We start from the raw sequence: 64,623 nt of genomic DNA, 5'->3' as shown, positions 1-64,623 counted from the left end.
AACACGGGACTGACAACACACACGCATACACATGGACACACACACACACACACACACTTGACTACCTGTCTCGCGCTCCAGCTTTCTACTGCCTCAAACTCTCAAAATGGACAGAAGTTGACAGAAGTAGAGCCACAGAAATGCGCTGGGGCTGTTTCTGAGCTGTTCATTAACAGACGCTGACTGTGGTGCAGTGAATCTTTTGCTGTCAGCTGGAATGAGGAGAACAATGTGAATATTTATCAATTTTTTAAAATTGTTTGGTGAGGATGGCAAACATTTCACACACAACCTGAAGACATCAGTGTAGATGCGAGTCATAATTTTTCATATGAACAACTTATTTCAAGGAGGATCCCCCTCAGAGTGGCATAACCCGTATCTCCCCTTGATCCACATTATGATCAACTGTGCAAGAGACTCAGTGGGTGAAATAGATAGAAGAGAAAAAAAGCTGATGGCAGAGGGAACACGGGACTCCATCCTCACACACCTAGACGATGAGATACTGAGCGAGCCACAAGAAAGAAAGAAAGAGCTCTCACAGAAGCCTTAAATAGTACAAATGAGTCCTAGTAGCTCTTTAGCATGTGACTGTCAAAAGGAACAGGATGTGTGTGTGTGTGTGTGTGTGTGTGTGTGTGTGTGTGTGTGTGTGTGTGAGTGAGTGTGAGACAGAGAGTTTACAGGACACAACTGCAGTATGGAGCTCTGTCATGCATCTACTGTGAGAGCAGCAGTGAAACAATGTGACATGAAACTGCTCGACTGAAAAAGCTGCACATATCTCACATCACATGTGGGCATGTTTTTGGGAAAAAAGCCACGTTTCTGAAACAAGAATCCAGTTTGACAGAATAATGTTTGTCATAACAGTAAACGGACAAGCTTATGAATCTCATGCAATTTCAAGGCATCTTTTAAAGCATACCACAAGTCTCCGACAGATTTCCTGCCCTCTGGGCAGTCATTAGCTCCCAAATAATTTCACTTCACTCAGTAACTATTATTTTTCTTTGTTTATTAAGTTTATTTATGTATTTGCTACATTTACATAATCATGGCATGGTAAATCAGGGCTGTTGTCTTTGAGTGCATTCAAGGACGCTCTGACAACCAAGATAGATGAGTTTATTGTCAAATACAAACCCTTTAAATGAAGAAAATAATCGATTTTACACAACTAATTTATTGACATTATAAACCATGATCAGTGTTTCTGCCTTTGTTCATCCTACAGCTTTGACTTGTTGACAGCTTTGCCTGTGTGGTGCTTATTGTCACTCGGGCGACTTCGCGTAATGGAGCAACTGCGAATGCTTTTTAAAATAAGACCCAGCCTACAGATGATAGTTCTACAGAAATACAATCAAGGTTGTATAAAATAAAAGTTTTATTTCCTGTAATGTATCATCTATCTCCAAAGCAGCAATCATTGGGAACTAGTTAATGCAAATCTGACGACTTATGCTGTGCTGTGGAAAATCGTTGGCAGTGGTAACGTGAACATAAATGGACTTAAACCAGATTTGTTCCTTCAATGTGCACAATGGATTTGTGTGTGTGTATGTGTGTGTGTGTGTGTGTGTGTATTAGGAGGTTAGTTACAGGATCATCTCCTACCGTCAATGAGGTGTGAACCCCAGTCTTCTCACGTCCCCTCCTCACCCCCCACCCCGCCTTTACACCAGCCCAGGTGTTAAAGCCCCCACTGAGGTGACACTTAACACTGGTCTGGGAAAGAGCTGCTCTGCAACAACACACACACACACACACACACACACACACACACAGATAGCACAGGATGACTCGGCTTGGAAAATATCTCTCCTCACCAGATATTAAGGTCTACAGATTATCAGGTCTGGACAAGAATGATAAAATGAGTGCATTTCAACTTGGCAACAGTGAGCAGCTCTAGTTCTGGGATAGTTTTTTAGGTCCTCCAACCATCTCAACTCTGCCTATTAAACACATTTTTGCTCTATTACTGTTCACTGATCTACATTATCCGGCTCACTGACTCAGGGCCTCGTCTCGAATACTAACATCCACAGACACACAGTCACAGATTTATCTTGGAATACCTGCCTGGTGTTTGTTTTTAGGTCGTATATCTTCTTCTGTTCTCCCTCCTCCTTTCCTCTGAAGATAAATAAGTCACTCACACGGCAGAGGATGTGTGTGTGTGTGTGTGTGTGTGTGTGTGTGTGTGGAGACGATTTGAGATGTTGAGTCACCCTCTTAAGGGAGGGCGCATTAACAACCAAAAAGCTTTCATATCTGTCTAATTTATGGCAGACTACTAAACACACAAATTTACAGTCATACTTTGTTATTGTAACCCCTTTTTCAATTTGTTTTCATAGGACAAACATGAACACAGAATGAAGACATTTGTAGAGGATAGCAGCCAAATGGTCGCAGCAGTGACCTCAGGACCAGAGGGTCAGTGGTTCAAATTCCCGCACCGCCAGGCAGTGAAAGTGGCCGAGACACAACACAATTCATAGTTCATGCTTTGGTTGTACTTGGCAGACGAACAGAAGTGTCTCTCTGCTGTTGTCTGTCATTAGCAATCCTCTGTGCGAACTTCATGCCCATCAGATGGGATGTGGAGAAAAACAGCTGACACATTGTAGATGAACATGAAACAATATCCGAATCAAAATAGGGTTGAAGTGCAGATGACTGCTGATCATTGCTTTGGTGTGCTCGACTATCTGGTTGAGCCTCTGTGGCTCCCTCTATGCAAATTTGCGCCAGCTTGACTGTAAACTGTATCCTGGATTACTAAAGGTATGTTCGTTCTGTTTAACATACCGAACAACCTCAACTATCCCATGACATGAGGATATAGTGTGTCTTTTTTAAGAGGTTTGCATACCTTGAATCTCCTAAAACAACAATGTTTGAATCTGGTCTAAGAATGGACCATCCTGTGTAAGTGGGCTTGAGTTCTGAACAAAATTTTTTTTACCAGACTGGACAGCTGTGTATTTTCCCAAACTCTGTATACAATTTGTTTTCTATTCACCTGACAAACGGAGGTCACGCAGCTCTCATCCGGTGACGCTGCCAAATGGCTGCTCTTGTGAGCTCTGAAGAGGGCTCGTCGCTGCAGCTCATGAAGGAAGATAAAGGCTTCGCTGCTCTCTTGTGGTTCCCGACTGTCTGCTGACAGGCAGTCTGCCACCAGCTCTGCGGGAGGAAGATGCTGGTCTGCTGCAAAATATGTTCATGTGTTTGTGGGTTTCGTGCCTAATATGCCAAAAGTCTAGATCACGTTGTGTTTTGTGAGAGCAGGGATAACTTCTCCCCCTCTGTGTGTTTTTTAAATGTAATATCTGAGGGTTTGTACCGACTGAACTGGAAAGATTTCTCTTTAAGATTTGTTATACAAGGTTCCTCTCCTCTTTTTGGAGAAGGTTAAAATATACATCCCTGTATTTTCCCAAATGTCTATGAGATTTGTTAAACTTTTAATATCATGAACCCATTTTGAATTCTCAAAAGTCTTGTGACCCCTGCAGTAAGAGAGCTGTTGACTCATAAATTATATTTAAAAAAGCCTTGATGACTCTTGATGCACATTTGACCTGCAGCCCATCTGCACGTGTTTAAACAATAGCTGCGACTGTTTGTCCCAAGTTGTTCCTCTGTCAACATCTCTCCAGTTATCAGTCAAAACTGCTAACTATTACTTCTGCTGCCTGTTTAATTTGTGTTTTCCAGTTTAAATGAAGGTGACTTGACTTTCTGGATCCCAGTAATAACTGGGTGCCACCTCTTGTAGACCCTATGTAAGTAGTCTAGTCAGTCGTGCTGTAATTGTCCCTGTAAACTGGGTGTGCCATCACTTGTGACATCTCTGTGATAATAACTGACGTCCTCCTAATTAGTGTTATCCATTGTGCTGTCCCTGTAATCTGTACCGTCCCACATCAGGAACCCTCCAGGTGACACTTAGGCTGCCTCCCAGCAGAGACGCTGTTTGATTTGCAACTCGGCAACTTGGCCTTCACATGTAAATTAAATCTGATGCAGGGATGTAAGTATTCATCTCACCTGTCTGGAGTCTCCACGTGGTTACCATTTAAAAACTATTCAAATTAGCCTTCATTTAAATTCTGGCCTTTGATAATCATACGTTATCCCAGGCCGAAAGATCCAAACCTGCCAAAATAAAGACTACAGATCAGTCAAGTTTAAATACTTTGGTTTTTATAATTGTGGTTAATTTAACACAATATCTGTCTACACATCAAATCAATTCCATTCATATCCTTCAAAAGAAAGAAACACTCTTGGCCATAAAGCTGTATAACCACACACAGATTTATAACGATGTCTGGCAAACAATTGGACTTTTTCAGGATATTTTCTTTATGTTCACAAACCATGCACTTAAAAAAGCCATCCACCACCTGATAGCAATTATGTTAATTATGAAGTTTGTACCATAACCAGCACTTCTGGTGTGTCGTTACCACTACTATATTTCAGTAGCATAGATAAAAAGTATTTTTAAACCCAAAAAACATACATAGGGCGGAAAATAAAGAATAAAATACTATAATCGCAAAACATTATGGACAATGACAACCCAGCACACTCAGCCACACATCATTTCTAGTCTCTTAACTGTGTCCTCAGAGAAGAAGCATACTAAAATTATTCTCTAATTATTATGTCCAGGATAGTATTGTGTCTACCTCAGAACCAAAGGTCCCTGTTTTATTCAACTGCCACAACTTTTCATTCCCCGCAGATCAGTAGAGGTGAGAAGAAATAAGAAAAATACTCCATCTAGTGTCAGCAGACAGGAAGCACAGTGCACTGTTAAGTAAAAGTCAGAGTGCTGAAGATCACAGATCATAATTTTTGTGTAAGTACATCTTGACATTAACTTTCTAATTTTCAAACATAGATGAGGCATTAAGTCATGTTATGTAGAACAAGATACAACAAGACCAACAACTATCATACTAATTGACTGTTAATAGCATGAGTAAAAATGCTTCACAGACAAACTTTCAAGCTATTTTTTGTATTTGATTTGTAAGATTGCATTTTCAGTTGTATGCTTTACAGGGAGCTGTACAGTAATAACTGTTGGACATAATACTTACATCATTTTGTTTCCTGTTGAATTAATATTTGCTGGTGCTTTAATTATACTGTATCAGAATTAGAATCACTTTTAATGCCAAAGTAAGTTTACACATAAAAGGAATTTGCTGTGGCCTGTAGGGGCAAAACTACAAACAATACTAAAAATACTTAAGACATAGCCTAATACAAATATAAAGAGTGTGAATATATGGAAGTCCTATCTATTACTACTACTACTAATAATAATCATAATTATCATTATTATTATCATAATCATAATTATCATTATTATTATTATTATTATTGTTATTATGATCATTAATAATAATAATAATAATAATAATAATAATAATAAGAAGAAGAAGAAGAAGAAGAAGAAGAAGAAGAAATTATGATCATTCATAATCATAATAATAACGGCGTCAATGACAGAACTTTTATTTTGAATTAATGGAGTTTCGCACTTCCTTCTGCCAACCGATACCCAGCGAGGAAGACGAACGTCGATCGGTGGCCGCGGACGAAAGGACTTCGCGACGAAATAAAGAAACACGAGAACAAAATGAACACTGTCGAGAAGAAGCTGGCGGACCTGATACGTGAACACCCGAATCTGTACGACCAGTCGCGGCGGGATTACAAAGACAACATGAAGGGCCATTTGTCGTGGAAGGAAATCGCGGAGAACATGGGGAAGTCGGAGGAAGAGTTGAAGCTGAAATGGAAAAATCTACGCGACAAGTTCTGTAAAGCGAAGAAGCGAATGGCCAAGAGAAACTCCAGTCTGCTGGCGGACGACGAGAACCCGGTGGAGAGGCCCATCCCGGTGCTGTACAACCAGCTGGCCTGGCTCAGCGCCTACGTCAAACCCAGACCAGGAGCTGGCGTGGGGGAGACAGACGAGGTGTGTGTCACCCTGCCAGTCCATCGCTGACCGCACACGTAGTCACGTCGCTGTTTATATATACTAATTAGTCACGTAGCTCGTGTCTAGCTAATTATTTATAACTCGAGATATGAAAATATAGCCACTACTAACGATATGCTAACCGTACTCACTCAGTAATGTATCTGTCTAAAGTTTTATTGTCTGTCACTATAGCTATATACATAAGCAACAATAGCTGTATATCCCTAACGGTAAACTATGAAGCTATCAAAGCGAAGTACGTGCAAAGCGAATAAAAACATCACTAGTCACATAGTTGACATCTGCGTGATATCCGGGTTAGTTTTCAAAATAAAAGCACATGGCGTACACAGCAAAACGTGTACAATCCTGTCAGTCGTTCTTAGATTAAAGGGGCATTATGTAGTTTTGGAGAAGACATTATTTATCCATAACAGAATAAACAAGCTGTTCCTAGAGGAAAATCAGGTCCGTAGAACAGTATTTGAAGGAAAACAGTATGAATTTGTGTTTTTTCTCAGGTCACTTTGTTTATTCACTTTATTCAGTCATTAATACCAAAAGAGTTTGTTTACTTTATTAATTTCATTTGTTTTGGCATTAAAATGTCTTCCTCCAAACTGCATAGTGCACCTTTATAGAATAGATACACAACGTACAAATGCTTTTTTGATACAGACACCTTACCTACCACACATTATACAGTTGTAATACCTTTTAATTTTGTTTTTACTTTATTTCAGAATAAGTAATAAATATAAATTCACAAGCATAATTCATTCCAAGAAAAAAGTACAACTTAAGACTGAACAAAAATAAAATCAAGATGTAGTAGAGTATGAATTTAACGTTGTTTTTCTGTTTCCAGTAGGAGGTAAAAGTTGCTGGAACTTTGATGCCTTTGGCTGTGATTACCATTTAAATTGAAGTTTGTTTTTATAAGCGTTATTGTCTGTGCAAACCACTAATACTATATCCTGCTTTCACACCACACAGGGAGCTGGAAGCGGTGATGACCTGGAGAAAGAGCGTGATAAAGACGAGAAGCTTCCCCTGCCTGTCGTTAGTACAAGCTTTGCTCTCGTGGAGTCCTCTCCAAACAGCCACCAGGAGATAGGAGTCCCTCTTAAACGTAAAAGGCAAACCACCACAGACACTGAGATAAGTCCTTCAGATGGCCTCACCAGCCTCAGAGATGAAGACGAACTGTTTCTGCTCAGCCTTCTGCCCTCACTGAAGAGGCTCACCATTAAAAAGAGGATGGAGGTGCGGATGAAATTCCAGCAAGTGCTGTATGCTGCAGAGTTTGAGGACTAAAGGGCTCATCAGAAGGCAATAAAGCACTCATTCATTAAGCACTCAACATGTTAATATATTTTTTTAATCGTTATAACTTCTTAATATTTATTTTTGGGATAACCACTGCAAAAAATATGAAGGGAGTCATCTATGTATCAAGACCTTTGTCTGTTGGTTTGAAAACAGAGAAGTGTCTCTCATTTTGAATGTAGAGGAGGGAAACACCCTTATTTTTAGAATTGTTAGTTACACGTGTGCAGTGAAATCAAAAACTATCAAAAACAACAGTGCCATAATAACTGCTTCCTTTTAAAGTTCATTATGTTCATTATACTAATTTTTTGAGGCTGTATGTTTTAGTGGTTTGTATAAAACTGCATCATGTCAAACCCAGCCCCAATTACATACAGATGTGTGATATTCTATCCACACATCTGTATGTAATTGGGGCTGGGTTTGACAAAACGTGTGATGTGTAACCTGGTAACTCTACATAATGAAAAATAAGAACATCTGTTTGAGCCATTGGTTTATTAACTTTTCTGTTAAAAAGTTCAATTTATTTTTTGCATACAGAACGCTTAAATGCCGATTACACCTTAAATCAAAACTTTTAACACTTAGTTTATCACTGCTCCTTGCATTATAGTGTTGCCAGATAAACACTGATGTACCAACACACATCAATTTAGTTAATTCATCATCTGCTTGTCAGCACTGTCTGCTTCACTCCAAATTATTTTTGTAGATTAGAAAGAACTCAATGATTGTACATAAATATGTCTCCTTTATCTTTCAGAAAGGAGTTATTTCTACCATATATTTTTTTACAAATAAATATTTTTTGCTCCTGAAAGACAGTTTCGCCTCTTGTTATTTTTGCAAAAAGGTGTTCTATATTCAAATCTGAGGGTAGCTGCTGATAAAATGGGTTGGTGTTTTATATTAAGGGTGCAGTCTGTGATACAGATTTACACAAATGATCGACCTATACAAAATTATCATCATAAATTACTACCAAGTATTTCAAAGACACGCATCTTAATTTCTTTTAATTTATAGTGCACACTATAGACTTATACATGTATGACTGTACACATTTCATTGTAAAGATTGCTGACTTTGCCATTCAGTGTTTTTCATCCACCTAATTGTACATGGACCTCTTGTGTCTTTCCCTGCTCATCCTTTGTAACTTGTTGGTTTAAAGGAAATTCTGAGCAGCTCTATCTTGTATTTCAGTGATAGTACTTTCTAACTGCAGTGATACAATTTCATTGTCTTAGCTGCAAAGTCATTCATGTCCACACACACACACACACACACACACACACACACACACACACACACACACACACACACACACACACACACACACCAATCACTGGTCTCAAGTAGGACCTCCCTCTGTTCAATCCCCAGTCAGGGATTGGTTGTTAACGACAGGCTCGACCCTCCTCCGTCGCAGAAAGCACTGTTCACTAACGTGTATGTTTTCATTCACGTCTTCATGTATTCCATTCATATGAACAGTGTGTTATGCTAATTTGTGGGTGTGGCGTATGAATACAAGTCAGTGCCCCTCTTACTTGTCTTCCTGCTGCTTGTATTTTGTCAACATTCTGCTCCCCCCACCCAGCTCTCCTCTCCCCTCACTGTGTTTATCCCCCTCCTTCCCTCCCTCCATCTCCTCTCTCTTTGCTGTGTTACCCCCTAACCCCTCCCCCTCTCCCAGGCTTCCTGCTCTCTTGTCATTGGGCGCTGTGTGGGGTGATGGTTGTGGTTTCTGTCGGTGATGTCTCCAGAGCATGTACCGGCTTACTGCTTCAGAACTGTTCAAGCTGCCACCGAGTCATTTCCTCAGTCTCTGCATACAAGACCAGAACATAGACTTATCCCTTTGTTTGGACTGGACTACGGACTGCTGACAAGCTGCAAAAAAAGGGATCGATTCTCTTCTTTCTACTGCTTGAGGTGAGAGGCAATATTGACATGATAACATTCTTTACGTGTTGGTATTGTTAAAGCCCTGACATGTTTACACTTAGTACAGTACAGGTTCTGATGATACTTAAATTTTTGTCTTCTTCTTTATAAAATGTACTCCTCATCTCCTGCTGTTATAGCACCGCACTGTTTTTTGTTTCCGGCTTATCAAATGGATGAAAACGTGTATCACAATCTGTGAGCACAGCAGCACCCCACTTCCAGCGCTGCTGCAGAATGAAAGGCTGGCTACTACGATGAAACAGCGTCACACCCCTATTGGTAGGAAGAGGTTTCACCGAGGACTATTGATTGGTTGCTCTGTCTGTCTGTCATACGGAAGGGCGTGTGCCTGCAATGATGAACTAGTCATATGGTGCAAACATACCACCCTGGAAGTGGTGGTTAGTGTTGTGTTTGTTTAGGTGTGGTTCAGACGTAAAGGAAGAGATGAGACGGACAGAGTGGAGGAGGACGGTGGGTGGAGGGCTGGAGGAGAGAGATGGAAAAATGAAGCTGAGATAAATGGAGAAAAAAAGTAGTTTGGATGTGAGAATCAGAATGAACTGTTGCATGTGTCAGATACCGACATGGGTATGCATTTTCCCTTGCATATTATTATGATATTGAATTAATAACATTAAAGGTGCAGTATGAACGATAGATAACTGTTGAGTCTCATTCATAGTACGTTTTGGGTTGGTGGCTGACCCACTCGACCAACTTGACCAACCCAAAGCGCCGTTGTTGCTGAACTGTGATATAGTGTTAAAGGTAGTAAGACAAACAAGCAGAAAATGTAGAGACAACCTCAAAAAAGCCCAGCTAAACAAACCTGCAGAAGGCAACAGACGCTCATACCTAAACAACTGAATAGGCAGTGACTCCCAGAACAACTTACATCAGTGTGCCCAAAACAACATGACTAATCATGACTGAAATAACTGCGTTACGAATATAGCTTAAGTTATGTACGTGATGTCAATTTACAATGTTAATAAGTTAAAATAACTTACACATTAGACACAAACAGCAGTTTAAAAGTGGTATTTGTTGTGGTGAAAGTCCATTGCGTAGAGGTGCTAGTTTAACCCAGCTGTCCGTCACCAACCTCCTCCTGTACAGGTGATTTTTGCTCTTTATACTACATCACCTGACTTCCTCCTTCGCTTCTGTAATAATAATTACTCAGACACTAGAGGTCATCGCCTAGCAAGATACGTTAAAATAGGTTGTAATAAGCAGTGGTGTTTTTAGAGTCTGTCGGGGGCCCTAGGCAAAAATTCCAAGGGGGCTCTCCAACCAGTGTCCATCATCAATAATCTCACGGCAATGAAAAGAAATGCCAATGTCACGCCATGTAATAAGCTGCTTAACCGACGTTCTCAACGGTTGTTTTTCTGATGAGGACGGGCTGGAAAGACCAAAAGACTGAGAGGATGACATGACTCTTGCGATCTTGATAGGAGGGCAAAAAGGCAGCAGTAAAAACAACAAGTCAGACAATAAGTGAAAATCACGGGATATAATGACAGACGGATAATTACAACTACATGTGTAGTAAACAGACAACAACGAAAGAAAAAGAAGAAATAGAAATAGAAATGGGCATCAACGTTCAGGCAGCCGCAATTATGAATACGCTGCGGATCAGACTGAGAGGCAGCCATTCAGAGAATTAACTCGGGCAGTATACAAACAGCTAAGGAGGGTACGGATCTGCAAGAAACCGGTCATATGATCTCTGGTCAGCACTGAGCTATTAGAGAGAGAGAGAGAGAGTATGGCAAACAGAAGGGGAGAAGCAGAACAAGAGAAGTGGTCCTTGTAATGCAATTTACTGTAGCTTCCATGCTCCTACAGTTTCTATCACTGTGTGTTATAATGGATCTGACATTCTTCAGTCGGTGTGGTCGAAGGCTTTTACGTCCATACTATAGTGAGGTGGAGGCCCACTGGATGCATTCCTCATAAGCTGCTACTCAGAAAGTAGGTAAAACTTCTATTTGGTAAAACAAGATGCAAACTTCTGATAAATCAATCAAGATTTATCAGAGTTTAGTATGATATCTGAGTGAAGAACCTTTTGGCATATATTATTTATGACAGTGAAAGGTCTCATCCTGTAGTGCATGAGAGGAATGGGGGGCAAAGATGTAACGTGACGAGGAATAAACTTGAAATCAAGTATATTGTGAGACAAGTACTTAGTCTACTGGAACTTGGTTGGACATATAAAAGTTTGTTTTTTTCTTTCTATATTCTTGTTCATCTCTCTGACTGTGAATGGGATCTGAGCTGAAGGAAGTATGGCGTACTCTCTTGACTGGAACGATGATGTCAGATTGGCATGCTGACCACGGCAGATTAGCAGCTGCAACGATTGGTCGACTGATCAATCGACAGAGGGATGAGGGCTCCCAACTATGATAATCGATTCAATGTCAAAGTAATTTTTTCATGTAAAAGAAGGAGCTGTTTTTTGTTTTTTGTTCTTTGTTTTGGCATTCTGGACGTGGAGATTCCCTGCTGTTCTCTCTTTTATATTGAACTGGATGATTTGGGGTTTTGGGTTGACAACAGGATATTTGTTAACCTCCTCTCTGACTCGAGAGACTAGGATGGACCTCTGTCACTATTTTTTTGTGTGGTCATTTCGGGAACCAAACGACTGATCCATTAAGTTGGAAATGATTAGGAGCTGAACCTATGGTGAAGAAAAATCGATAGCTTCATCCCCAGTGGTGATTGGAAAGCTTCTTTATCATCATCATCCCCAACGCTAACCTATACCAAAGATAACCTGTAACACAGAAGACAAGATCAAATTTATTTTTAAACTCTAGTCTAAACTCCCTGATTCTAAGATCTTATTCGGTCCATCTCTGCTGTCTGTTTTCTCCCAGGCTCACTTCAGCAGAAGCCCACCACGCCCTGAGACTGCGACCAAACCTGACCAGACGGGAACACGCCATATGAGAACGAGCCAAAACAGTCCACAGCAGTTCAGGTGGGAGGGCCATCTGGTTCAAGGGAATCAGAATAGCCAGACCAGAGTGGGCCACTTGAAGACTCAGGGATCTGCTTGATTTATCCTCTTTGCAACAAGGCAGTGGGCAGAGGAGGGTCCCACTCACCATGTACTCCCCTCAGAGTCTCCACCGGTGGGGCATCACTCACAGTGAGAGTATGGAGCGGCTAGCGTACAGCCAAGGTAGGTCGGGAGGTGTTGTGTGAATGAATGACTCTGACCCGGCCTCACACAGTGCTTGTGTTACCTACAAACAGCACTCTAATATCAGTCTGTGGGTCCATGTCACTGCATTAAAACTAATTAGGTTCTGTAAGAGTGACTGAAACAAGTTGGCTAATCATTAGGAAAACCATCAGCTACAAAGCCAACTGACTCCACAACAGATAATACCTTTCCATGAGTCAACTGTGAGTCACCATGTAAACGCATAAACCTGTGTTGCTCAAGCTTGGTGAGAAAATGACAGCTCTTGATGCTCTAAAAGTGTTCTACAACAATTTGAATGATGGATTAATTATTTAGGTTATTTTAAAAAAGAAAATGTAACAAATTCACTGGGTGGCAAAATGAATATTTTTGTGTTTTATATGGACCATCAGACAAAATTAATGTAATTTAAAGATGTCAGTTATGTATGAATCAATCAGCAGAGAAGCGAATCATACGTTTCAGCCAAAAGTTACACGCAGCATGCTTGTTTCACTTAATCAGGCCAACCAAAGCCAACTCACTCACATGAGATACTTCCTCCCCCGCTTTACTGGAGCCCGTGTGGGTGTTAATGTTTCCACTGTCATGGTTTTAATCTGACTAAAGACTTTCATGCGCCGCTATTTTAAGAAATTTCCTCTTGTGGGTTCATCATACTAAATTCAAACTAGGGCCAAAGACAGGACTTTGGAAATACTGAAATCCCCCCAGTAGATCCCCCGCCACCAAATCAATTATAGACAGTTGTATTTAAAGAAATCCTTCAATTTTGTTCTTTCCTTTGACTGCTGAATTATCAATTTTTTTTCTAAATTCTACATGCCAAAATCCTGTTTCAAAGCCATCTCTACACAGCCAGTCACCAACATTTAGATGGTTCCCTAAAAACCTCGATTTCACTATATATTGTTGTCTGCCAGCGGGCACCATTTCAATCAGCTTTCATGTCTCCATTAAAGACGAAATGAAAAAATAAACACATTTTGCATTGTGATGTTCGTAGCTGCTACCATGATGAAATAGGAAAGCGATCTACATGTCACTTTGAGTAGGCCTAAAATTATAGAAAAATGATTTGCTAAATTTTCCTAAAGGTCTGGTTTGTAGGATTTAGTGGCATCTATTTGTGAGATTATCAGGTTGATACCAACTGAACACCCTCTCCTAGTGATGGAGAATGTCTTCCCCAAAAGTCCATGCACTTAAGCAGAATATCAACGACATCTGTGGCTTCAGACTTTTTCTAGCCACATATCTGAAAATAGCTGTCTGGGCTCTCTTGTCTCCAGGCTTCTCTGTCTCTCACTCACTCACACATCCACACACACACACACACACACACACACACACACACACACACACACACACACACACACACACACACACCCTCCACCTGCAGGCACTGTGTTGCAGTTCTCACTTCCGGCAGCAGGGGGCGGCACCGTCCACAACACAGCGGCCACTAAAATCATTACGTAGTGCCTCCTTTTGTGTGTCTTGTGAGCCGTTTGACACCGCCCCTCCGGAGGGTGCAGTTGGAGCGTCTGGAGCCAACTATCGGTTAGGTGTGCTGGGTGTAAACAAATCTCTACAACCCCCCGAAATGTGCGGAAAAAACACTTCTACAGTGAAGCGTAGCTGTCCTTGCCACCGCTGCTAACGCTCACCATGTAGCCCGACGCCTACGTTTCAGCCCGGGGACGTTACGACGGTTGATTGTTGACTTTAGCCGGAGCTGTCACAGCCTCGGCCGGTGGGATCACAGGTATTTTCCATGCCGCGATTGTCATAATGGTCGCCCGGTGAATTGTCCATCAAGCTAACACCTCGCTAACGGCTAGCAAACCGTATGAGTCTGGCTGTTTTGGCACCGAGCAGCAACCAGTTGTTAGTTAGCTATACCGATTTCAGAGGGACGTGAACATGGCATCGCACGCAGACCACGAACTGGGTCTGTCCGAAGCGGACAGCAGCAAGGAGAAATCTCAGGTGTTTGGGATTTTGAGGCTGCAGGAGGAGAAATCTGGTGCTGGGGATAAAGCTAACAGTAGCAGCACCGTGAGAGGAGGAGTAGGAGGAGGTGGAGGTGGTGGTGGTGGAGGAGACGGGCGATGGCAGGCTCCTATCTTCGCCTTGGCCAGGAAAGCATCAGAGACCATTTCAGGGAGCATTCATGTCCTGCCAAAAGTGTCGGAACACAGGACGTCTCTGCCCGGGGACTGGGCCGTGCAAGGTAGAGTATGACCACGAACGGATAGTAGGTGTGTGTGTGTGTGTGTGTGTGTGTGTGTGTGTGTGTGTGGTCTCTGGTTAATAATAACAGGTCTTATGACACCCAGTAACTGATTGCTCCAGGGACATCAAGAGGAAATGTGACCGACCATCAGTCCACTAGCACAGACGAATCCCCCCACGTGAGATGTTCAGGGACAATCAATCATTCAGCTGCTGATTGGAGCACGATTAATAGTTTCAGCTGATTTGTGAAGATGCACTAGTGTGGCAAACCTAGCATCCCTTCCTCTCTCTTTCACAGCTAATATTACCTCACCAACCTGTGTGTGTGGGGGGATCTATAAAAATGGATTTTTTATAGATCTATGCTGCTTTGATGGCACATCCTCTTCAGTTAATGTTAGCTGTGCTGTTGTTGTTGTACACTGCCACAGTACTTAACTCCCCGAAGCATCACCTGCTGCTCCTACCTGCAAATGGAAATAATGCTCTGTCTGTATTCCTTGGGGTTTGCACTGTGTTTTGTAAGCCGTTGATTGGGTGTTGTCACAGTTTGACTCCCATCCTAAAGACTGACAGTCCAAAAATGAATTCCTTTTTTATAATAAAAGAAATCTGAGGAAAGTAACAAACGCTCATTTGCAATAAGCTGGAACCAGCAAAGGTTTGGCATTTTTCCCTGACAAGTGAATCATATTATTCACGAGTTATAACAGTTGCTGTTCAGTTTTCATCTTTGTCGTTTTTAGCAGAGCTCCTCTTTCGTCAGTGTGCTCATCAGCCACCATCCCTCACAGGCTTGATTTGAATTGTGTAATGACTGAATCATCAAACACTGCTGACAGTTCTTTCAGGCATTCAGTGCTTCCGGATAGTTCACACCCCAGATTGTTTTCTTTTCTTTTAATCACCACACAGGGAATTCATTTACTAGAACAACCTTTAAGGATCATTTAAAATCCTCATATCTGCATTAAAACTCACCACCACCTTGTCAATATCTTCTCATCATTTTATGTACTGCAGTTGTCATCACATGGGGACACAGGCAGTCAAAGGGTTACTGTTTTTTTCCTCAGTATCCACATGTCTCGCTACCCAAGGGCACCCAACATTTATGCTACTCCCAAGAAATCATCTGTTGATTTGTCTCTGGCCTGTGGGCCAACCTGCCGGGGCCATTAAAGCTCTTTGACGATGCTAGGCAACATCGCTGCATGTTTTCAGCTGACATTGTTCTTTCCTTTTCTGGTGTTTGGCTACACATTAACCCAGAGGTCCATATGTAGTACATGTGAAACCAGACCTTTGTGGCCCATTAGTAATTTTTACATCATGGAAACTTAAATGACCTTTTCTTTTTTTTTAATCTGTTATAAGGCAGTAAGAGCTGCAGTACTGTGGTAATAATTTATAGGTCTGCGAGAGTGTTAATAATAAGGTCAGGGATGTATCTTTAGAACTCTGTATTGATAGTTTGGGCTCTTGTGTTGAGGTTATGTGACTGCACTGAAATACATAAATGCAAATGAATTAATTTCCTTTTTAAAACAATAACTCAAACTGATCCATCAGGTATAAAAATAGGTGGTGATTAATTTGGTAGTTGAGACCTCATCGATGAATTGTTGCAGCCTCACTGATAATGACCAGTTGTAACCTGGCTGACTCTGTGGATTATCCCTCAGATAAAAACGTACAAGTTGAAGTGGATAGATTATTAATCAAACAAAGTCCTCCTGAGCAGTTGTATGTTAAAGAAAGACCCATTGATATCTGTATTATGTATGTAAATAAACAAACAACACATCAGATTTGTTGTCTTTTCTTACGCTGCCCCTGCAGTTGTCACTTGGACAGGAAATGTTAATAGTTTTACACCGGCTAAACACAAACTGTGCTGTTGTGAGCTGTCACAGTACCGAGAGTATACTTAACACAGCATTCTTAAGATAAAGGATTTATTACGCATCAGTCAAATGAAACAAGTGTTTGTGTGTGTCTTTGGTCCTGCAGCCCTGCGGGACCCCATGGCCATGGAGCGAGCCAACCTGCTTAACATGGCCAAGCTGAGCATCAAAGGCCTGATCGAGTCGGCTCTGAGCTTCGGACGAACGCTGGACTCGGACTACCCACCTCTCCAGCAGTTCTTTGTTGTAATGGAGCACTGTCTCAAACACGGCCTCAGAGGTAAGATACAGAGAGACGTTTCAAGTGGTGTCAGGCGTGGGTGTTGTGCCAGTTCGGCTATATCCCAAATTACTAAAATTGGACTTCTAAGCTGCACAGTTGTGTTTGTGTGATGCTTCTCTCATAAAAGATGTTATTCCTAGATTTTCACGCACCAGTGTGTATAAGTATCTCTTCCTCTTGTGTCTCTTCTCTCTATAGTGAAGAAGTCCTTTCTGGGCTTTAACAAGTCTCTGTGGGGTCCCCTGGAGCTGGTGGAGAAACTGTGTCCTGAAGCAGCAGAGATCTCAGCCTCTGTACGAGACCTGCCTGGACTTAAGTAAGGATTGCTCACACACAACTAAACATGTTAGAGGAACATGAGCCACAACACAACCACACACACACTCACATGCAGCAGGTACTTGAGACGGTGACCTGAGCCAGGGAAATACCTGAGATTTACTTTCACTTCCTTTCCTCATGCTGCCGCCTCACCTCCTCTCTCCAACTGTCAGAGCCAGCGTAGACACATTTTCCGAAGATGTGTCAAGCACTTTGAGTTAACGGCATGAGTGCTCATAGTGCCCCATGTGGGTGCTAAAGTATCACCTCCAAAAACCTACAGTAATATTCAAGTAGTCTCTACTAGTGGCTCCTACTCACTCTCATTCATGCACACGATTTCCGCGTCATGCTTTACTTTGTTATACAGTTATCAGTCACTGCATAGCACAGGGAATCAAGTATGTGAGTAAGATTCATGTCTTGTCTGATGCAGCAAAATAGGGAACAGATGTGCCGTTTTAGATGGAGAACAGAGTCTGTTTCCTTTGGTGGTGCTGAGTCAGACCAACGGATGTGCAGCAGAGCAGCGTTTTTGCAACACCAATGTACAGACCCAAGAATTAGAGACGGGACAGTGAGAGGGCAGTGTGTTGTGCATTAAGAATGACACAGAGGTCAAATGAAACATGGTTATAGAGTTGGATTGAAGTCTTGAATGGAAGGAACAGATAAGAAGATGAGTCCATGTAACTGTAACGAAACTTTCAGGAACACAAAGAAGAATATAACTAGATCTTAACAATAAAACAAAGATCAAGTTTAAAGATGCCTGGACGAGCCATAGACCCTTATAACCTCCGTAAGATATAATCTAATCACCTGTGTTGTGTTTTTTTTGTGTGTGTGTGTGTGTGTCTGTCTGTTTTCCAGGACTCCATTAGGCAGGGCCAGAGCCTGGTTGCGTCTGGCTCTCATGCAGAAACGGCTGGCCGACTACTTACGACTCCTCATCACTAGAAAAGACCTGCTCAGGTATGCACACATGCACTAATGGAGACCCACACAAAGATGATAGATAAGTAGAAATAGGTATATTTGACCTGTTTCGAAAAATACACCTGTACAATGTACCTTTTAGATAAATGAACACAAAATCATTAAATTTCTTGTTTGGCAATTCTGGCCCTTAATGGTTATAGTCTTGATTATTCATGTTGTCAACAAATACCATTATGTTAGTCATGTTGAAAAGTTAACAGATAGCAACAAAACAGGTTTGCCAACACATTTCTGTTTATTTGTAATATAAAAAGATTTTTTATGAACACACTGTGTGCAAATTCAGCATTCCATAGAGCTCCAAAGAGCCTGGAAATATTTTGATACTAGTCCATCCACAGTATGAATACTACAGAGCTAAAACATTCACATATAGCAACACATTTTTGCCTTCAGTGTTTGAGAATCTGTTGTGTCTTCCTCCTCAGTGATTTCTACGAGAATTCCGCTCTGATGCTGGAGGAAGAGGGCGCGGTGATAGTGGGCCTGCTGGTGGGCCTGAACGTCATCGATGCTAACCTGTGTGTTAAAGGCGAGGACCTGGACTCACAGGTAACCACTGCCCTGAGACAGTATTTGACCGATTGACAAAGAGAAGACACAGTAACACCCAGCAATAAAATGTTGCCATGTTATCTCCACTTCCTGTGTCTAGTAGCTCATTGACTGACATGAACCAGTTTCCCTTCGGTTACTCTTGTTTGGGGAAGCAGAAATGCAGATAAGAATGGCCTGTTTCGTTATCTTTGCATCAGGCAGATAGAGAGCAGGCACTGCGGAGTCACGTTTTGACTCCATTGGTGGAGACTCTGTCCCGGCTGCAAACACATTTCTCTCGCTAATGCAAACACCCTGTACAGACTGTCTTCACACCTGACTGAGTGTGACTGAAGTAGGTTTACCGTGATGGAATTGTGTTTGATTAAATGCAGTCGATCTCTGATCACAAGGCGAGCTATTACACAGATTACCACATTACCTCATTCCTAGATGACAGGAATATAAAATAAAAGAAAGAAAAACAAGAGGACAAGACTTGTAGGATCTCTCATGTAGTGTTTTAGGATGAATAGTCCAAAGTTATTTGTCACTTTTTTTTTTTAGGGCTAATGATTAAATTATGATTTTGTTGTTTTGATCTTTTGTTAGAGTATAAAATGTCACAAAATAGAGAATAAACACCCTACACTTTTCTAGATCTCACAGTGAAATTAAATGTCATGTTTTTTCAGTTTACAATGATATAATATCTGGTACTAGAATATGTTTGGCATTTTTGTTAGCAGTTTTTGCTCTCAATTCATTCACAAAATTTGATTATCAAAAATAAAAGCTCTGCTCTGCTTTTAAAAACAGTATACTTTACAATGTCCCTTATAACTGTATCTCCATGGTGAACTGGTAGTAATTCTGCATGTGTATGATTAACAGACAAGTAACTGCAATTAGTAAATGGGGACACACAAAGCATTGGATATTAATTGTATACGCTCACTTTAACAGTAAGCATCATGTTTGAATGCGTTTAACAAAGTAGTTGTAACCAATCAACTACATAAGTATAAGCATACCTATTTCTTGGAAATGTTCTGGTGGTCTGCAGCTTCTTCAAGTCAAAGATTACCCATTTAATAATTTTTGTTTGTTTTTTATAGGTCGGGGTGATCGACTTCTCCATGTACTTGAAGAATGACATTGATGATTACAGGAGTGAAGAGAGGTATGATCTTTCTGTTGTTCCTATGCCTCATTTCACGCTTGGTATTTTAGCCTCCCCTAAATCTAATGCAGTCCTCTGTTTTATGTCTGTTTCCATGGTAACAGAAATAGCCAGATAGCATCCATCTTGGATCAGAAGAACTATGTGGAGGAACTGAACCGGCAACTCAAGTAAGACATTTGTTCGTTTATTGGAGATAGACCAGTCTGCAGGGTTTTCCCCAAAATTCCTGGAGATGATGGTGGTACAAAATTAAAGGAAGTTTCCAAGAATGGAAGTCGTGTGCTTAAAATGTTGTGTAATTCGCAGCTAATCAGTTACTGATTGAGAGACGCATTCATTCCATTTTGTTTAAGCTTCACTATTTGCTTAACGTTTGTTGTTTTTCTGATGTTTGACTGGTGTGTTGTTGCCTCAAATCAAAAGCAGAAGGCCAGATGCCTCATGCATGTTAAAGTAAAAGGAATGTTCAGTTTAAGTTTGAAGCAATCTGCTTGTTTCAGAAGTGCAACTCAGTCCCATCTGTTTCCACAGACAGACTCATTAAAGCACAAACTGTCAGTCACATTTCCTCTTTCAGTTTCTCCATTCAAAAAGTGTAGCAAATCTTTCTTTAAAATCTGCAGCTGTGATGGAGCTCAGACCAGCTTGTTCATCAATTAGGAAAGGCTTTTGTTGACAAACTTCGAATATGTGATCTGACATTAGATTACTTTGTCGGTTACTAAACTGGATGAGCTGTCTATGAGCATAAGCTAAGATACCATTGCAAGACTGCTATTCAAAAGGTCTGTCAGTCTGTGTTGAGACAGTTCAAGTCTTTTATATATGTGAATAAACATAATAACACAGGTGTTCTTTACTGAACTGTGTCTAAACAAGTGGCTGTATATGTCTGTCAAAGATACACATTTTAACACTGTAGCTGGGAATTGTGGATCTACTACTACAAGGGAGGCTGAATATGATTTTTGTTTCTGTTTCTATGTTTAGCTCCACAGTTCATGGTCTTCAGGGCAGAGTGGACTCTCTAGAGAAGTCCAACTCTAAACTCATAGAGGAGGTGAGACCCACACGTACAATATCATTGTATTGGATCTAGCACTAAAGGATTATAACATGATTTGTCTGTTTGATTGAAAAGCAAATGTCTGTAACATTTAAAGCAATAATTGAAACTGACATTATAATTGAGCCAGATATGTTTGGATGAAGTCTCGGCGTCAGTGTTGCTATTGTCAAGCTGTTCTTGGTTATCAGCGAAATTTTTCTGCTTTCGTGTGTGCAGTTGGCCATTGCCAAGAACAACATCATCAAACTGCAGGAAGAAAATCAGCAGCTGAGGAGTGAGAACAGCCTCATTCTGCTGAAGGCACAACAACAATTGGAGGTACACAGTCACAGTCAGACAAGCACAAAATCACAAAACTGTATCGCTGTCTGAAATATTTTGGTGTGAGTTTTCACTGCAGCTAAAAGTGAAACCAAAACGGAAGATCCAGCCCTTTAATATTACAGCAGTTATTACTTGCTCTGACTAAAAACAGATGTAACTGAAGCATGATATGGCTGACATCTTCTTCCTCCTTTCTGTGGGATTAATCTAGGTAACCCAAGGCGATGTGTCGGTGGAGAGAGACACATACAAACAGTCGCGTCAGGGTTTGGATGAGATGTACAATGAGGCTCAGAGACAGCTGAAGGAGGAGTGTCAGCTCAGACAGGTCAGACTGGGACTGCGTGCGTGCGTACGTGCAATTGGAATTAATAAAAGCTGGATCAGTGCATCTGAAATGGTGACCTGCACTTTTCTTTACACGCTTGTGGTTTTATTTTTAGGATGTGGAGAATGAGCTGGTAGTCCAGGTGTCGATGAAACAGGAAATGGAGCTGGCCATGAAACTTCTGGAGAAAGATATTCATGAAAAACAGGTCAGCACACATTTTCACCCTGTCTAAATAGCCACTTATTTATTTAGAAAAAGACTTGGAAGAGCTGAAATGAAAAAATATGAAGATTCAGCAATCCGCAGAGAGACATCACCTCGTGTGTGACGTGCATATGCAGGAAATTGTTATCAAGTTTGAGTCAATGCAAACACTGGAAATTGATGAAAAAGCCCCAATCAGTTTACGGAGACATATTCATTAACAGGTACTGTGGTGTGGTTGCCCTGCAGACATAGTGTCATCACAGTGAGGGAGGCACATGATAACAAACCCTTAGGGGGCCAAAAACTACACACAGGGAGCAGTAATACCTTGCGAGCTCTCGTACCCGTCTCTCTTCCACCACCAATATGTGAACTCTGCCACATAAACAGCACCCGCTGACATTTGTAGCCAAGCTGTGACATGCGGCAGCTGCCATGCCAGCAGTATTTCTGCATCATTGTAAGGAGGCTGCTGAAACCATCACCGACAACTTCCGCTGTCGGACTGGAGAGTTATGTCAACATCATTAGTGCACAGGACCACAGGCCAGGTGACAAGGCAATATTTGTGTCATGCAGTGCAACAGACACATTGTCCTAAATATATTTCAGCTCGCTCGCAGGTAGTTTTCAGTCATATTCATGTGTATACAGTCTATTATATTTCAAACTAAACTCCTTGGCCACTATATATCGGTGAGCTAAATCATGTACAAACGTCCAGTAGACAAGTGATTGCGTAAATGAGTAGATACAAAAATAAAAGTGCTTAAATTACTTAACTGACAAACTAGAGACAGTCACATGATGGTGTGTTTGTTTGCTATCAACAGGACACGCTGATCGGACTGAGACATCAGCTGGATGAAGTCAAAGCCATCAATGTAGAAATGTACCAGAAGATGCAGGTACGGACACACACATCCTGACCCGGTTGCTCTTGGTCTCTTCTCACATACGGTACATGCACTGTAATTATCACTACTAACAACAGCCGGTAATTCTTATTTGTCAGTCGTCTGATGACGAGATGAAAAAGAAAAACAACATGATCAGTCGTCTGGAGGAGAAGACCAATCAGATCACTGCCACCATGAAGCAGCTGGAGCAAAGGTAAGATACACTGCCTATGAAGACACAGCACACACTGACCACAACAGTACAGATCACTTTGTCCCGTGTGTCTCCTCGGTTCTTTCTTTAATCTAAACCAGCTTCCCTGCTGTTCTGACACAACCTATGAACTGCAGTTGTTCTTGGATTAGCCAAAACAAAAAAAATCCTCTTTAAGTGAAGGTTGCTGTTCCTGAGACATTTTTAAGTTCTCCAGCATCATATAAAATTCTATAAGACTAGTTTTAAGACATGAAAATTACATGCCATTTTAGGTTTCATTTTTCATATTGACTTAAAAGTGCACATGTAATAAGAGTACTGCATGGTTTAGTGTGAAACTGTTTAGAAGAGAACTGGAGAAAGCACTGGGAAAAATGATTTGAGTCTTCTTCCTCATCACTGTTGCAGGGTTTCCCTGAGGAAATAGCTTTTTTCTTTTCTTGTCCCACAAACACGAAATGTTCCACTGTATAAAACCTTATAACAGAAGTGATTTGATAAGGGGTTTTACCTGATATTGCAATGTGTAATGGGATTAAAAAGTCATCTAAAACATGTCGTTTGTTGTGTGAAATGGCTTCTTCTCTCTTCCTTAAGAGATTCTCAGGTTTAATTTTTATTAGTCTATTAGTCTAAGTCTATTTTTTCCTTTTAATCTTGTATGAATTCAGCAGTTTATTCAGCAATTTATTCATAAAATGTCAAATAGACAGACTACAAATGTTCTGTTTAGAAAAACATATTCCAAAATTGCCGATATCGCTCTGATAAGCCAATATCGACTGATAATATCGTTCAAATGATGTATAGGTCTGGCTTTAGTTGTTATTGCCCAGTGAAAACTGAAAACCTTAAACAAATGAGAAGTCCGTCATGTTAAACTGTGATTTTTTTCAGCAGCTTCTTGATACGAAAGTTGCCATAAGCTGGCTGTACAGACAGGCTGCTTCCACTTTCTATAAAACATAACATTAACCTCCAGAGGAAGCACAGGAACTATTTCACACCGCAAATGCCGTACTGCATCTACTGAATGCTTTTATTTAGGCCATCACTTGTTAATTCAATAAATTACAAGTTGAGATTCATCAGGATTTTTCTAAATAATTTCTTTGGGAAACCCTGGAATCCTCAGTTTATCATATCTAATAAATGACATGACTGATATTTTCATGCACGCTAAGTACTGTTGTTCACTACTCGGTGTGTATTGCTTCATTTCTCCATCATTCATTATGAGACCTGCTGGTTTATTGATGCCTTATGATACCTCCTCATCCCACCATTTACCAGTCAACACGGTCCATCCCTCCCCTCCCCTTTCCCATTGGTTTGAATCTGTTCCATCCTCTTTGTGATTGGTTGTGAATGTTTTTTGCTGCTCTAACGGTGGTCTAAAGGTGGTTTTTGTAGGCTGGTAGGACACAGACCCTGCTGAGACTATTTATTTCCAGTCAGAGTTTGAGAAAATTGTAGCTGAGAAAGGTAATGAAGAATTAAAAAGGTTCTAAACAGAGCCACTGACTTAATATCAAATAATCTGCCAGCTAATTAGAAATAACTCTCTGAGACTACTGTCAGTGTATGTAAAGCTTGTTTTCCAGGCTTTTATCTCTCGTTTTGATCGCATAGTACTGTGCCCACATCACCTGAAATGCCAGTTTTTTGTCTGCTCTAGTTGTCTCATCTATCTGTCCACATTACCTTTGCCTGCTTCTCCTCCACACCTCTTCTCATTACTCATTCGCTTGGAGGGAAATATATCCAGACTGAAGAAATCTGATGGCAGTGTAACCCTGGCAGCCTGAAATCAGATTTCTGTGTTTTACTACCTTTTATTTATACTTACTGCTGTGCTTGTGATGTTAAAAGTCACTTAAAGTGTTCAGTGTGACCGGGCCCACTTAGAATACTGATGTATTGACATCCTTTCTTCCTTCCTTCCTTTTCTTTCCTCCTTCTTTCCTCCCTTCTGTTTGTATCTTTCATACCATCCAATCATCCATTCATCTGTCCATTTGGCTCCCTCGAAAAACCTCCACGTGTCATTTTTGCCCTCCTGATTTTATCCCTGCTCCTGCGTGCAGTGATAAGGATCTGCTAAGTCAGACCAGAACACTTGCTATGTCATTTGTTAAGTGTGCAAGCACAGACACAGAGCACCAGTACAAGCTAGTCAAGGACATCTCCTTCTGAGGACGGACGAGCACGTACACACGCAGACGCTGACACACGATTGCTTTTGACAGAATGAGAAAAATTGACTTAACTTAAAGGAACATTCCTGTTTTTTTTGCACACACTATTCAGACGGTTTTTACAGCGCAGAGAGCAGCCACAGGGTCAGGTGAGACTGGACTGCACGGTTTGGTGCTTTAGTTACTGAAACATGATCATCATCAGCAGAGCGCTGGGACTCACAAAGACCACTGCAACATGTTTCATGATCTGTACTTTAATCCTTTGTAGACACCTTTGCTGGGTTTGTGCTCAATGAAGAAAATGTTTCCTCTGAATGTTCTGGTTCAGCTGGTCCGTGAACTATCTGAATATAATCAGTTATACTTTAATAGATACTGAAGAAACATTTTTGAATTAATCATTCACCACATTATCTATTCACTCACACAAACACAAACATACATATGCTACTAGGACTAATGCTCCTGTCTCCAATGGTCAGTTTATATGCAGTAACACTGACAATAAGATAGTCGTTATCGTTTACATTGAGTTAGAATGAGTAGAGTATAGCGTGCTCTCCCGCTGGTATCACTGAGAGGTTTTATATGGCGACAAACAGAGCCACAAGTTAACAGGTACCAGTCACTGTAGCATTTAGGGACTGTATGAAAATTATCAACGTAGCGAGGGTGAGGTTAAACCTTTTTAAAAAGCCTTTTCCAGCATTATTGATATTTAAGAGACAAATTGCAACACGCCCCAAACTATCTGGTAATATTTGATCAAAAATAATTAACGGTGCAAAAGAATGTGAACTGTGCACAGCAACAGTTCACTCCAAAATGCTGATTCAGTCATTTTGTACTCGCTCTTATGTGGATGGAAAGTCTGTTGAAGTTTTGTGGTCCACACGACATTTCTGGAGCTTCAAGCCCCCATCTACTTCAGTTGTTTAGGAGAATGCTTCAACGCTGTTTTGCTGTGAAGCTCCAGAAATGGTTTTTAGACTTTAAATCTTCACCTGAATTCCCATCAGCATGGGAGTGAGAAGATGATGACTGAATTTTCAGTTTTTGGGTGAACAGGTCCTTTAATATGTTAATATTCACACAGTTATCAATTTGCACAATAGAAGTGGAATCAACTATTGTCAAAACCAGGCAAGGCAAACATACAGACTCTGCTTATTTACCAAATATTCAAGTCTTTCTTTATTTGTTGAACCAAAACCAGTGACTGACTACAAGTTCTGCTTTCTGTTAAAATGCAGAATAAGAAAAAGGTTGGACTTTTATACGGACAGTGACAATTGACACACTCCACAGAGTTAAAGTTCAGTCAGTAATTTTCATACTGTCCCTCAGTGCATTCATGTAGAGATTGTTGTGTAACTTGTGATTCTCTGCTTGGCTGTATCTTCACCTTGATGCAACTGACACTGCTCAGGTCTTAAGCGTGAGCAGGAACGTGAGCAGGAACGTGAGCAGGAACGTGAGCAGGAACGTGAAAACTGTCACACAGCCTAGACAGACTGATTCCTACAGCCGCCTGCGTCTCATCACAGTCAGTCAGCAGCGATCACTACAGATGTTTGCCGTCAGACAGGAGTTTGCTTGTGCAGCCTCCAGCCTTTAATTTGTTCCCAGTTCGCTCTGCATGTGCTGCACCTGCTGACCTGCTTCTGACTGGCTGTGATGGCTTGTTCCCCACTGACTCACCACACACACTAATTTACTCTAGTGAGCAGTGAATGGATTTTGGACACAAGTTTACATGTCAGACGTTTGTAATTGTTGAGGGCACTATACAGTGGATACGTTTATCCGAACATCCGAATACATTTGATCAAGGGTAGATAAAGTGCACTCAGCAGTAAAAAGGTAGTGATTTTGGACGCAGCCCGTCTCCCTCTTGCTCTTCGTCCTCCTGAAGATTCACCTTAACTACGAAATTGTACGGTTGAGTCCAGACAGCTCAATGCAACCAGCAGCTTTATCTCAATTCATCTGATTTGCCCCTGTAGAACGGACAGAACTGAGCCAAGTGTCAATAACTGTAGTTACACGGCTGTAAACCTCCAGAGCTTCTGCCAAGAAAACGTAAATGTGTTGTTGTGTCCCGTCTTGGCATATTTATTGACTTTTGTGATAGATCAGGAAGTTATCCTTCTACCTATTCTAACTCCATGTTCATAGTACTGTAACTCCTCTCAGTTTGTAGAAGAATAATCACTCAGTACAGCTGTTGAAAAACTCACAACTACTGTCTTTTACCACCGTGATCAATAAAGTTAGATGTTTTGAAAGTGTCGGCTGTGGTTTGAGTTTTTTGGTCCATTTATGATGTGATTTTAAGGAGTGATGATGCTGCAAGTCAGGGTGTGGTGGGATGCCCCTCCTCTGAGATGGCCAATAAACGATATCGGATTCCTCATATCCTGAAAAAAATGCTCTACAAGTTTCCTCCCTGCACAATTTAAATCTGAGAAAGACTCTGTGGGGATGCGGCACTTTGTCTGAGTGCACCAAGCTGATGCATTTAGTTGGCAAACTTCTTTTTTTTCTTCTCCATTCAGTTGCTTAAAGGCGGCTTTCCCTCATTGTTTCATCATGCATCCATCTTTATTACGACTCATTACCCATCTGTACTCCTTACCGTTCTGTTTCGAACCCCACAGTTCAACCCACACTGTACTCTTTTCAGTTCTACCCTAACACCATCCTTCACCCCACTTATCTTCATTTATCCTCAGCCTTCCCTCCTTCATGTTTCCACCCTCAGTCCCTATCCTCCCTCCTTACCTTACATGCCCCCCCCCATCATCCCCGAAGTCTTTTCTCCCTCTCCCTCCATGCCCCCAGTTTTTTCTCTCCATGGTCCTGAGTTTGTCCCTGGTTATAATGGTGCAGATTACAGGAGGCAGAGAGGCACCGCACCTCGGCCGAGGAGGGAACCAGACGCTTCAAGCTGGACTTTGCCAACAAGGCGGACAGCCTGCAGCGGCAGATCGAAAACAGAGAGAGGCAACTGTAAGCAAAACCCCTCTAAAGAAAGACTGGCTGGTAGAGTCATACACATACATACATGAACACAACATACAGTAGTGTTAACATCATGCACTGTGTGACGTAGTAAACAAGTGTTAAGGTTGTACCTTGAACTAAAACTGTCATAATTAATGGAAATGGGTCCAGTTAATCAATTTTAAAACATTTCATGTTGATGGTGACTTTAAACAGACAATGTGTGACTTAGCCTGTCCCTTTCTTTGTCCGTTTACCACCTTCACTCTTGTTGTTGGTGTCGTGTGTTCACATCTGTGGCGCTCCTGTAGCCAGCAGCTGGAGACGGACCTCAAGATAGAGAGGGAGTGGAGGCAGACATTACAAAACGATCTAGACAGAGAGAGGGATACGGTGTCTCAGCTCAGCACAGAGGCCCTGCAGATCAACGGACTGAAAAAGGTAAAAGAAAGAAGAAAATGCAGTGTGTGTGTGATATTGTACAGTATGTTTCAGTATTTGCAGAACGTTATCTAACATGTCATCTGTTGTGCGTGTGCTTTTATTTTTATTTTTTTCCAGGAGTTCCATCGTCTGCAGGATGAAAACATTCAGCTGAAGACCATCTGTGAGGACCAAGAACAGGCTCTGGAGGAACTAGGCTCCAAACTAAGCGAGTATGTGTAAAATGCACCAAGACTTGAAACGCTCAGTTCAGTTTTGGGAGTATTGGAATGTTGAGCGTTTTTGGATGAAGAAAACAGCCCTTTAAAAAGAAAATTAATTTGGCTCATAGTGGACCGTACCAGTGTTTTTTTTCTCCTATGTTTTAGCTCATTTCCAAAAAAAAAAACACATCTAATTTACACTCTTGCAAACACATAAGTGCACAAAGAGAATCCCTTAATCTTTTTTTGACTTGGTTTCTTTTTAATTCATTCATTTAATTATAATTCAGTCAGAATTAAAGATGGCAAAGTAAAAAAAAATGTTTATGACTTGTGGTTGATGTTATTTATTTTTTTGTTTCTGTCATCAGATCCAAAATGAAGATTGAGGACATCAAAGAAGCCAACAAAGCACTTCAGGTGGAGTAATAGTGATTTACAGAGATAAACATAGCATCTCAACACTGTATCGCTAAGATGGAAATTCAGAGGAACAAAATACAGTATGTCTTTGGATAAAAAGCCCTACATCTGTAGCTGATTATGGACTAGTGACACATGTTGTATTGTTGTGTAAAGTCTATAAGGTGAAGTTAGGGTGAAACAGATTTGCTGTGTTTCAGGGGGGTCAGGTTTGGTTAAAGGACAAGGAGGCCAGCCACTGCAAGCTGTGTGAGAAGGAGTTCTCCATCTCGAGACGGAAGGTCAGTCGTCAGATGACGAATAGACCAAAAAAAAATTAAAAAATCCCAACAGAACATGATTTGTGGTTCTGACGGTTTCTTTGTCCCTCTCTGTCCAGCACCACTGTAGGAACTGCGGAGAGATTTTCTGTAACAGCTGCTCCGACAATGAGCTCCCTCTGCCCGCCTCACCGAAACCAGTCAGAGTCTGTGACACCTGCCACGCCCTCCTCCTCCAACGATGCTCCTCCAATCCGACGTGAGGGAGCCCCGCGCTGCTGCCACGACCGCATCAAGCAATCTGAGCTCAGACTCGTAAATCCCCACCCTCCAAACTTATCTCAACATGTGTTTGCTGCTAGAAATGGACCACACGCATGAACATTTTTTTTAATTTACAGTTCAAGTCCTCCACAGACGAAATGAGGGATGTCTGCGTCATTTGTTTTACACCACTCCTTTTTTTTTGCGAATGCTTTGCAAAGGAAAAGGCAATCAGTCCACTATAAGATGGGCCATAATGTCTTCCTTGATGACAAAGTAAAAAATCCTTGGTCTGCTTTAATATCATAAACAATCAAATTGGAAAGTTATCTATCCTAACTATACAAGTTGTACACATAATTTATTTACAGTACATTTAGATATCAACGACCTTTAATTGAGGAAGTCATGCATGCACAGTCTTTCAAGTTCCCTTTTGGTCAATCAAAGTGTTGCACTAACCAGGCGGAAAGAGCACCAGATGGTCTCTAAAAGGCACAACAGACGTAAACATATCTGCTGCTGTGTTTCCTGCACACAGCGACGCTCATCATCAGGTCAGGTTACAGTAAAAGGGCAGAGTTTGGTTTTGAAAGTAGGAACTACTCCACAGTGAAGTGAAAGTGAAACTGCACGGAGATGAGCACTGCTGCAGCTAAATGCAATGTTTTTTTTTTTTTGTGAAGCAAATCTACATTCTTAAGAAGTACTGCATTATTATAATGTATGTATTATGCCTCAAAATGTATACAGTTAAACAGAGGAGATGCTATCATTTATACATACAGTATGGTGGCCTTGTTAATGCTGTTTGGGTCTAAAAGGTGGCAATTACACAGGCACAATAGATCAAGTCAACCCACCAGGTTAAATAAATTTTTTCTACATATTCAACTAAAAATAAACTGGATGCTTTTCTGTCCAGTTGGCTGTTGAGAGGAATGTGCCACAACCTGGTCCCCTTTTTCAGTTTTAATCCACAGAAGCAATCAGCCATCATCTGTTCAGACAGAGGAGTCGGTACAAATTGAGAGCACCGTACTGCTCAGATCCTTCTCGGAGTGTTTGATATGCAATGAGACGAAGAGTATTTTCTGCAAACTAACTCCAGGAACGTTCACTGCTCCCGAGCAGACTTTGCTGTGCTGACACTATGACTAGACTAGTTCCCCACGGGTCTACGGCCTTCAGAGGAACTGAAATTTTTTTTTTTTTTTCTTTCAGTGTGGGTGCCATTTGTGCCTCTGTGAACACATTATACAGAACCTACTTGTGCTTCTCACGTTGCCAAAATGAGCCCTTTATTTCTACAGAGTGGACTTCCGTAGAAAGATCTGATTTAAGATGTCTCAAGTAGCAACACTAGCCAAGATAGCAGTCTAGATTAAAGGCACATTTCACTGTTTGTTGGAGACACTAATGCAGTGGAGGCTGCATGAAAGGACCAAGGAGAGCAACAGACGCTGTCATCTTGATTGGCTGATGTCAATCTGTGTCTCTTTTGTCGATAAACCACTGACGGGTAGCTGACAACAGGACCACTTCACTGACTAGTTAGTGGTTAAGAACAGACTTGAGTGTTAATACTTACAACATAGCCACAACGTATGTTTGAACACTTGCCAATTCTATAGTTTGATTTGAGAGTATTTATATTTGATTTTGTGTTTTATGCACAATAATTTTTATTTTCAGGAGTCCAGGGAACTAGTTGGAGCTTTCACTTGAAGTTAGCTGTAATCTCTGCCGATGGAGACGTTGAAGAAGAACCACATTTTACTGCTGCTCCATTCCTTAGAGGGAAAGTTTGAAACTCTAAGTAATTTTTGACTGAGACGTGTTATCAAACTAATGCTGATGACTAATGTTCTGCATCTTCAGTGACGGGTTATGATACAAGTTCCACTGCACATTCTGGTTTTGTACTTAAATACAATGTTTACAACCTGAGACGTTTAAGAACTGGAAGTATTCATTCCCATGAAGAGACGGGCCTGGGTTCAGTTCAAGAAGTGGTTTTTCTCAAATCCAATATTTAAAAACTCACCAATTTCTCATATCATCATTGTGAAGCACTAACTGTGTCTGAATTGCACCCAGGCCTGTGACGTTTTTGTACAGTGTCGCTCTTATAAACCTCCCAGCTTTCAATGGGACATGTACAGCGTTGATACCACCGTTTGTTGTGTATATACACATAATGTTGATTATCACTGTGGCCCTTTAGCTTACTAAATCCTGCCAGTTTAATATTAACTCTGTTGCCAACAATATGTTGCCTTGACTGTGTAGCAGTTTCTGATTAAAGGTTACCGGCAGAATCCTTCATGTTTACTGTCGTTTTTTAATGTAGGTCATTGAAATTTCTCCTGTTGATGTTTACGGTTGTTGCACTGTTGGGTCTTTTTCCTGCGTCCATCTGAAATTAGTTTTTTGGTTCTTGGTTACAGATTAAACAAGCCGACCTTAAATACAGATGTATTCACAAACATGACACAAATATCCCACTTGGGGAGACAGAAAGAGAATTAAATATAAAATTTATTAGGCAAAATGTACAACAGCTGCATAAGCTATCTTACAGCTCAAATATAGAGGCTTTATTTTTACTTCCACTCTTTGAGAGTGGAATATAATATTCAACTTAGTTTTAAACTTCTGTAATGAACTGTGAAAACATTCATAAAAAACACACTGGCTCACATTTATCACATTTTTTCAAAGCAGGAAAGCTCATGTGAAATCCAGTGACAATTTGCATCTTACAGGATGGTCAAATATTTTGCTGCAGTAATATTTAAACTTGAATAAACAAAGATTGTAAAAACCATGAATATAAAAATATGAATTTCTTATCAAGAGAGCTGCTGGTTATGTTTAGATGTTGCATTAAAGCAGAGTTATAACCAAGTTATTCAAAGTGACCATGCTCAATCAGTGCAGTGCCAATCTGTATGATTCTTTTGTTGTGTATCAAATCCCACAGCTTTTAATCTATGCCTTTTAAAATTCTGTTTCAATGCTGCATCTGCACCAACATCACCCACCAACTCTGAGATGTGACAAATGACTACATAAAGCGTATCCCAATGCAATTTAAAACTCTGGTAAAAGAATAGGTGTTTGATTCTAATAAGGGCTCCAAAGAAAATTTACTTTTCATGTGAACCATCCAAAACTATATTACAAGAAATCTCCTAAATGACCCATCAACCATGTTCAGCACCAACAAACAGCATTTTGGCAATAACAGGTTGTTCTGTTCTTCATATGCTTTTAAGCAATGGTGTGATCATAGTGCTTGTTCAGGTCATATCTGGTCTGTTCTAGTATCTGAACAGACTCAATATAAAGAACGGTTCTTTCACAACCAATGACAGGATTCAGATCAGCTCTCCTGCTCAGAAACATTAATCGAGTAAATGCGGCCTACGGAGTCGCAAGACAAACGTCAGGATGGATTGGAAGAGTGGGATGACATCCTCAGTATGCACCCCGTAGCCCGCTGCTCCGTGAGCCTCCGCCCCCTCCTGAGTTACTGTAGTAACCACCACCACCGCGACCTGGAAAGGTATGAAAAAGTAGGTCAGTATAAAAATGGTAAAAAATAAAAAATAATATTTTGACAGTCGATTAATCATTTCAGTTATTTCTCAAGCAAATTGCTGTTACCACCTTTAACATGTGAGGAAATGTTGCTTTTCTTTGTCATTTATGATAGTAAATGAAGAGTTTGGGGGTTTTGGACTGCTGGTTTGCCAAAAGAAGTAATCTGAAGAGGTCATTTTGAGCTCTGGGAAACTGATGAGAATCACGTTTCACAATTTTTAGACATTTGATAAGATTTATTATCAGCAGATAAATAGATCATGAAAATAATTATTACTTTCAGCCCCACTTCTCTCACACAACCACTCAGAACAACATTAACTGCACCTACGTCGGTTACACAGTCATCTGCTAACATCAATCCAAATTAGGAAATTTGCCCAAATGAAATGAGTCATGAAACTTTCACACAAATCAAAATGAAAACTCACTCATTTCAGCTGCTCCACTGGCGGTTGAATTAAGGAACAGCTCAATATAGCGATGCTCTGTGGAGAGATACATCAGTCCATCATTCATTTTCAAGAACCTGGAATTCTTCTGCAGTTTAAAATAAATCAAATCCACCTGGTCATATTTCCAACTAGTTAAAGTGTCATCTCAAATAACGTCATGAAATATTATTTTTTTTGCTTTTAAAAAGGGCATTTTATAGCTTCAAGGACTTTTTAAAAGGTTAATTTGTTTTTAATACCAGGATTATGTTCTCTTAATGGTCTTTAATGTTGGAAATGAATCCCAACACTAAAACCGGCCCCACCCAGAGTCAACCAGACAAAACACTGAAAGCTTATTGTTGAGCTTGTTCTATTACTCTGCTTCTGTAGATAAAACTGATCCACTTCTCTGTTAGTCAACAAGTACTTATGGAGCATAACATAGCGTAGCGTGACAAAGTGATGTCACAAGAATCGATACAAGGACAGACAAGCTGGAGGGGAGAAAGAGAGGACGTACGCATGTGGTTCTTGTCTTTGGACATGGCTGCCACAGCGTCTTCATGAGTGCGAAACTCCACATCTGCTTCTCCAGTCGACTTGCCGTTAATAGCCACGTCAATGTGGACCCTCAGAGGATTCAAGGGAGAGAAGAACTACAGGAAGAAAGAAAAACATGTCATTGCCATTGCCAGCATGGAGGCATAAAAATCCAAGACTTTTTGATACCAGAGAACTGAATTCAGTGCTTTTAAAAACTTTTCAGCACCTACATATACCCTGCATTGAGTTTTAATGTTTGAACATTTTCAAGAGAAATAAAGGGAGTGGGGGTTCTTACTTTAGCAATGTCTCCCTCTGTGGCACGGAAAGGTAAACCCCTCATATGGACAAAATGGCCGCTGTGGAAGCCTGAACAACCATCACCTTGACCACTGTAACAGTGGCCTCCCATCCCTGTGCCGAAACACACATACAGACACACACACACAAAGATGATCAGATCCAACCTTCAGTACTGCCGAGAGAAGTAACCTAATACATACCATCTTTCTACTTTGTTAATGAGAATGAAACAAAGGATAAGAGTAAAACATACTCTAGATGTGTGATTATATGAAATCTATATATAACCTACTGTGAGAGGTCTTGGATTCATTTTGGAGACTACAAGCCAAAACGGTCAAAATGTACCTTACACAACCCAATCCTTATTCTATTTAATCACATCACAATGTGAAAAGTAACAACTTAAATTGAATTTTTTTGCCTTTCAGTAGGGATGCTTAACAGTTGCCGGGGGAAACAATTTTGGACTTTACCTCTTCCTCCCCTCTCTCCTCTCACTCGCTCATCAAACATGCCGTTGCCAAAACAGTAGTTGTTGAAACCATTGTAGCTGTCGAAGCCACTGTAACCTGGACACACACCAACACAGAGCAAGAAAGAAGAATCAAAACTGTAAAAAACAGAATACAATAGAAGCAGGGCTCTTTGTTTCACAACACATGAAAAGGAAATAACTGAACTTAGTGTTGGCCTTTAAGCACATTAGTAAACCGTTCTACATATCTTCATGCATCTGAATGTATTGTATTGGTTTGACTGTTTCTGTTGATTTTTTGAAATTTCACTGATGTTGGTGAAAATGAACCTGCATGAAAATTTGGCAAAAGAGCAGAAATGAACCAACTAGAACTTAAACTCATCTTTATCATCAGCCTTATTTATTACATTTATTCCCTTGTAAGTAAATAAAAATGTGAAGTGGATTCAACCAAATGACAAAGTTAATAACTGATCAGACCTAGTTGATCAGCACTTTTGCCAAAAGACTAAGCCTTCTGTTTAAAAGTGGCCAAGGGCAGACATTTTCTTCTTGTCTTCCTCTGTTTGATCTTGTGCCTATCCATAAGTATCCTGGGGAGGTTGCTGGGGAAACCATTATGGGTGATACTTCTGATGCTCAGCGGAACAAGCGTAAGAAACAAAGAACCATGATAGCTGATGCGCCAGCTGCACTCTCAAGGCTTTAAAAGCATTTGCTAAGTGCGCTAGGCAATAACAATAATGGTGTTCGTAGCATTCATTTGATATAGCCGCTAACCTAGATCTTCAAGAATCTGAATTCTGTAACATTTGCTCAAAAAAAAAAAAAAGGGGGTGGGGGGGGGGAATTAGCATCCTGCTATCATGAAAAACACTGCATCTGGTTACACTACACTAGAGAAGTCACACCTGTAATTCACGCAACATATCATGGGTTATCAGCCACTACATATTTCTGTATCCAAAAACACACAACTGTGCTTACCTCCACCGTAGCCCCCTCCACTCCTCATGGTGTCCATCAGAGCCCCAGCACGGCCTGGCCCGGGCGCAAAGAACCCTCCTCTTGGGCCCCCCATCATGGGTCTATCATAGGGCCCTGGTCTCTGACCTCCCATCCCCCGCCGAGGGAGCTCATAGTAGGCTCTGATCTCATTACGACTGCTCTTAAAAATCTCTATATACCTGCAATATAAGAGGCCCATGGAGTAATGGGGGGCAGAGGAGAGAGTTAAGGTGTAGAAATGGCTTAGCTTGGGCTTCATACATATATATGATTTACAGAGAGAGGAGATAAACACACAAAACACAAATCTTCTTAATAGTGGTTTTAAAAAATAGTAGTTTTAACCTGAAGCTGAGTGTCTGAATGACTGAACCTCAACAAAATCTCATCATTAGCTGGGTTTAGGGCTGTAGTGAAGAACTTCTAGGCCAACCTCACCTCTTGTTACTTAGAGTGAAAAAAAACTTTTTAGGTGTTGCATTGACAATTGTAAGTGATTTAGATCTGCAAGTTTGATGCTTTTATGATAGAGCTGCCTTTACTGCCTTCTACTACACGTATTCCCCTCTTCCTCAGTAAATTATCTATGAGATACATGTAATAAAGGATATAAAAGAAGTGCCATATGTCGCTCTAACACAATTAAATAGAGCTCCCGGATCTTGGATGTAAGGTAACCAACAACAAAATGGCAAAAAATGCTCACACCATCTATGATTTATAGATTAAATACATGATCTTTCATCCCATTATTCAACATGGCATAAACCCCTTAAACCCCTTCCCATTAGCATTTTAACATTGATTACATGACCCACCCAATTAATTTACCCACTCAATCATTCTTTTACCAGTTACTCTAGCACACCATCCCATGTTTAGCATTAAACCATGACAGAACCCAAGCTGGTAATCCCACAATTACTCTAATATTATCACCCATTCAATACTGCAATAGAAGCCCAACCCAGTCCAACCCGTCCCCTTCCCGTCCGTCCCACCTGTGCCCTATTCTTTCCTTGTGTTTCCCCAGAGCCTTTTCTGCTATCTCCTTTGAAGCAAACTGCACGAAGGCTTCCCCTGTGCTCCTCCCCTGGTAGTCCACTGGCAGAGTAATCCCATTTGGCACGATTCTCAACCCTTCAACCCAAGCACACATAAATACATAGGTCGGTAGGTAGACTGATAGATATATAAAATAGATAGAACAACACCCACTGCATCACTGGAGCTTTCAGGTTAAAATATATCATGACAGCGAAGAAACATCAGCTGCAGTATTTGATAAGATTGCATTTAAAAAGGGGGCATCTCAGAGGACTGAATTTGCACTTATAACGTGCTCAGTAACAGAACTAAACACATACTGGCCTGGAGTCAGCAGCCATAAAATGAAAGTTAATAAAGCCAAAAAAATTGATCTGATACACAACAAGATTTAGGTTACTTGCCAAATTATGATTTTTTTTAGTACTGAGTGACACTGGTGAATAATAATCATTAAGTTTAGATAACAGCTGCCTGTAAGCAAAATCACAGCACTGACCCCAGATCAGTGTCATAGGACTTTCTTCCCTCAGTCAAACCAGCTCAGGCCATCCTATCTTTTAACCACCTTTAGTAGGTGTGATATGAAGGTCATTTAGTATAAGCATGTTTAATAATGTGTTAACATAACACTAACATGGTAAGAAGCCAACTAACAATTCATAACGAGGACAACTTGGTTAACACAGTAAAACTATACTACAAGAACAAACATACATATGGCCTTTGGGCCACGACACAAACACATGTTTACCAAGTCAAATTAAAAGCACTTTATAATATGAGAAAAATCCATAAATTATAGTGTGTGTGACAAAGCTCATTCTATGCTTAGGTGGTTGGGTTAATCAGCATAGTGGAGAGCACCGTTCAAAGTGCAGTTGGCAGTAGGACAGCACTTTTGTGGTTTCATTATACAATCAAAAAATTACATTTCCAAATATCGCGTTATTTCTTAAAGGGTAACGCCACTAATGTTACACATTTATTAATTTCCCAGTCTGGGATCAATAAAGTGATTCTATTCTACCTTAATTACAAGCTAAGATGATATTCAAAGCTTGCCTTAGTTCTGTCAGCAGCCTTATACTGTTGTGTCGACAGTGAAAAAAACTCACAAAACTTGGTGAGCATTGTGTCTGTAAAAACTATCCATGATGATTCAAACGTAAATTGTGTAATCTCAGTACAATTTAAGTAGTTAGACAAATGTTAAAATGTTCATGTACCTGAGAAGAACTGGACAATCTCCTCCTTGCTGCAGCCAAAGGGAAGGCCTCTAAGTCTCAGCATGCAGCCACTACAGCTGTCATAGTCAGCAGGACCGCTACGTTTCAGCACCCAGTCCATCTCACTACGGTTTGACTTGAACACTGATTCAAACACACAGAAAGATGGACACACACGTCAAGGTCAGACAGGACAATTCAATTCACAAATAAACTCATTCTTAGGCTGAGTTTGGTTTTAAGTTATTACATACACACAAACTGGGAAAAGTCTATTGGTACAGGGAAATTAACATAGTTGATCCATGAAACAATATTTGACATGCACTGCAAACACAGGGAACAACATCTCCAAAGTAAACTGATGACAAGGCAGCAACTGAGCAAGTTGCACTTTGAATATTTGTACTAGTAATGTCATGTAATGTAGCAATTATTCAAAGGCAAAGTCAGCAGAGGTTACACACTCACTTATTCATCAGCTGGTATTATTGTTTGGATTGCTTACCCTCTATGTATCGGTGGCCCATGTATTTACGGTCCTTGGCAAGGGCATTCTTGAAATCCTCGGCTGTTTTCAGCTCAATAAATGCCTCTCCACTGGGACGGCCTTCTTTAGAGTAGGTGAAACACACTCCGTTTACTTTCCCAACGATGTCACAGTCTGTAAACAAGTAAGATTGATTGGGTTTTCCTTAAAAGGATGGCACTCAGAAACAGTGGGAGGACAGAAGACTTGCATAAAGTCACTAACTTATTTAAATGCTACAATACTGTTTGACTTACTCATTTAATAAAAATTCTATTCAGGTGTGACTGATGCGTTGTGCTTACACAAACACAATATACAGGTGAAGACAGTTTTCTTTCAGTTTAGAATGCTAACTGGCACTTACTAGCTTCACAAAGTGTGATGAACATCATAACATCGTAACAATGTGGAAACCATAGTAAGTACGACATTGTCCGACTCCCACTTACTAACGCTGTTAATCCCTCAAGTTGTAAAAATGTATTTTGTATTCTCACCAGAGAAAAAACTGGCAACCTCCTCCTGTGTGCAGGACCAGGGCAGCCCTCTGATCCGAACCACATAACCCTCTTCATTCAAAGACATCCTCACTGCCTCAGAGAGCAAAACACACCAGCAACACATTCAATTATTGTGTAAAAGATACAGGCACTTGTCCAAATCCTGCCACACAGTCATCATCAAATAACGCTGTGCTTCCACTCCTCATCGAATTATGGACAAAATATTATAGGCATTAGTTTTGCAGACACCTTTCATATATACTTTACTACATGTATTAATAGTCCTGCATTAGGCCACTTACTGCTCTCCTAATTTTTCTGTCATTCTTTTATTTAGCTTGAGTGTGCATTGACTATTAATAATGATAAAAAATATTTGATTTGTCAACTATTTGTCCATTTATAACTAAATGTTGAGCAGAAGCATTCACCTATTAAATACATACACAGATATCATCCGTGTAACAATACATTGCACAGCACAGGTTTGGTCTGCAGGAAGCTTATATTGATTGTATAGCTTGAAGGGAAATAAACAATTGCCAGACATTGTATGCGGAACTGTAATGAGTACACAATAACAAAACTCTAGCAGGAGTTGTTTGATAATGTGACACTGCAATGCAAGTTACTATAGCTGTCAAAGCAGATAAATAAGCTATAGTCTGTCACTTCCTCCTTCCAGCTGTGTATCAAAGTATCGTAAAACCAAGAGGTTTGCTAACGTTAGCTAGCGTAAGAGCAGTTTATGTCCGCGCACTCAGATTATCGAAACATTTCCTAACGAGACGTATTTTGTTCTGCGGCAAAGTTACTCCTCTGAAGTTCGCCACAGGATAATATTTGTCAGCCTGGATACTGTGCTAGCTACTGAAGCTAACGCTTCTCTACTGACTGATTTGCTAATGCTGGCTTGGTAACATTAGCAGTTAGCCGGCTAACGGCTAAGGCTAACTGTAGGACACTGACAGCGGTCAAACTTACAAGGCAAACTAGTTAAATTCCCAGCAGTCGGAAGCTGTCAATGGGTATCAAAATATGTCCCCAGACAGATATATGACAGACGACGGTGACAAATGTCTAAAAACGATGAAATTATCTTACGGTCGCCTCTTGTCCCCGGTCTCCTACTCCTGTCCCGAGCCTCAGGTGTCACTGCCAGCAAACCCGCTCAGGTATGTTATCGCGTGATTTGGACACATCAGAAGAAGTTGACGTTTGTGCCCTCTATTTTTTTAAATAATGTTAATAATATTTTTTAATAACAATAATAGTAATGATTAAAATGTGTGAGAATACTATGAAGTATGGGATTCTGATTTATTTTAAATGAGAACTATTTTTTATTAAACTGTACAGTTGCATTGACTATAACTTATTCAGGCTGCGTGACTTTATGTCCCTCAATATGTGATGACCTGTATCGGCATGTGTTAATTAATTGTGTGTAATTGTGTTATTACTGATTCAAAACATTCTGTGTAAGTCCGTCGTATTTATCAGAGACTGACTGAGCGCTTTGAATCCTACACTGGTCAAAGTGCACTGTTGATAAAACATATGCTGATTGTTTTTATCTGTAAGGAACAAATGAAACAGTGTGCATTGGTCCTGCTGGTTTATTAGTCCGATGTGTGTCACAGGCTGAAATCCAAGTTATGTAGCCTATCCAATATCCAACCAGAAAAATTTACATTTGACAACGTACAGTAGATTGAAAATCTAGCAGCCCTGACAATGAGAAGGTGGCGCTTAAGAGGCGCCTGATGAAACCAAACAGACAGGATGCAAAGTCCACAGACAGCAGCGGGACGTCTGTCACCACAGTGCTCTCTGGATACTCTCAGGTTCAAGCCAGTCTCACTTTTAACCTCACCATAATGGAGATTCCAGTATTCACGCTGGATGCCTTCACCAATTTACCGTTCAAGGGAAATCCAGCGGCAATTTGTCCACTGATGACTGTGAGTAAGAATATTAAAGGTTCCAGTGGACATGACATAATGTAGACCACCTGCAGCAAGACTTTACAAAACGTGTAACAGATGAAAGAGGCACTCTAACTCACTGCTTCTACATTATGTTCTTTGTTCAATGACACTTATTTTTTTTTTATTTAAATTTTTAATAGGTCACATATCACTGCACAATATATTTGTGTTCTGTGCATGTTCGATGTTTCTATAGGAGCTGACTGATGACTTGTATCAGAAGATTGCAACAGAGATGAACCTGTCAGAGACAGCTTTCATCACCAGGATCAACCCCTCTGATGATTTTACCACAGGTCAGAACATATACTGTCCACCAGTGCATCAATTATTATTGATCATAGCTATACAAAAACTAACCTTTCCGTATACAACCTTATGTGTTGGTATCAAGGCTGTTTGAATGGTAATAAAAATGTTTTAAGCAATTCAATGGATATTCTGAACTATAGAGACGTAAGAATAAAGACATTGTTATTATATTACATGACAAACCATACAATCACTACATGCAGTTATTTTACTTGGCAGCGATTTCCAAAGTTTATTTCATGTTTATCTGCAAACATTTAGCAGCATGCACGATTAGACATTTTGAGTAGTTCAAACTCTGTTGTCAATTTTATGGCGTGTTCCTATAATACTACATACAATATGCTACACAAGCATAACTTCACGTAATGTGCAGCTTTGGGTGCAGAACATAAAGTAAAGCAGAAACAGGAAACAAATCAAAAATGGTTTTACCTCCAGAGTAAAGTGCAGGTTGTATCTGAACAACCTTCACTTATCGCTTACGCCTTCACCGTAAGATCTGTTTTTCAAAAATCCAGGCGCACTGATGAGAAACAGACAGATTCACTAATACCACTGATGTGAGCACATATTTTGACATATAACACATGTTCATCGTTGCAGCCAATAAAGCGGCTACAGAGAGCAAAGGTAGAAGTCAGACATTGTCAGAGACATAAAAAAAAAGACTGCTGCGACCCTCTGTGCAGTGAACTGAGGGCAGGGTGCCTCTATGTTCTTGTGTGCGCACGAACAGAAAACAGAAATACCTGTCCTCAGCAGTCTGCACAGGTAACAAACACACAGATAAGACTCTCATTGTTGGAAATGGGAGAAACAAAGCATTGAGCACTCACAGTTAAAAATGCAGAGTGCAGCCCCTCAGTGTTTCATACCGCAGAGAGGAATGTCACTGTTTTTTTCACACAGTTTAAGAATGCAAACATGTCTGTATATGTGCCTCCAGCAGAGTACAGTCACAATAATCCTCCTAATAACCCTGTTAAAGAAAAATAAACTATAAGCATAATTAAAAGTTAGCACGTTTTCAAACATTACCTTTATCTCTTCCAGCAAGGAGGTTATGTTTTCACCAGTGTTGGCTGGTTACAGTGATGTGCACAAGGGGGGGGGCAGGGAGGGCAGTCGCCCCTCCTCGTGGCCCAATTGTTGACAAACGCGCGCTAAAGTGCCCTCCTGGGAGCCAAAACGCTCAATAAAGTGCCCTCCTGGGAGCCAAAATGTGCGCTAAAGTGCCCTCTTAGGAGCCAAAAAAGCGTGCCAAAGTGCCCGCTTGGTTGGCAAAACACACTAAACTGCCCCCTTGGCTGGTTAAAACATGATAAACTGCCCTCTTGGAAGCCAAAACCCGCGCTAAAGTGCCCTCTTGGGAGCCAAGACGCGCGCTAAAGTGCCCTTCTTTTCGCCCCTGCCCTTCAAAAAGTCTGTGCACGCCACTGGCTGGTTTGTTGGTTGGTTTGTGAACAGGATTCCACAAAAACTACTGTACGGATTTCCACGAAACATGGATGAGGGATTGGGCTCAGTCCACAACAGACCCCATTACATTTTGGTGTAGATTCAGATAAAGAGACAGATACAGGATTTTTTTTTTTTTATGATAGTTTCTTATAATTTTTGTCAATTTTGCATGGAATATTTAATGGAAATCTGGCATATTTAAGTTGCTGTTATCTATGAGTGGTTATAATTTCATGCAGATCTGAATAAAAGTACAGATGTAGCAGATTTAAATACATTTTATTTGATACTGGATCCAGAGGGGACTGTTGGCCCTCGGCGGAGATATACTCTAACCTGAATAAACTAAGTAGAACTCATGATAAAACGAATAAAATAAGAAAATAAGAAAACTAAAACTAATACTTGAAATTAACTTTTAACCTGAATAAACAAAAAAGATTCTAACTTTTCATGACATTAGTCTGTTGGTATAAACATCCTCAATGAATTAGAATGAGTATTTTATAGCATACCAGGGTCTCATTTTGCTTGCAGTGCAGTAATTTCTTATGGTGGCTATATATAAACATTATGAAGAAAAATGTGGCTTAATGTACTTTTTGTGTGTGATTTCTGTGAGTTTTCTGACAATGCGACGTGATTACCAGGATCAAGGTTCCGTCTTCGATGGTTTACACCGACCAATGAAGTGAATCTGTGCGGTCATGCCACTCTGGCCTCTGCAGCGGTGCTCTTCCAGCGTATGAGTAAGACACAAAACACACATACAGGAAACACACAGCAGCAGCAGCAGCAGCATGTCAAGGTCAAAGTATTAGCTTGACACACACAGAAAATCCATTGTCAAATAATTTTGTACTGGTTTATTTAACAAAACCTCCTCCGTGTAAAGCGTAGTTCAATACAAGAAAGGACAATGGATTGTTAATCAGTACACCAACATTAATCAGTAACATGCAAACACAGTCAACCTAGTTCCTCAGCTAGTCTGTGAGCATCATCTTCTATGTGTATGTGTTATCTCTATCAGTGAATGTGAATCCCACTCTGGTGTTTGAGACTCGGAGTGGAGATCTGGCTGTCATCCAGCAGGGGGAAGAGTACGTCATGGACTTTCCCCTCAACCCGCCCACTGAGCAGGTACAGAACGTGGTCTGATGAACACATCAGGATAGTGTCACAGCACCAGGCAATCCTGGCCCACATTTACTGCTATTATAGTTTCAGCTATTTGTCTCTAAATGTGTAATTATGTCAAGAAGTGAAGGATAGATTGTGTTAATCAGCAGGGCTGTAGGGTATAGTAAACAAAAACCAACACAATGCAACTGAGTGCAAGAAATAAAGAATACAGTGAAGAACATTCAAACACACACAGTCAGTCCTTTTCCTGTCAGCCTATTGAGAGTCTGTTGGAGCTGGATTAGCATTAGCGCTGCAGGATGCAAGAAGTTACTGATGCAGTAACTTTGTGAAGTATTTCAAAAGACTACAAAATGCTTTTAAGCTAACAGCTTTTTGTTTCTCTGAAAACCCCTTTTCTCAGGATGCCAATGAGTTCAGAGACATCATCAAGGTCAGTAAGAGAGGTTTGACAGCAGACACACTCTCTCACAGTGAGTGCGTGTTTTGAACCCCTCTGTACTGTATGTACAATGTGTGCCACTGGGATTACATTCTTGTGGTTTTGTGTGACACAGGCTGCAGTTGGAAACCACCCAGTCCAGGATGTTTATCTGAGCTCCAACACTAAGAAACTGCTGGTTCGACTGGCAGACAGCTGTGACAGGTTACAAGGCACAGACACACATGCACAGACACACACACACACACACACACACACACACACACACGCACACACACACACACACACACACACACACACTATTCAACTACTGTGCTGTTTATTTTATTATTTCCCCATAAAACAGAAAAATTATAACCACTGACTCCATACCTCTGCGTCATCCACGAATCTCTTACTTGTGTCTTCACACGTTTATTTGTGACTCTGATGAAGTCCTGCACGTCTCCGTCTGTCCTCCAGGTCGGTGCTAACCAGTCTGAAGGTCGACTCTGCTGCTCTTCTGAACAGTGAGAAGAGCGGAAGAGTCAAGGGACTCATCCTCACCATGAAAGGTAAAAAGCGCCCGAGCGTGTGGTGAACTTTCCATTAACAACGCTCCCAAGATGCGTGTTTTATATGTGCTGCCAGGCTTCAGTTTCTTCATCACCAAGATGTGATTTCATCTTTCAAGAAGTTAAATTTTCTTATTTTGTCTATAAATATTTATGACAAAACCATAATTTGTGCTGGACATACATGAGGGGAATGCAAAGGAAGCAAGATTTACTTTGATGTGAGATTTATAAAGTAATTCAGTTTATAATGTGATTATTAAACCTCGCTTAACTAAAGTCTTTATGGTGAACATCTTTTATGAATCGAACGTGAGCACACTAACAGAGACATCTAAGTTGAATTTCAAGTATAAAACCAAGATGCCTTCATGCCTATGCCAAGAGAATGTCCACTGGATAGTTTGATTGATTATTGGTTGGTTTGTCAGCAGGATTAGACAAAAAAATGCTGAATAGATTTCAATCAAACTTGGATGGTCATGTATGAAAAATAAAAGTCTTTCAAAACGTCTTTTTATATCTACCAAAAGGATCTCCAGGCTGCCAGCCAGGATATGACTTCTACTCTAGATACTTTGCTCCATGGAATGGCATCCCCGAGGATCCGGTCACAGGTAATACTAACACTATACAACATGTTTGTCAGGTTAAGTGTTTCCATCAACCTGCAAATGGCTTGGATTGCAAAGTTGTGTACAGGACTGTCGGATAACTTTTACACATTTGCATTGAAGCAACAGGTACTGGCGAACATCTCCAGTGTCAGACACCGAGCACTAGTAGAACGTTTGTACACGTTGCATTTTTTTCCTGTGAAACTAAAATTCTTGCCCTTCCTGTCCTTGCAGGTTCTGCCCATACTGTGCTGGGTAGCTACTGGTCTAAGAAATTAGGAAAGAAGAAGCTGCTTGGTAATTCATGCAACTACTTGATGTTTTTAAGTGATGCCAGGTGTTGTTCCCCATTACAAATAGTCCATTAGTGCTGACCTGAGCAATACCGACTCATATAATCACCTGTGTTTGTCCCTGTAGCTTACCAGTGCTCCAAGCGAGGCGGGGAGCTGAAACTAGAAGTGAGAGATGACGGAAGGATCAACATGGCTGGGCAGACTGTCACTGTACTGCAGGGAACAATCACACTGTAGCCACACAAACATGCAAGCAGACAGGGTTGGGGATGTTCGGACGCAATGGTGTAGAGAACATATGCAGGATTTGTACAATTTGATTACAAAATATTTTTTCTTGCTTTTTTAAATAAAAACACAAAGCAGACTTTTGTCCAGACTCGTCAATCGAATACTGAAACACATCTTAGCATGCTCACATACTGCAGGATGGAAAGATCATCTCACACTCTGTTTGTTTGTATTATTTATTCATAAAACACGAAAGCAAAAAAACATCACATTTAATATGTAAAAAACAAATTATAGAACAAAAATTAAAACTCAGAGGTTGTGTTGCAAGTAAAAGAGATTAAAAGTAGAATCACAGTTAGCAGCCTGGTGGCTTAGATGTTAACTGACATGCTCTGATCACATCAAGTTAAACATCAGGTAAATCATCACAGTTCAGTAGTTTCAGATTGCATTAGTGAAATGGTTTGAGGAGAATTCATTTCCTTTCAAGCTGTGGTTTCCAACAATTTCCTACAGTTGTACCTGGTAGTTTTCTGTTATCAGTCCGTCTTCGTACGCAAAGGAATTTACTTAAAAACTCAACGTTTTAAAAAGAGAAACAAATCATTCATATACCAGTTTGTTGTTTCTGTGTCTTTACTTTTGTAATATATATGACAGTATAGTCTATTAACAGATTAAAATCATGTCCTGTAGTTGTTAATCTTTCAGAGCTTTTCTGACTGTTGCAGCTGAGTGACACGAACAATAAATAACTCCCAACATTCACATTACTAATGATTCTCTGTTGTGTGTGTAAAGGATTCGTCAACGAAACAAATCGAGGCTCAAATGTTGTCATGGTGTAATGAGGTATTTGATCAGAAATATTTGTGTTGATAAATAGTGAGCACTCTAAATTGAGGTTGGATGCTCAGTACCATAACCATCACAGTGTCAGTCCTACACATTTTAACTGGACGACCATCTTCTAGCTTTTAGATGTTCACTCTGTATCTTGTTTCACAGCACAGACATGAACTATTGATACATTCGAGTGAGAAGCATTTTAAATGGATCAACATCAGCAGCTGTGGAAAAAAGGTTGGTAGTTTATAAATCTTGTTGAGGTTCGGTCTGGAGATTAAGTTGATAAACTTTCAATGTTTATCCATAGTGGTACAGATCTACAGGAATAGGTAATCTCTACTTACACTCGACCAAATTATTTTTAGGAAGGACACAAAATAATTGCAGGTGGAGCTGAAACAAGTATCTGGGATACTTTTAGTAGAATTATTTTTTCCAAAGATGGACTGGTCTGCAGTGACTCCCGAGCCTCCTGACATATCATCCAGTGCTCTGCAGATCAGCAGTCAGTCTCTGTCCTCTTGACATGATGACAGGTGACCTCAAGCACCTCCATGTCTTCAGCAGTCTATCACAGGGGAATGCTTGGTAAGGCCTTGTGGGCAGCTGGCGGGAGCTGGATAATGTAAAGCTAGGGTTCAGGAAAAAAACTTTATAGACACTGAATAAATGAAAACATTTGAATTAATTGCATTGAAGTAGTCTTGCAACCTCAACCACCATTTCTTGGGATGATCTGGGATACCTGGGACTTACTGAACACACGTCTGCAGTTACCAGTCTAGTAACACCAGATTTTTGAGCAAATGACAAAAAACAATGCTCACAGCGTTACCATTAAGGAGTGTTGGAATTTGTACTGCAAAGAAGAAATGTTTAGTGGTAGCACCAAATGTAAACATGCATTGAAAGGATATCATGTTCTCTCGCTGGAGATGGTTGAGTAGTTTCTCCACAGGTGCGTAGCGTCGGAGCGTCGTGACTGATCCCACCATCAGCAGCTTGTGTTTAGCCCGGGTAATGGCCACATTCAGGCGACGCCAATCCTTCAACAACTCTCCTAACTACGAATGGAGAAGCAGCAGAAAATTCAGAGGTAAAAACACAGAGACAGGGGAAAGAAGAGTTTGAAAACGTGAGGTGGGGAAGAGAAACACTTACGGTTCCTTCCTCTGCAGTGCTTCTGACGAAAGAAAGAATGATGAGACTTTTGTCCCGTCCCTGGTATCTGTCCACTGTATTCACCTCGACACCGGTGAACGCAGAGGACTGCAGCAGAGCAGAGATACTCTTTAACTGCTGTCTGTATGGGGCGATAACGCCTATATCACTGGGCTTGCACCCTGCCTGAATGAAGAAGAGTAGGGGTTGAAGGGGTTACAACAAAAAGTAAGAAAAATTAACACAACATTAACACATTTTTCACCATATTAATCAAGTTTTTGTTTTCGTGCCATAAAAGCTTAATTCTAAATAGGGCAACCAATGTACCTTTATGAGCAGTGATAGCAGCTTGTGAATGAGAGCAGCCTCGGTGTGATTGCTTATTCCTCCCTGCTCCACTGACTCCAGCGCTGGTACCTAAAGGAAGCAGTGGAGAGAAACAATATTTAAAACATTTTAAAGCACAAAACATCGGCATTCAGCTGTTTGCTAATGTAACAGAATTAATCTGAACACTGCAGAAAATGTACTTATAAAGTATTGCTTGTTTACCTCAGAAGCTTAACAGTTAAAGCTAACCAGCACCTTCATACACATTTTCATTTTATAGTGAAAACCATCATCTTTTCTCGACTCATCTCTTATCTCAGCACAGTACAAAAACTACTGCTTCAAGTGCACTACATAGATATATATATATTTTACCTACCATTGAGCAATCAAGGAAGCAAACAGGGTTGCTAGGCAACAATGTGGCCTGGATCCAAGCCAAGTCGTGCTGGGGTTCAGTCTCGGAGTAGGAACTGAGCTCCGACTGCACAGAAATCAAAAATGGCAGGCTGAGCAGGGCCGTGGCCGTCCTCTCTGATCCGCACTCCAGCTGGCCCTCGTACATCAGTGAGTTACTGAGAGACATTATCTGCCTGAAAACACAGCACACACGATTTGTTATGGAGTGAGAAACCTTTTGACTGTCCATGTGACATCTGCCATGGAGTTGTCATGCAGATGGATAACTGCATTAATTTTGCCAGCCCCTGTGGTCAAAAACACAATGAGCACCTTTGCCTTGTGACCAAAGATCTTGATCTGACTAGGTTTACCTATTCATCCTGTACTGTACGTTGAGTTGGACCACTGCTTCACTGTGGAGCTCCAGTCTTTTAAATAGACTTTCATCCATTCCAAGCGACCTGGTGAAAAACAAGAGAAAGAAATTGAGAAAACATTTTTTATCCAAAACCGTAAATTAAACTAAAATCACTCATGTTTTACCATCATGAAGATAATTCGTTACAATAAGTGTAGTGCCATTTTGTGTTTTCTCCTCAACACACACCTCATCCTAACACAGACACACCCTTTTACCTAGCTTCCTGGTTTTGTACTATTGGCGGCAGTTGTTGGTGATCTCCAACCAGAACAAATTTCTTGGCATAGAACAGTGGTCCCATACAGATAGGCTGGCTGATCTGTGAAGCTTCATCCACGATGCAGAAATCAAACCGGCGACGTGTGAAAATCGGATGCTTGATGCCCATACAGGTGGTTGCCACTACCAGCTAGACAGAGAGAGAGGATCGATATTAAATGGCAAGACTTTTTCTCAGTTGCTTAGGTTACAACATGTGCAAATGAAATCGATAGAAGAAGGAAAATACTGACATCAAATGTTAGATATTCTCAAAATACAAAAAAGCAATGCTGACTTCAGTGTGCAGAAATTCATCAGAGTTAGAAGTTGTTGGGATTTTAATATTAGACAATCTAACCTCCTTGTTGTAAAGTTGCTCCAACTCTGACAGCGTGTGAACTCCTTTCTTCCTCATGCTTTCCTCTGTGTAAGGCAGGATGTCTGGATGAACCTGGGGGGAGGAAACACGACAGAACTCAGAGCAAGTCAGACTGGGTAAACTGTAAAGGGTTAAAAACAAGGTGTCTAGACTTTTGTGTTTTTCAGTGAACAGTTCCTTTCAATATTTCACAAATACAGATTATTCCCCATCCCCTAAATGTTTATTATTTGACACAATACCAATTGAGAAAACGACAATCTACAAGATGACAATTTATATTTGTTGTTAAGGAAGAAACTCGGGGAGGCTTTTTGACTTTACTGTGTTTTTTACATTGACTAACATAACAGACTACAGACCTTCTGTCCCTGACCAAGACGCAGAAACCCGACCCGGAAACGTTTCAGCTTTAGCAAAATGTTGTCAACAGCAGAGTGGGTGTAGCTGGTCAGCAACACACTGAACCCACAAGCATGAAGGATGCGAACCTGGTGGAAAAGTGAGGTAGAGACAAAGACGAAAAGGAGAGAAGTGGTAGAGGGTGCCATGTGAGGGAAATAAAGAGAAAGGTGAAGGAGAGAGGGTTAGAGTTCTGGTCTCACTGTGGAGTTGAGGATGTCAATTTACGGTTCAGATAATGTTTATGGAGGATGGTTAGCAGTTTACCAGGGTGCAGATGGTTGTAGTTTTGCCTGTGCCCGGCATGCCAACAATCAGTGTGTAGTCTAGAGATAACAACACCTTCTTCATGGCCTGCTTCTGGGGTTTGTTGAGACCTTCACACACAGACACACACCGACACACATATGCTTTAACTAACCGACCAAACAGGCCTTCTGTGATGAGGTGGACATTTAGAAGTTAAGTTGTATGGAACTAGACGTTGCTCATTTATGGCACCATTCCACACAGTAATGGAAAGGACAAACATATTTGAATATAGAAAAGGACAAAAGAAAGTAAAAAAGAAGACCAGAGCGGAGCGGCTTTGTCACCTTTGAGGATGTTGGCCACTGTGTCCTTGGCCTCTCTTGGCAGGACAGAACTGAGGTTAAAAATAAACTCTGGAGGACGAAGGTCAACAACCAGTTCCCTCAGACGATCACTGCACGAGCAGACACTTTTATTAATTAACACATTTTACACCCAAGATTTCCAGGAATAGGTTAGCAGTGTTATTTCACAAACAGAGGAAGGGTAGTGATGGTATCGTTTTAAACTGTCACAGAGATAATTTTTTGGGGGATAAACGGGTTCAACCATCATAGAATAATACAGAATTTCCCTGCAGCTACCTGTCCTGACAGTTCTCCATCAGTCTGGAGAGATTGGTGAGGTGAGTGCTGAGGCCCACCACACCTTCGTCACTGTCCAATCGAAACAGCACACCACTGAACTTGGACAGGTCTCTGTAAAACACATAAAACAACAAAACAGCTGTAAATCAGGTCAGTGACTTCAACTGAACAGCAGCTGTTCTTCAGTTCACACACTTCGGATAGCAGGTATACATAAGCTCCTTCTCACCTGTCCAGAGTGCAGCTGATCGATGTCCTGCTGACCTCACACAGGTAACCGGTTGCCAAGCCAACCAGAAGACCTTCCTGGTCACTGACGACGACGCGGTCACCGCTGGCCAAACCGCTTGTGGTCAACCCCTTCTGTGGCACTGCAATGTTTCGCTGGAAACGATGGAGGAAAACCCCTTCAGACTGCACCATCACTGGGCCACTGAGCTGCACATTCCCCACACAGCTGCCATTCTTCTCACTGGGAACACAGGTCCGAGTTCAGTCAGCTAAGTGTTAATATCCCAAATATGGATCTGACGTCACTGAGTGTTTCATAGTGTCTCAGTGTCTTACCTTTCCTCTGCCGTCTGGAGCCACACACGCTTTCGACCGTTCTTGGCCTCCATGGTGGACGCCTCAAGGAAACAGAGCAGCATCCAATGGGAAAAATAGCTCAGGTGTGGTGGGCGCAGGTGACCCGTTTCTTGCTGCAGGAAGTCATGCACAACATCCTCAGAGACGTCCGCAGAGCTGCCATTCAAAGCCCTGGAGGAAAAAGGGACAACAAGCAGGAAGTAGTAAGAAACGAGGACAAGATGGACCCATCAACCATTAACTAGTTAAGTAGTTAATGGTCTAAATCGTATACATTTGTATAAACTTGGATATTCTGGCTGTTACAATTGTTGATGCTCAAGATTTCCATGGCTGCAAAAGTAGTTCTTCAAGTTTACCTTTCATATAAAGCACAGTTTCTGGTCTGAGGACAATACTGGCAGGTTTGTCTGTTGGTCAGGATGTCAGGAAGTCGAGACAAACGGCTCCGCTCTGCCTCTTTCTCCACACAGTTGTGAATGTGATGAACCAAAGTATTCCTCAGCTTCAGCAGCTCTGAGATAAACATAGAGGTTAGCAAAAAAACAGGTGGTGGAGGAGAGGCTGCTGTGGAAGGCCTGGAAGACTCTTCTTCAATGGTTTCAAGTATAGAGGGATCAGTTCTCAGTACCTCTGCGGTCCATGTGGCTGGCCACTACAGGGTGCAAGTTGCCAGTCTTGAGGTAAAGCAACAAGCCAGCTTCTGGATTGTATCTCTCCAGGCTCATCAGAGTGTACAGAATCACCTATAGACAGAATTTCACACATATGGAAATCGTGAAACCATAGCTGTGTGATTAAATGGACCGATAATCTACCAAGTCGACCATCCTGTGGTCCACCTACCTGACTGCGATGCTCTATAGAGTTCGACTCCTTTCCAGTTTTCAGCTCCAGGGGGACGGTTTTCTCCTCCGGGGTTCTGTGACTTCCGTTTCGTGGTCTTTGGATTCGAATACGCGCCGTCACATCGATTTTCCCTTTCAGACCAAATCTCGGTGACCACACGTTCTCTTCTATGTCTGCCAGCTCTGTAACCATGACAACAGCTGCCGAGTCCTGACCCCTGCTCGGCGCTCTGCTGTGACTAGGGCTGAGTCGTGGAGACAGACACAGAAACATTTAATCAATTAAAATTTTAAACTGATTAAACTTTGTACAAAACATCTTCAGTATCACAAGCCTTATTTTTGACACTTATGACATTGATTACACTGATTAATGCAGAGCTACTTTTGTTTAAAAAAATCCACTGTGTGTGTGAGTGTGCGTACACACATTTTGAGGCTGATGGCTTTCGGTGTTGTGGAGCTGAGGTATTCCTTTGCCCAATGTTCCAGTGAGGGTAGATAATCATGAAGTTCCTGTTTCATCTCTTCCTGGCTCACACCCAAACTGTACCTAGAGACACATGAACAAAACACAAACATAATGAACAAGACAAACAATAAGTACACAAAAGTGAAAAACATGATAACCACGAAACATCATTAAATCTACAGGAAATTTTCACAAGCAACCGTTCACCACTTTCCAGCTTTATATGTTTTGTTTCAATCATTATAGAAAGGACAAGGTCTGCAGCACCCTGCAGAGTATCATCAAATCACTTACATGTCCCCCAGGTACTTAGGACTATGCAGGGCCTGGTCCGCCAGCTTAGACAATGTCCCCAAAGAAAAATCTTTAGCTGTAGCAGCTCTCTGGAAGACTTCATGGACCATGGTGCCGTTCAGCATTTGCTTGGAGCCACCGTCAAAACTCTGCGTCGTGGCAAAAACAAAGAAGAGAAGATAAAGAAAGTAGCGCTGTGTTATTGAAGTGTGTGTATTTAAAATGAGATGAAAGCTGCACAATACAATGTAACTGAATGCACCAACATCAATCTAAGGCCTGTAAAACAGTCAACAAAACAACCAACCAACATAAAAAGACAGGGAGTGATCGTAATGGTATTAGTGAAGCTTTTTACCTTGAACATATCCCCCAGTACTGCACGCCTCATGCAGCGGATGGAGCTCGAGATGCTGGTCCCAGAAATGAGGCTGTCAGGTAGTAGAACCAGAAAGCCCTGCTCCCTGTCCACCACCCAGGATGCACCTTCAGAGTGGCCCTCCAGATGCACCACATCACCTCGACGAACAGGCGTCATCTCCCTGGAAAGGAAGAAGTCCAGTGAATGGACAGCAGCTAATGAATAATGTGCTTCTCCTAACGCTGTGATGAAAGACCCTGAATTTCAAATATTGGACTTTTTGTGGCTAACTGACACCTATGGCTTCAAGTCAAATGTTTTATTATGAAGAGAATAAAAGCTTAAAAAATAGTGAGCCAACTGGAACTGGGTATTTGTACCAGTACTGTACATACTATAGTTTAGAATTTAATTGAAAGATGTCTACTATTAAATCAATCACAAACCATTTTAGTAGTCAATTTGTCAGGTGTCGAGTTATCTAATAAGAAAAATTAACTAAGAAAATAATCAACATGTTAGTCTAAAAAGGAAATAATCATTAGTTGTAGTCCTCCCGAAGTCCAAAAGTCAGTGTTACATTCACAAAACCGTGCTGCATCTGGGCACTGACGGGGAAAATGTGACGTTAGCTATAGCGAAAAGAACAGCAGCCGACCCAAACACACAGCATTACCATCCATCCTTCAGCAGACACGTCTCAGTTGGATGTAGAGACTTGGAGCATGTGAGCGTCAGAGTTTTGTGTCCAGGCCTCTCCTCCACGTCCAAAACCCAGTAGCGGTTGTTTCTGCCTCCAGAAAGGATTACATGATCTGGCACCTTCCTGTTAGGAAAGAGGGGGCTTAATAATAGATGTTTTTTTAATCATCTGCCTTTTCTGTTATGTCATTTTTAAAAACTTTTATAAAAACCCACCTACATAAGTGTCATGTGCTCTCACTTCTTAATTCGCCCTCTGTTACTGACATGAGCCAATTTATTGTCACCTAACCTAATTTAACTGCACCAATGTTGTTCAAGTCGGTGTGTTCATGCGTTTCTCACCGAGGTTTTTTGGGTTTCTCCTGTGTGACAAGAACTCCATCATGATCCATCTGGTCTGTAAACCAGCTCTCATCCAGGCCCTCCTCCACAGGACATGCTGAGGTCATTCCTGTTGTTTTTGTGTGTGACAAAATAACAAACACAAGGATGTGATTTAATTAAATTCCATTGTTAATGCGTCCCTTGAGTGGCAATTCAAGGCAAATGAGCATGCAAGCAGAAGAACACACAGATGATTCATTTACACGCATAAAAAAAATATGAAAATTCAAATATTGTGTTATACTGGTCTATACAAAAAGCTAAACTGACCATCTCTTTGTCCAATATTGGCTGATATCTTATTTTTGCTCAAGAGAAATACTTTTGTCATACACAAAACATTAAGTTGGTTATAATCAAAATGTATCAGTGTACCTCCAGCTTGCCCCTGGTCTGATGATGTCATACTGTCTTCGTCTCCATTTGATGATGTCATTGCTGTTCCTTTAGCCCCTCTCTCGTTAAGGTCCGTCTCTCCACTTGTGTGCGTAGCAGGTGTGATAGTTTGTGCGACAGGTTTGTGCGTGTGCGCAGTAAGAGTGTTACCTAAGTGAGTGTGTGGGTTTCCACTGGCTTTAACCTCAGTTGCCTTCTGCACTGTTATCACAGTAAAACCAGAATCGTTCTCGTTTTTAGCTCTGCCTTTCACGTCTCTCTTCCAAACAGACTTCAGGGACAACATTTTGTTTTTGTTGTGACTGGAGACAACTTCAGTACCTCTGCTGTGACCTTCTGGCTTGCCACTGGAGAAATGAAGTGTCTTCAGAGGGCTATTCACAGGTCTCGTAACTTTAAGGTTGACACTTGTGGGGCTGAGTGGTGTTCTTTTTTTTGCCGGTGAACTGATAGTTCTTGGTTTCTTGGCAATGTGCGACTCTTGAGGAGGGCTGATGAGTCTTTTTATGGAGCTGGAACATCCCTCTGCCCCCTTGGTTTTTCCTCCATCCTCGATGATACCTCTCCGTACACGCCGCCCTTTGGATTGGGGGCTACGGCAGATGGGGGACAGCTGGTTGAGCTTCTCCAGGCTGGAGGAAGGAGACGAAGCATGCCTGATCTGACTCTTAGGGGTCTCGGGCACAGCGATGAGAAGATCCGGCGACGAGGGCAGGAAGTTATCAAGGTCCCCGAGGATACTCCTCTTTAAGGGGGAATGAAGTCTGAGTGTTGAGATTTCGCCACATTTGACCTGAGGTTCAGTCTTTGTGAGTGCTGCGCCAGTGACAGATAATTTTGTGGAAGATGAGTCCTAACAGAAACAAAGGTCAAATGTGAATAAAAAGTCATTTTTGGTATATTGTTTACGGAAGTCAGAGGAAAATGAAATAGCACTTCATCCAAGTGTGGCAGACGTCATAATGTAATGAGCAATGAAAGATGTGTGTGTAGGTTCATGAGCACTGTGTTTGTTAAAGGGAGTCACGGGCAGTCATGGGCAGTATTTAGTAGGCCGGGGTCATACTAAGTGGTCGGTGGGGCATAAAGGGGCATAATGAAAATGTATAAATCCTAACACTAGATACAGACTCAAGGAGTCGAGGGAAAATTAAAGTGACATAAAAAAATGAGTTGAACAGTAACATCCTTACAAAGGCAACTTCAGGAGGTGTTTAACAAGTTTAAAAGTTGGGAGAAGTGCTGCCAAAACAAAACAAAACAAAACAAAACAAAAAGCCCAGAAGAATTAGACATGGGAGAGACTGGATTAATAAAATAGTCATCGTCTCACAATTGTGTCATCCTAAAACTATTATATAGTTTGTCTTTACTGGTCTAAATAAAGGGGGGAAAAAAAAAAGTTTCTAAAAAAACTGATATTTAATGTTTACTACAGTTACTCTGCTCTTCTCTCCTAATAGGTGAATAAAAGTGTTGTATCTGGCTGTCATGCAGTGCCCTTGCATCGTTAGATGTATCTTTTAATAATTTCAATTCTTCCCCACTGTATCAAAAAACAAAATTTTTCATGGTACTCTGCTGAATATAGAAAATCCAGCATCGTGCCAACAGTAATATGCACCTTAGCAATAATATCAACATTGAATTTTGAGTGAAGACGAAGTAGCAATGGGTGAAAAAAGCAAACATAAAGCTGCGAAGAGCAAAATGACTGACCAAAAAGAAAATATAATCCAATGTAGCCTACCTGCTTGAGGTTCTGAGAGGAAAAGAAGGAGGAGATGTTCTTCTGCCCTCCTGGCGCCTGACAGAAACAACAAGGCAAACATTAAAGAGCATTTCAGTGGTGTGAGATGATTGCTGTCCAGCAGGAGAGCCTGTTACTCATGTGACATGTCAGGCTGTAGAAAGGACACTTTCAGTCAATCATTTGTCAGTGATAAACTCCTGGTGATAAATCATTGATCGTGTTCATTCACACAACAGGGTTTTCCCTGCCATTATACGGCTTAGGCGCGGCGCCCAAGCATTTTTGCCTCCCGCCTAAGCAGGGTTCTCCCCGCTATACCGCTAGGTCAGCGCCGCTATACCCCGCGCGTGACGGCGATAAGCGTCCGTCCGTCCGTGCCCCGGCTGACGGAGTTGATGACCATCTGTCCGTGTCTCTTCCCCCCCCCCCCCCCCCCCGGACAGACGGTGCGCCGCTACACTAAACATTTCTGGGGAGAACCCTGCACAACACATTCAAAAAATGTATATGATATGCATACATCTATCTGAACCATCAGTTGTGTAAAACGTAGTGTGGATTTTACATAAATGTAAGAATAACGTGTCTTTCTGCTTCTGAAACCTAAAGATGGCGGCGGCAGTGGAGGAATCAATCAAAGCAGACGGACACACAGGTGAGTTAATGACAGGCTGCAGACACGATAAACACTGACAGGTAACACATTTCACTGTTAACTGTTTCATCACAGGCTGGGTCGTTACTCTAAAAGCTAGCTAAACCTTCTGTACTCACCTTCTTCAGTTTGGTCCTGTTCATGGTGACTCTGATTGAACCACAGACTGGTTTGTGAATGTAAGTGCCTTTGTTTCCGGGTCCCTACAGCCAGCTTGTCCAGAATGAATGGGCTGAATGAGTTGTTTGTCTCTTTAGCTAACGGAACGACGACGTTGACAACGGAAGACACGCTCATCAGCAACCCGAGCAGAGCGTAACGTTACTCTGCTTCATTTTCAACGACTGTGCATCTCCACATCCTGCAGATTACCCACTCCTCTGACAGAAGTATCTATCTAACGTTACGGTGCTAATTCAATGTTTGAAGTCATCTTCGTGATAGTCTGCGGCGCCAAAGTTTCAGTTTTCGCGCAACGGAAATGACATCAACGCACTTCCGCTAACTTTTTTTTTTGTACGGTGCCCCAGCAGAGACAAAACTAATTGAGCGTTCAGCGCATCAGTAATGCTTAATAAAGACATACAAAAACATTGCAAAACAAAACAAAATAAAAAAAGAGTTCTGTAGATATTTTTTTATGTTTTTAATTTTAAAATGTTATATATATACAAAAACATACATACATACATAGACTTTTTGTGGCAATAGTGTCTCAATATGTGCATATGGATTTACAAAAACACACACACACACACATATATATATATATATATATATATATATATATATATATATATATATATATATATATATATATATATATATATATATGTACACACATTTGTAAATCTATATTTACATATTGAGACACTATTGCCACAAAAAGTCTATGTATGTATGTTTTTGTATATATATATATATATATATATATATATATATATATATATATATATATATATATATATATATATATATATATATATATATATATATAACATTTTCCCACATTTTTTCAACTTTAATTTATTTCAGGGGCATATTATTTAATAATGCTACATTCATTTATTTCAGGGGACTTTTACTTCATAAGAGGTATCACTGAAAAACTGATCACATTGATTTTGTAGGGGGTAAAAATGCCTCCTTATTTAATTTCTTTACAGGACCTTGTTTAAAAAGTTAGACAGACATTACATTTGACGATTGCACTCTACACACAGAAAATCACAGTGTTACAGCTTGTTGAGTACTTAAATCTACAGTACTAAACCATATGGCAAAAATTTATAGAGAAATGGTTGTCTCTTCATTTCTAAAGTTGGAAAAAGTTTACACACTTTATTACTCTGATGTGAGTCATTGTTCACTCTATCTCAGAAATGATCAAATAAACTCCACAAAGCAATATAATTAGGTCTTCTCTCCTGCGTGAGTCTTCGTATGAATGATTAAATGGGAGCGCCGAATGAATCTTTTCCCGCAAGCAGAGCAGCTGTACGGCCTCTCCCCTGAATGAGTCTTCATGTGGCGCGTCAGATTAGACTGAGCACTGAATTTCATACTACATACAGAGCAGACGTAGGGCTTCTCGCCAGTGTGAATGATTGTGTGCTTGATGAGATCTGCTTTCTCTCTAAAGCTTTTACCACAGTCGCTACAGCTGTGAGGTTTCTCTCCCGTGTGGATTCGAATGTGCGCGTTCATGTTTCCAACCTGCGTGAACCCTCTGCCACAGAAGCTACATGTGTACGGCTTCTGTCCGGAGTGAGAGTTCATGTGAGTCTGAAGATAAGAGCGCTGGATGAAGCTCTTTCCACAAATGCTGCAGCTGTAAGGTTTCTCTCCCGTGTGCGTCTTCATGTGGCGAGTTAGGATGGATTTAATCCTGAAGTTCTTGTTGCAAACGCTGCAGGTGTACGGCCTGTCTGCTGTCTCACCGGCTTGCTGTGGTTTCTGAAATCCTCCGCTGTCTCTCCATTCGTCATCACTGACTTCACTCATCTGACAGTCGCTGGTTGGCTCCGATGCATCTTCTTTATGAGGCTCTGATTTCAACTCTTCTGATGAGCAGCCGGGCAAACTTTCCCCGTCTTGGTTTGGATGAAGGAGCTGACTTCTATCTTCATCTCTCCTTTGCACATAAATGATATTGAACATAGAGTCTTTAGTATCAGCCTCCTCCTGCTGTTCACCTGTCTGAGAGGTCCACAGCTCCTCCTCCTGTTCCTCTTTAATGTGCAGGTGCTCCTGGTCATCATCACACACGTCAGACTTCTTCTCACCGTGATCCTGCTCGGGGGCAGTGTCGTCTTCCTGCACACTGAGCTGAAGGGGGGCTGGACAGTAATACACGAGAGAAAAAAAAGGCTTTAGTTTGATGGTCTCAGTAAAAAAAAAAAAAAAAAAAAAAAAGATTTGTTTATTTAAAACATTTTTTCACAATTTCATGGTGCACTCTAAATTTGCATCTGTTTATTGGCCACCACTACATCAGGGAAGCCAGGCCAACATGAACGTTTTTGTTAAAGGTTTAACAACTGACAGCTCAGGTAATAATAAAAATGTTCCCTCCCTAGAACATGCTTCTTCTTCCTAATAGAAGAAGCAGTTAAATGTAATACAAACAGGTGTGTCTTATTTGTCCCATGTAGTAATACAATTCGGCTTTGGTTTGGTGAAGTGATACAATTCGGCATTAGTTTGGAGTGACTGGGTCACATGACATGGAAACCATTGGAAAAAAAGCTGATTTTTCATAATAAATATTCATATAAAATAGATGAAGCAGTAAAATGTAATACTAACAGGTCTGACTTATTTGTCCCATATAGTAATACAATTCGGTATTGGTTTTTAGTCACTGGGTCATATGACATGGAAGCTTTTGGAAAAAAAAAAGCCATTGTCTTATACAAAATATTTTTGCCAAATAAATACACAGCACATTGGCAATCAAAATAAGTAACCCACATGGAATCAGTTAAGTGTAATCATTTTTTAAATCATAATTTTCACTGATATCATCAAGTCAGCATGAAGAAACATTGGTTTAGTGTAAATCAAATACACAAATGTATTGATGGTCCGTAAATCAGCCTCCGGCGCTGCGCTGGGTTCTGAGGTGAGCTCACCGTCCTCCTGCAGCCAACACCGGGTGAAACTGAGTGAGAGGCGCCGCTGGGTGTCACCGGAGTGAATGTCTGTCCAACCTAAAACTGACTTCTCACTGCACACCATTTGGGAGCCACTAGGCTATAGGACCGCTTCCACACCATGTTGCCTTCGGTCCGTGCAGTTCATTGAGCAGTTCGAAGGTATCCCCTGCCGACCACTGTGTGCCAGGAACAGCCATTTTGCATCCCCCTCCTCCCTGCAGGGATGCAAAATGGCTACTTGCTCTCTCCTCTGTGTGTATTTAAGGAGTGGCCCAGCACACTGAAGACCTAACGAACGCTACTGTGATTAATTGAGGAGTGAAGCAGCCCCTCAGTTTCAGAGCTGCCCTGAGGTGAAAGTTAATCTGTTACCTTTCCACCCGGCCCGCCTCCGCTGATGGTCGACCTCCTGCTTTGAGCGAAAAACCGCCTCCTCATATTCTTTAATAGTTTGGTCAAAGAGGCTGAATATTTCGTCGGCAGCTGCTGAAAGCCTCTCATTCACAAACGCTTTTAGTTTATCTGTTTTGAACATTTCCGCGGCTGACGGAGGACCTCCGGTGTGTTTCCTGAAGGGCTGACAGGAGACTTGTGCTGCGAGCCGGGTTGCCAGATATCGCGAGAGAAAGCAGCAATAGCTCAACTTTAAAATCATTTTCTTAGTATGGTTATTTATGTGTCAGCGACTAAGGCTAAGGCAGATTTACAACAGCACATACATAAATCAAGATTTTATACCTATTTATATGGTAAAGCTGGGATGAGATGAATTTATTTTATTTTATAGATTTCTAATTAACATAATGTTTATGTTTTAGGCCCCATATATATACATATAGGAATGTCTTTAATTTTCCAGAAAATCAATCGAAAGATACACTGCATTGTATATTTTAGCACACAGGAAGACAGTTATTGAAGTCCCCTAATCTATTAATGATCGAATCAACCAAATTCTGTGTTCTATGCAGGAGGAAAGAAGCAGTCCGTGAAGTACACATTATTTATTTTTTATCCTTGATGACTTTGTGCTCTGTTAAGCAGACACATGCCCAGCCCAGAAGATGAAGCCTAAAGTAAACAAAATTGCGCAAACTATGTCCAGGGATTATCACCAAGGTCGAAGTCCTTTATACTAATCAGACCTGGCAACACAAGTTGCCAACTGAAACTGAGGCACACAATGGAGCCAGTCTCTCTGTTCGTGATGGAGCTTTGCTGCCACCCACTGGCGATGAAGCAAAACAGCAAGAGCAGAAGCATAAGCATAATCTGACATAACATCTGTAACAGTGGTTTTACCTGTTTATAGCAGTTAATGTGGATGTTTACTTTGCAGTCTCGGCTTTTTTATTTGTTTAAATAACCTCTACCAACATTTACCTTCCTATCCACCCGACTGTCTTGGTTAGAAGAAAGCAGATGTGCAGTTTGCATTTGCAGGTGCTGACCAGGAGATGACAGCAGATACTGTCTATGAATGAAACTCACATAACGTGGAAGAAAAGTTTAGAGTTTAGACTTGATTGCCCTTTTGATATTAAATGATTGCATTACTTTCATTTGGTCTAGACAGGGTATGATAAGTTTACTAACATATTTTCTTAAGTTTTCCTTTGTTGTCGACCAACTTTAACAAATAATCTATTTAAGAAAAAACAACAAATAGCCATAATATAAAATGATTTCCGTTACTTCAAATGTATGTAAAAGTACTTTGGTATTTCATTTTATTCAATTTGTATACATTTTAATTTGACATTTTCTAAAACTTGTTCCTTTGTATATCCTGTCAGGCTTTTGAAAAATACCAGAAGTACCATTCATGGTATTGTTAGTTTAGACGTGAGGATTAAAGACCAACGTGTCAGTATGGTCAGACAATAACATACCAGTGAGGGGCCCACACACACACACACACACACACACACACACACACACTCAGAACAGAGATCGGGTCAGCCATCATGTAAACTTTACATGCCAACGTGACAGATTCCTCCACACTGCTCATTCTGCTCAGACCCAACATTTATTCGTAAAATCCAGCTGAAATTAAAACAATTTTTTCCCCCACAGCAATATAGACTTTTACATCTGGTCCTTGTCCTCAGCTGTTATTCAAATGGAGAGAGGGGTACAAAGATGAACAAAACACAGCTTTTAAAATAAAGTGGATCTGCTCACAGGTGGCACGCTTGTGAATAATTGTGGTATGTGTCGACGTGTGACACTGTCCTGTGTGTTTAGACTCTGCTGTGAACTGGTATAATGTAAACACTTACGAAAGACGTCTCAGAAAGAAAGACTTAAACTGTAGAAGATACCTCAGTGTTGCATTCTCGTTTAGCTAATGCATGTAACAAGAGACATAAAATAATCATATAAAATGAATAGTATAAAGAAAGTAACTCTGATGGAAGTCTTTATATACGAAATATTTTCGTGCATTTACAGCATTTTAAATGTTTAATCTTCATCTCTCTGCACTGTATAAAATAATGATTTTAGAACCGGTCTATTAGTCCTTTTGGTCCAGTTAAATTTTCTGTTCATATTCAGCTCCCTCAATTATTCTGCCTCTGATAGCAGCTGACACATTTCTGAAATGTGATTCAACCACACTCATTTTCTTTCAGACAGCTATGTTTGATGTTTGCTAAAAAGCTGTAATATAGTTATTACGCTGTCACAAAACTGAGCTGAATGTTTGAGTGGGCACTTGATGGACACTTTTGTCCCATCATGCCATGCACAGAGACAATGTAGGAGCATCTTACAGCTGGGAAACATTAAACCTGATCACATAGGTTAATGAGACAGCAATTATTGTATTACTATGGGTACTGTCTTTTAGTATCCTTTGGGAATTCAACAAACATCATTCGCATGCAGCTGTTCTTATTCTCCAGGTGTGTGAAGAAGTGGAGGGCAGTGGATATGGCATCCTCTGTGGATCTGTTGGTTCTGAGAGCGTACTGGTGAGGGTCCAGGCTGACAGCCATGTTGTCTTTGGTGTGCTTCACTAGCAACCTGCTCCCATCAATGGCTTTAAAATTAAAGCCAAAAACAGGAAATGTAATATAGTATGGTATGTACTGTATGATATGATACTTAACCAGCTTTAATCTCAGCTGAAGATGTGTGACTGTTCTCGGATGAGATGCCTCAGCGGGAATCAGAGAGTGACTTGTTGACAACAACAGAATAAGATAATGGTGTAAACATGAATATCATACAAACAGTAACGATCGGATTCTTCTGTCTTTCTCAAATGA

The 64,623-nt window shown here is 40.9% G+C and overlaps 6 protein-coding genes across 17 annotated transcripts; 3 read left to right on the top strand and 3 right to left on the bottom strand.

The window, feature by feature from the left end:
• The first annotated feature begins 5,574 nt into the window (after positions 1-5,574).
• On the top strand, positions 5,575-8,180 carry LOC115579881 (uncharacterized). Its single transcript, XM_030413580.1, has 2 exons — positions 5,575-6,019; positions 7,022-8,180. Exons 1-2 carry the CDS (start codon positions 5,678-5,680, stop codon positions 7,340-7,342), a joined length of 663 nt encoding a protein of 220 aa, XP_030269440.1. The 5' UTR covers positions 5,575-5,677; the 3' UTR covers positions 7,343-8,180.
• Positions 8,181-8,966: 786 nt separating this feature from the next.
• On the top strand, positions 8,967-32,199 carry rufy2 (RUN and FYVE domain containing 2). 5 transcript variants are annotated; one of them, XM_030414171.1, is made up of 20 exons: positions 8,967-9,298; positions 12,217-12,524; positions 16,806-16,979; positions 17,181-17,298; positions 18,177-18,278; positions 18,734-18,857; positions 19,961-20,025; positions 20,130-20,195; positions 21,019-21,088; positions 21,314-21,415; positions 21,633-21,773; positions 21,865-21,957; positions 22,793-22,867; positions 22,975-23,072; positions 28,169-28,288; positions 28,594-28,723; positions 28,844-28,938; positions 29,301-29,349; positions 29,553-29,633; positions 29,732-32,199. In XM_030414171.1, the coding sequence occupies exons 2-20, from the start codon at positions 12,449-12,451 to the stop codon at positions 29,873-29,875; spliced, it is 1,923 nt and encodes a 640-aa protein (XP_030270031.1). In that variant the 5' UTR covers positions 8,967-9,298; positions 12,217-12,448; the 3' UTR covers positions 29,876-32,199. The 5 variants fall into 5 exon arrangements, with proteins under 5 accessions (XP_030270031.1, XP_030270032.1, XP_030270030.1 ...); XM_030414172.1 differs by having other exon boundaries at positions 8,971-9,298; positions 21,633-21,749; positions 29,732-29,875; XM_030414170.1 differs by lacking the exons at positions 8,967-9,298; positions 12,217-12,524 and adding an exon at positions 13,996-14,787.
• A 200-nt stretch (positions 32,200-32,399) lies between these two features.
• hnrnph3 (heterogeneous nuclear ribonucleoprotein H3 (2H9)) lies at positions 32,400-40,754 on the bottom strand. Of its 4 annotated transcripts, none has more exons than XM_030414338.1 (11): positions 40,673-40,750; positions 39,563-39,655; positions 39,042-39,197; positions 38,534-38,677; positions 37,259-37,397; positions 36,237-36,436; positions 35,245-35,340; positions 34,764-34,879; positions 34,443-34,578; positions 33,917-33,973; positions 32,400-33,439 (listed from the first exon to the last, which is right to left on the bottom strand). In XM_030414338.1, the coding sequence occupies exons 2-11, from the start codon at positions 39,648-39,650 to the stop codon at positions 33,360-33,362; spliced, it is 1,212 nt and encodes a 403-aa protein (XP_030270198.1). In that variant the 5' UTR covers positions 39,651-39,655; positions 40,673-40,750; the 3' UTR covers positions 32,400-33,359. The 4 variants fall into 4 exon arrangements, with proteins under 4 accessions (XP_030270198.1, XP_030270199.1, XP_030270200.1 ...); XM_030414339.1 differs by having other exon boundaries at positions 33,360-33,439; positions 39,563-39,659; positions 40,673-40,754; XM_030414340.1 differs by lacking the exon at positions 40,673-40,750 and adding an exon at positions 40,553-40,633 and having other exon boundaries at positions 33,360-33,439; positions 39,563-39,659.
• Positions 40,387-46,757, top strand: LOC115580225 (phenazine biosynthesis-like domain-containing protein 1). 3 transcript variants are annotated; one of them, XM_030414344.1, is made up of 10 exons: positions 40,387-40,743; positions 41,756-41,855; positions 43,986-44,084; positions 44,369-44,478; positions 44,885-44,914; positions 45,039-45,127; positions 45,386-45,477; positions 46,011-46,094; positions 46,329-46,391; positions 46,515-46,757. In XM_030414344.1, the coding sequence occupies exons 1-10, from the start codon at positions 40,645-40,647 to the stop codon at positions 46,625-46,627; spliced, it is 879 nt and encodes a 292-aa protein (XP_030270204.1). In that variant the 5' UTR covers positions 40,387-40,644; the 3' UTR covers positions 46,628-46,757. The 3 variants fall into 3 exon arrangements, with proteins under 3 accessions (XP_030270204.1, XP_030270203.1, XP_030270202.1); XM_030414343.1 differs by lacking the exon at positions 40,387-40,743 and adding an exon at positions 41,298-41,532 and having other exon boundaries at positions 43,986-44,078; XM_030414342.1 differs by lacking the exon at positions 40,387-40,743 and adding an exon at positions 41,310-41,532.
• Positions 46,758-46,843: 86 nt separating this feature from the next.
• On the bottom strand, positions 46,844-58,697 carry dna2 (DNA replication helicase/nuclease 2). 2 transcript variants are annotated; one of them, XM_030414336.1, is made up of 25 exons: positions 58,307-58,697; positions 57,530-57,586; positions 55,759-56,632; positions 55,342-55,450; positions 54,971-55,138; positions 54,292-54,475; positions 53,934-54,082; positions 53,598-53,720; positions 53,166-53,412; positions 52,951-53,065; positions 52,679-52,835; positions 52,299-52,490; positions 51,961-52,203; positions 51,729-51,842; positions 51,429-51,538; positions 51,100-51,209; positions 50,793-50,921; positions 50,410-50,502; positions 50,006-50,199; positions 49,741-49,830; positions 49,347-49,560; positions 48,965-49,054; positions 48,635-48,820; positions 48,391-48,537; positions 46,844-48,098 (listed from the first exon to the last, which is right to left on the bottom strand). In XM_030414336.1, exons 1-25 carry the CDS (start codon positions 58,328-58,330, stop codon positions 48,045-48,047), a joined length of 4,173 nt encoding a protein of 1,390 aa, XP_030270196.1. In that variant the 5' UTR covers positions 58,331-58,697; the 3' UTR covers positions 46,844-48,044. The 2 variants fall into 2 exon arrangements, with proteins under 2 accessions (XP_030270196.1, XP_030270197.1); XM_030414337.1 differs by having other exon boundaries at positions 54,971-55,120; positions 58,307-58,696.
• Positions 58,698-59,305: 608 nt separating this feature from the next.
• Positions 59,306-61,951, bottom strand: LOC115579909 (zinc finger protein 84-like). Of its 2 annotated transcripts, none has more exons than XM_030413632.1 (2): positions 61,718-61,951; positions 59,306-60,526 (listed from the first exon to the last, which is right to left on the bottom strand). In XM_030413632.1, the coding sequence occupies exons 1-2, from the start codon at positions 61,878-61,880 to the stop codon at positions 59,601-59,603; spliced, it is 1,089 nt and encodes a 362-aa protein (XP_030269492.1). In that variant the 5' UTR covers positions 61,881-61,951; the 3' UTR covers positions 59,306-59,600. The 2 variants fall into 2 exon arrangements, with proteins under 2 accessions (XP_030269492.1, XP_030269493.1); XM_030413633.1 differs by lacking the exon at positions 61,718-61,951 and adding an exon at positions 61,322-61,706.
• Positions 61,952-64,623: the final 2,672 nt, after the last annotated feature.

Source organism: Sparus aurata, chromosome 4 (genome assembly GCF_900880675.1).
Source record: "Sparus aurata chromosome 4, fSpaAur1.1, whole genome shotgun sequence".
In the NCBI taxonomy this organism is placed as follows: Eukaryota; Metazoa; Chordata; class Actinopteri; order Spariformes; family Sparidae; genus Sparus; species Sparus aurata.
Note: the sequence above shows the minus strand (reverse complement) of the source record. Positions and strands in the feature narration are given on the sequence as shown.

What these genes read in the sequence shown, in the direction of transcription:
- hnrnph3 (XM_030414339.1), bottom strand. Translation starts at nt 39,650, where the DNA reads ATGTCTTTGAATGAAGAGGGTTATGTGGTTCGGATCAGAGGGCTGCCC. An exon ending in GATTGTCCAGTTCTTCTCAG is followed by an intron (nt 37,398 to 38,533) that starts GTACATGAACAT and finishes CTTGGGTTGAAG; the next exon opens with GGTTGAGAATCGTGCCAAAT. An exon ending in CAGTGGAGCAGCTGAAATGA is followed by an intron (nt 33,440 to 33,916) that starts GTGAGTTTTCAT and finishes ATACCTTTCCAG; the next exon opens with GTCGCGGTGGTGGTGGTTAC.
- LOC115579881 (XM_030413580.1), top strand. Translation starts at nt 5,678, where the DNA reads ATGAACACTGTCGAGAAGAAGCTGGCGGACCTGATACGTGAACACCCG. An exon ending in GCGTGGGGGAGACAGACGAG is followed by an intron (nt 6,020 to 7,021) that starts GTGTGTGTCACC and finishes CACACCACACAG; the next exon opens with GGAGCTGGAAGCGGTGATGA.
- dna2 (XM_030414336.1), bottom strand. Translation starts at nt 58,330, where the DNA reads ATGAACAGGACCAAACTGAAGAAG. An exon ending in TGTCTGCTGAAGGATGGATG is followed by an intron (nt 54,476 to 54,970) that starts GTAATGCTGTGT and finishes CTTCCTTTCCAG; the next exon opens with GGAGATGACGCCTGTTCGTC. An exon ending in ATCAGCTGCACTCTGGACAG is followed by an intron (nt 51,843 to 51,960) that starts GTGAGAAGGAGC and finishes TGTGTTTTACAG; the next exon opens with AGACCTGTCCAAGTTCAGTG.
- LOC115580225 (XM_030414342.1), top strand. Translation starts at nt 41,335, where the DNA reads ATGAAACCAAACAGACAGGATGCAAAGTCCACAGACAGCAGCGGGACG. An exon ending in GGTGCTCTTCCAGCGTATGA is followed by an intron (nt 44,085 to 44,368) that starts GTAAGACACAAA and finishes TATCTCTATCAG; the next exon opens with TGAATGTGAATCCCACTCTG. An exon ending in AGGAAAGAAGAAGCTGCTTG is followed by an intron (nt 46,392 to 46,514) that starts GTAATTCATGCA and finishes TTGTCCCTGTAG; the next exon opens with CTTACCAGTGCTCCAAGCGA.
- LOC115579909 (XM_030413632.1), bottom strand. Translation starts at nt 61,880, where the DNA reads ATGTTCAAAACAGATAAACTAAAAGCGTTTGTGAATGAGAGGCTTTCA. An exon ending in GAGGCGGGCCGGGTGGAAAG is followed by an intron (nt 60,527 to 61,717) that starts GTAACAGATTAA and finishes ATTACTGTCCAG; the next exon opens with CCCCCCTTCAGCTCAGTGTG.
- rufy2 (XM_030414170.1), top strand. Translation starts at nt 14,478, where the DNA reads ATGGCATCGCACGCAGACCACGAACTGGGTCTGTCCGAAGCGGACAGC. An exon ending in CGGGGACTGGGCCGTGCAAG is followed by an intron (nt 14,788 to 16,805) that starts GTAGAGTATGAC and finishes TTGGTCCTGCAG; the next exon opens with CCCTGCGGGACCCCATGGCC. An exon ending in GATTACAGGAGTGAAGAGAG is followed by an intron (nt 20,026 to 20,129) that starts GTATGATCTTTC and finishes CCATGGTAACAG; the next exon opens with AAATAGCCAGATAGCATCCA.